The sequence below is a fragment of the Eretmochelys imbricata genome, chromosome 2 (assembly GCF_965152235.1).
Source record: "Eretmochelys imbricata isolate rEreImb1 chromosome 2, rEreImb1.hap1, whole genome shotgun sequence".
In the NCBI taxonomy this organism is placed as follows: domain Eukaryota; kingdom Metazoa; phylum Chordata; order Testudines; family Cheloniidae; genus Eretmochelys; species Eretmochelys imbricata.
This window is the reverse complement of record NC_135573.1, coordinates 186414157-186486245: the sequence shown is the minus strand read 5'-3', so window position 1 is coordinate 186486245 and position 72089 is coordinate 186414157. Positions and strand designations below refer to the sequence as shown.

General features: G+C 44.5%; 1 protein-coding gene across 2 annotated transcripts; it reads left to right on the top strand.

The window, feature by feature from the left end:
- Positions 1-58873: 58873 nt before the first annotated feature.
- CX3CR1 (C-X3-C motif chemokine receptor 1) lies at positions 58874-69852 on the top strand. Of its 2 annotated transcripts, XM_077811114.1 has the most exons (3): positions 58874-58975; positions 60317-60388; positions 68050-69852. In XM_077811114.1, the coding sequence occupies exon 3, from the start codon at positions 68063-68065 to the stop codon at positions 69119-69121; it is 1059 nt and encodes a 352-aa protein (XP_077667240.1). In that variant the 5' UTR covers positions 58874-58975; positions 60317-60388; positions 68050-68062; the 3' UTR covers positions 69122-69852. The 2 variants fall into 2 exon arrangements, with proteins under 2 accessions (XP_077667240.1, XP_077667241.1); XM_077811115.1 differs by lacking the exon at positions 60317-60388 and having other exon boundaries at positions 58889-58975.
- Positions 69853-72089: the final 2237 nt, after the last annotated feature.

Below are 72089 nucleotides of genomic sequence, written 5' to 3'. Positions count from 1 at the left end.
AGATTTTTTTCTTGGAGGTTTGTTGTACTGAGCCACTCCCAGAGGTAAAAAGAGGCATTCTGGTGAGATTTGCAAGTAGGTGCTTGTGCCTGATAAATACAGAACAGAGTTGCTGCAGTTAGCCCATGAGTGCCCATTTACTGGACATTTAGGAGTAGAAAGAACCTGTGACAGGTTTAAATAGAATTTCTATTGGCCTCACATGTTTGAGACAGTAAAAAATTACTGTAAGAGTTGTGACTTATGTCAGAAGCGTGAGAGGTTAAAAGGACCCTACAAATCACCTTTGCAGCTATTGCCTATCATTAAGGCAGTGTTTGCCAGAGCGTCTTTAGCTATTGCAGGGCGCCTCTCCAAACCTTCCAGGATTGGAAAGAAATATATACTTGTGGATTCTGCCACGAGGTACCCTGAAGCCACAGCGCCATCTAATATAGCAGCTGAGACTGTAGCTACTGCCCTATCCATCATTTTTAGCAGAGTAGGTTTCCCAGAGAAATCTTGTCAGACCCTGGTGCACATTTCATGTCAGTAGTTTTCAAAAGTTATTGGAGTTGTGCGGAGTAAGGCACATAAAGGCTGCCCCATATATTTTAAGGTTGCAGACGCAAAGTTAATTCAAAATAAACATTTAAAATTAAACAGTCATCAATTCGTGTTATAAAATCTGCATGACAATCAGTCTGTAGAAATCAATGTCACATTGGTGCTACTTTCTGCATCAAGTATGGGGAAATCCTGAAGCAAATTCAGTAAATTCTGTGACATTTAAGCCGCAGCGACTAAAGATATATTGACTTATTTTTAATATGCCCATAATCAACCAGAAGAAGGTCCCAGATCACTGCTTTAACATAACGCTATCAGATGCCTGAAATCTCATTTTTTCCAAAACTTTTTGGTGTGTTTTATAAAATAAAATTGGGAATGACCACAAGATTTATTATTGTTATTATTATTATTATTACTATTATTAATTTGTATTGCAGTAGCCTCTAAGAGCTTCAGTCATTAACCAGACTCAGTTGTTCCTGGCACTGAACAAACAGAACAAAATAACAGTCCCTGTGGAAAAGAGATTTCAATCATACCTTGGCTAGTTTCTTCCTTTTAACTTGATATTTAATGCCAAGATCTTCAAAAGCAGTTGCCTAAACTTAGGTTTTCAAATCCATAGTTAGGCCCAGTGTAAGAGGCCCGATTTTCAAAGCTGTTGAACCATCCAGCACTTCCACTGAATTCAGTGGGAGCTTCTGAGTGCTCAGCATTTTTGAAAAATCAGCCTATTTATTTAGGTACCTAGGAAAATGCCAGCCTAGAAGTCTCACTTGTGGAAAATCTTGACCTAGCAAGCTTAAGCATGCGCTTTAATCACTGTGCTTTTTAAGAAGCGAACTTTACATTAGCAGACTCTGCATTTACTGGGCCCAAGTCCTGACCTCAATATGCGGACGTTCAGCTCCACTGACTTCATTGCAGTTGCCTGGGTCACACTGCAAGCTTTTGCTGATGCTATCCCACACCAGTGACATAGGGCTTTGGTTTTAGTTGGCTGTGCACATTTGTACATTCTAGAATAAATGTACATTTCTCTTTACCGCTGCTACGTCACAAAATGTACTGAGATGTGCAGCAGAAATCCCCAACTTTTGACTCAGAAGCCAGCATTGATGTGACACTGCCTCCACAACCTCTGCTGATTGTAGATTAGAGGCCACTCCTGGCCCAGAAGTTTCCTTGGCGGCTGGTGACAGAATTTGCCATCTTGGTTCATCTCTCCTCTGAGTCAGTGGCGTCAATGGAACAAAACAGGTGTTAGAGGACACTCTGTTCCATTGGCCTTAACATATAGTACAACACAATACAAGAATGATACTGCTGAATACCATGCAGCTTTTGAAGTATTCTCTTGGCACAATTTGTATTTCATGACTATGGTCTTATGCTGTTCTTATTAATCAGGCAAACTCCTGTTGAAGCTCTGGTCTACACTACAGAATTTCTTTGTTATAACTACATTGCTCAGGGTTGGGAATGATCCACACCCCTGAGCAATGTAGTTATGCCAACCTAATCCACCCCCACTCCACCCCGCATGTAGACAGTGCTATGTCAACAGGAGAGCTTCTCCTGCCCACATAACTACCGCCTCTCAGAGAGGTGGATTAGTTATGCTGATGGAAAAGCTCTCTCCCATTGGCATAGAGTGTCTTCATTAAAGCGCTACAGTGGCTTAAAACATTTTAAGTGTAGACCTGCCCTGAGAAAAGCCTCAGTTGCTAAATTTGTTTCACAGAGTGTTGATAGTTTTGTCACCCTGTCACTCCCAAGCATCATTTCAACATTAATTAGTAACACCATAGCTCTCCATAGGCCCAATCAATGAATGTGACATCAATGGGAATCTTTGCCCACTCCTCTGCTGCTGTTTCTTGCCACAATGCCAAATCCCCAAATCCTTTGGAAAGTCTTTGGAGTTGCCGTGCATGTCTGCTTCCTCCCCACCCGCATCTCGCTTCTCCTCATCCCACCCCAACACACACGATGCTCAGTCACATGGGAAGCAGTGGTGCTGCAGTCTTCTTAGCAAATGCGCAACGTGCCTCAGGTGGTATGTGACCAGGATTAATCCCTGCATTTGGTCTGCTGGTTGGATCACTAGCTTCCCCGGGCCAGGCTGGGTACTGATGGGGAGCGCAACGTGAACGCTGACCCATGCCCTCCATGTGCAGCAGTCAAGGTAGGGTGTGGATCAGACGATCCATACTGAGCTGGGAAAGCAGCAGCACAGAGGAAGGGAGCTTCTACTTCTCTCATTCCTACTGGGTCCTACCACTTTCAGGTTTTGCTGAGGTTATTTGATTCTGAACCAGTGGGATGTGACCAGTGGGATGTGACCCAATGACCACCTCCTTGAGCCACCTTTGTGTGGCATCCCACTTGTGGGGAAATAGCCTGTACCAAGCAAGGCCACAGTCTAGTGTTAGTGGGTCCCAGAAAGTGGGAGGTTCTTCCTGTCATACAAAAGATACAAAACCAAGGTCCTAGCCTTTAACATTGGTCCTTTTCTCCAGAAGAGAGATATCAGCCCTGGAGTTCTGCCCAGGTTCTCCTCTGTGTAATCACATTTTGCCTCCCTAAAGTTCTCCAGGATGTTGTAATTGGATACAGTATATAATGCTTCTTTTTCTGTTCTAAACTACTGCTTAGAGTTTCTGTGGGCTGTTAACCCTTGAGCAAGTCACTTTATCTCTTTGTGCCTCAGTTCCCCATCTGTAAAAATGGGATTATTATAATGCTACCTTTCTCGCCTTATTTTATTTCCCTTCTCCCATTCTTTGTCTGCCTTCTGCAGGGCAGGGATGGTCTCTTCCTTGTGCAGTGCCTAGCACAATGGAGCCCCAATCTCACCGAGGACCCAGAGGCCCTACTGTAATAATAATCATAAACAACTGCCATGTTCCACACCAGAAGTGACAGCATTTCAGAAGTGGGTGAAATGAATCACTTATGTGTATACATGACCCTTTTTGAAGCAAAGACGCCTTAAAGGACATCAACACTCTGCAGGCAGCTGCTATTCAAAACTGACTCTGTAGGCATGTAAAATAGACATTTAAGCTCTTGCTAAGTGTTGATCAGTCCAAGCCCAGAATCTGGAAATCCTACTGAGACGTTCCCATTGAAAACTGAGCTAATGGCTTGTAAAACACTGCTTGGAATTCTTCATAATTAAAGGCAATATAAGTCATTAAGATGGGGGTGAAAAGAATTGGTTTATTCTGATGAGAGCTCCTAAAAAAGAGACATTACCATTCCAAAGATTTTAACCAATTTGAAGAACATGGAGATTGACACCAAGAAAGAAATAGTGTGACATTTATTAATAATAAACGCTAGCAGGAAATCAGGCAGCAGACAACAATGGTTTTTCTTTACTGCTTATCTACCTTTACATCTTTCACTGCAACTATCACCAAGAACACCTCATAACGAAGACCTTTGCAGAAGACAGCGAAAAGAACTCAGGTTTAATTTTAGCAGGCAAGGCTAACTTAAAATTTTCAAGGACTGACCAAAGAAAATCTATCTTCTCAACTCATTAGTTTTGGCAGAATGGAAAAACATACCTATCCTGGAATGGCACTAGTTGGTGTTATTTTCCCCATCTTCTGCTTGTTCTATTGGGAATGTTGTGTTACAAAGGTGAGCTATAGCATTTGCTGAACTGTAGCAGGGAATAAAATAAGCAAATATGGCTAGCATTTTGGTTGAATATAGTGCCTGATTTCTGATGATGCTTTGTACACTATACCACAGATAATCATACCCAGAGAGCAATAGGCAGAAGGACAACATTACTGAAACCTGCAAAGACATAGTTCGCCAAGAACACCCAATAAATAAATTAACTAAATAAGACCAACACAGTAGCTTCAGAAAATAGAGCAGTACAAAAGAGGCACATAAGTAACTAATCAGAACTATTACCTAGGTCATCTGTGGGAACATGAGCTGGTAAGATCACACTGTTCTCAATGACAAGTTTCAGAGTAACAGCCATGTTAGTCTGTATTTGCAAAAAGAAAAGGAGTACTTGTGGCACCTTAGAGACTAACCAATTTATTTGAGCATAAGCTTTTGTGAGCTACAGCTCACTTCATCAGATGCATCCGATGAAGTGAGCTGTAGCTCACGAAAGCTTATGCTCAAATAAATTGGTTAGTCTCTAAGGTGCCACAAGTACTCCTTTTCTTTTTACTGTTCTCAATAAAAACTAACCAAAATCCCTTGACAAGCAGGTGTGATGTTGCCTCTCAAAAAACCAAAGGTAGTTCTCATCCTGAACAGAGATACTAAAGGGATTGGTATTCTAAGCAGAGGCCATTTCAATGACTATAAAAGAGCCTGTAGTAGGAAGAGAGCCTGAGACATAAGCCCTTGTATCGGAGGCCTGGTCTGAGGCCTTGGCTAAAGTAGTAGTCAAAGCTTCACTGATATAAAGCAAAGACAAGCTGTGAGTAAGATGCAGGACCTGCTCACAGGATCTGGCAAGAACAAGGCCAATATTGCAGAAATACACATTCCTAAGAAGTACTAGGCACAGAGTACTCATGCAAACACATCCTGATATCAAGTGGTATTAGAACATCCTGATATCAAGGATGGTACAAAAACATTCCCCAAGGATAACAGGAACACTCTGACCCCTCCTAAAAATAAGTGTAAGCAGTCAGGGTGAGCTCCACCCTGACATCTGATGGTGAGTTGTGGCAAGTTGTGGAAAAGAACTTCAGGGGCTGATCTCATTTGCATAGGCACACCCACCCCGCCTAGAATGAGCCCATAGCTGCCCAGATGGTCACTTTGGCTGCTGTGGGATCCCCAGTGTCTCTGTTATTGGGGCAGGAAGAATAAATTGTTATGTGAATCAAGGACAATGGAACTGTACTTGGCCTTTTGTTATGATGGAGAGACTCGCCATCATCTAAATAGCACTCGCTAGGCAAGGGACATGCATTCCAAAACTCAATGAATTGAGAGGGGATAGGGGTTGGTTCCTGGTAGTATGGGCCCCTTTTGTGAGGGCTTGAAACATCCATTACACCTCTGTCTCTCTCTACTGTAGAATATCAGAGCTAATTTTGGGTCTATTAGGAGTCTAGCTACAGGTACTGAGCTGAATTTGCTTTGGGTTTATGAGGCACCAGCACTGAGGCTCCTGCTACTACAAGCTGAAAGCACTGTGTTAAGTAGTGGGGAGCCTGAAGATCTATTGCTGGGCAGTGAGGGAACTGAGCAGAGCAGTTTGGGGGATGGCTGGAGTGGCGAGCAGAGCAGTTTGGGGGATGGCTGGAGTGGCGAGCAGAGCAGTTTGGGGGATGGCTGGAGAGGCTCGCGGACCGGCTGGTAGAGCAGTTTTTGGGGTGGCGGGAGCTGCTTGTGGAGCAGAGCGGAGTGAAGCCCAGTGGAGCTGTGGGGCAATCAGCTTTGGATCATGTAAGGTGCCCCTTACCTCTTTTCCCCCCCCACACACACACATTTTCACCCAAACTGGGGAGTAACATTCTGCAGATGAACTTTTGAACTCTGGGGCTGGGCTTTTGGGTTGTTGGACTTTTGGGACTTTGGGTGATTTTTGGGTTGCTGGACTCAAGAGCCAGAGGGAAAGGACATGGCCCAATTTGCTGGGGTGGGTCTTTGCTCATGGTTTGGATGATGAACCCTAGTTGTGGTGTTTTCCCAATTTAATGCTGATGTCGTTTACCTCATGTTATTAAAGATTCTCTGCTACACCGAGACTCTGTGCTTGTGAGAGAGGAAGTATTGCCTCTTTGAGGCACCCAGGGGTGTGTGTAAGATTTTCCCAGGTCACTGGGTGAGGGCTCGAGCCAGTTTTGCATTTGCTTTGATAGGGACCCCCTGTGTACTGAACCCAGCCCTTGCTGCTATCAACTCGGCCTGGCAGAAGGGGTGCATAAGGATGACAGTACGTAACAGAGATGTTTTGATCAAACCAACATGTACAAGGAGATGAGTGATAACTAGCCACGTCAGGGGGCAGTAACTAGCTATGTCTGAGGAGCAGTACGTAACTTGTTTGTATTGGGGTATAAAGATATATCTCAGGGGGAGTGTCTTTGTCTAGCCTAGGGAGGAACGGGAAGTCCTGCCGTTCACAGAGTGGGTCCATTGTTACATGTATTAGTGGTCCAGTAGAGTCTACAGGATACAAGTACCATGCTTTGTTGACAATAAACCTGGCCTTTGTACCTTTACGAATCTTGTGGTCAGTGGGCGGTTTGCTCGAGGTCTGCTGTGCCGGCTGTCTGTACAGAGCTGAGGCAGCACACAGGGAGAGCACAGAGAGAACACACACATGCAGCCGAATATCTATCAACAGAGCCCTCTCCCTTTTTCAGATATTAGGTCTGCTTCAGCCCAAGAACTTCCCTGGAGTTGTACCTTAGCATACACATGTACTGAATTTGACCTGTTCTTTGCAGTTTACTGAGTAAACAAGTACATTAATGGAAATAACTTCAAGTGACTACATGAGAGGTGGGCAGGAAAAAAACTACCTACTGATTATCAGAGGAATTTTCAGTTTTTATTTAAGGAAACAAGTGTAGGAGCTTGGTGCAGAGCAAGAAAGAAAGCTGTTACCAAGTCACTAGGCAGCATTATGGAGATTTTAAGTATGTTTCACAGGGGGCAACTTCAAGCTACCATCATGCAACTCAACGTTATACCACAATCTTCCTAACTCTGATCTGTCATAGTATTGCGTTCAAATGTACTGAATAATGTGTACTATTATGTATTAATTATTTGATTAGAAGGAAATGGAGACAAACAAGATCATTTGGGGATTTGGTTGTTACTCAATTTTCCAGCATGGCCTACTTATCATTAGCACATGTATCACTAGCATCTGTTCTTAAATAAGATTTCTGCTGCTGGATTTCTGGAAACATGCAGCTTAAATAAGTCTAATGTTTCTGTGTGCTCTTGACTACAGTGTGCCATTTTCCACAAAAGACCAGTGTCAGTTCTTGGTGAAGTGATTTCTGCATATAGTTTGGGGTCTTTCTGGATGAAAGATGCTACCTAAATGTGAGATATTATCTTCAGTAATTATTAAAGTACACTTCAGTCCTGCATAGGGTAGTAGTGTAGCAATAGGAAGAGATCTGGATCAGTAGCTTGTGATATCCATGGTACTGGAGAATTCAAGAGGGGACAATACGCAGGGAGTAAGTACATGGATTAGCAAAGCAAATTTAAGGCTTCATTCAAAGCCTATCAAAATTGATGGGAGTCTTTCCATTAACTTCAATGGGTTTTGGATCAGACCCTGAGAGATAATAACCCTGCTTCAAAATAACTTCCAATCGGTCTGATCTCTAACTTCAGCTCATGATGTGACAAAGTGAAGATATTATTTCTAGTGCGCACTGGATAAAGTCACTACCCCCTCATTTCTGACACCTTAACTGTTTGACTGTTGCGGTTATTCTCAGTCAGGAAGTCTGGTAAGTGGTAGGAAATATGTATATTAGTGCACTGATAGTACATGCATATGGGTGATAAGAGTGTTAAATCTATTCGCTGTATTGTGATTCAAGAGGGGTGCCATCTGGAACCTCAACTCTGAACCCATTTCCCACCTGTGAAGTTCAGGAGAGAAGCATGATTCAGCTCCCTGTATTCTAGCTAGCCCATACAGTTTAAAGTTCTGGTTTTGAAATCTGCATTCAAATCAACGTTTTCTCACTTCTGTTTCCATTTTAACACATATCTGCAGTTAAAAACAGACTTGACATGCTGGTACTGCCTGGTTTCTATGGAGATGCTTCATAACAGGACAAATTCTGCTCGAAGGTGCATCAGTGAAACTCTGGTGAAGGTTACACTGATATAAACTGAGAACAGAGTTGGACTTACTGACCAGCCACATTATAGGGTCTCTTTCCTTACAGGCATCAGTAATAACTCTCCATGTGTGTATGGAGCAGTGCCTTTCTCCTAAGGAGTTCAAAACAGTTTACCAATATCAATTAACCCTTACAAGACTCTTATAGAGGTAGGGATTATCATCCTCATTTTACAATAGGGATAAAGTGACTTGCTCAAGGAGATCAGTGAGTTCATGGTAAACTTGAAACAGAACTCTGGATTCCTCAGCCCCTGCTCATACCATTAGACCACGGAAGGAAAGGCCTGAAGACATTGTTCAAGCTAACTCTGTCCTTTGTATACATCATCAAGTAGAGAAGGAAAGTTCATTACTTGTACCTGTCTGTTATGTGCCTCTCTCTGCCTGATGTGCAAATGACCAGAAACTTGAGTAGAGAAAGGAGCAGTGTCAGAGAAAAATATGGCTGTAGCATCTCCAAGGGAATCTAACAAGGGGACAGAGTTAAGTAGAGCTTGTGAAGATGTAAAGTATTATTTATGGTCCATTTACTGAAAAGTCTGCAGAATCTAGTGAAGTAGATTGGGGGAAAGAGAGATCCAAGTGGATGGACCCTGAAGGAAACTTGGGCCAGTGAATGTTATACATTTCTATAAAGTCCCAAATAGTCTAAGATCCAGCAGTCTCAGAAACCATCTTTCTCCTCCTTCGTCCCCTGACGGCTGCAGGACTCTGGCTGTTAGTCCCCTTGATTTAGTCTGTGTTCTTATAGATTGGGTTAAACCTCATTGAAGCTGGTGAGCATAATAGCTGCCCTTCATTTGGGATAAATGTGAAAAACAATTTAGGGACCTCAAACCACAAGCTAGGAGACTGTCACTGCCCAAAACCGAGGCAGATGTGAGTCTGCTCAGGATTTAGAACTCTGTGGGTGGAGGATTTTTTGCTGGGTATTTTTTGGTGCAAGTGTCTGTGTGGGGGAGAGAATCATCAGAGAAATGTCAAGGAAACTCCAGACAGCATGAGCAAGCACCAGTAATGTGGCTCTGAGAAAACCCTAGAGAAAGAACCGTTTTGGGCTGAGTGCTGACTGAAAGGCGCTTGGAACTGTGAGCAAAGAAACTGTCGCCTGCTGTTTGGTTCCTGCTGTGTTCAGTGAAACAGGACTTTGGACATTCTTTGTAAACAGGATTGCACCAAAGACACCTGGCTGCATCATCAGTTTCTCCTCCTAATGGAAACAACCTGCAGGGCCCCAAACTTTGACTAACCACTTGGGTCAAAAAGGGGTTAAAGGATTTTTTTTTCTGCTCCGTAACTTGTTTCCTATCTTTGCCTCAGAGCTCATACAAGGGCAATTTTAGGGGGCTGGCAAGATGCATCTTTTTCAATTGTTTCCTCTTGGATTGTTGTTTTCAGTTGAATGAGTATAGTCTGTCAGTGACATTCACTGTGCAGAAAGCCAATACAAGGCCTTGGTGCCACTTTAAGACCTTTGGATTTGCTGAAAAATTATATGGAATTTAAGTATCAGAGGGGTAGCCATGTTAGTCTGTATCCACAAAAGCAATGAGGAGTCTGGTGGCACCTTAAAGACTAACAGATTTGTTTGGGCATAAGCTTTCGTGGGAAAAAAACCCTTTCAGATGCATGGAGTGAAAATTACAGATACAGGCATAAATGTACTGGCACATGAAAAGAAGGGAGTTACCTTACAAGTGGAGAACTAGTGTTGACAAGGCCAATTCAGTCAGGGTGGATGTAGTCCACCCCCAATAACTGATGAGGAAGTGTCAATGCCAAAAAAGGGAAAATTGCTTTTCTAGTGAGCCAGCCACTCCCAGTCCCTATTCAAGCCCAAATTAATGGTGTTAAGTTTGCAAATGAATTGTAACTCTGCGGTTTCTCTTTGAAGCCTGTTTCTGAAGTTTTTTTTTTTTTGTTGAAGGATGGCTACTTTTAAATCTGTTATTGAATGTCCAGGGAGATTGAAGTGTTCTCCCACTGGCTTTTGTATGTTACTATTCCTGATGTCTGATTTGTGTCCATTTATTCTTTCACATAGAGACTGTCTGGTTTGGCCAATGTATATGGCAGAGGGGCATTGCTGGCACATGATGGCATATCACATTAGTAGATGTGCAGGTAAATGCACCTCTGATGGTGTCACTAGAGTAGATTTGGGGACAGAGAAGGCAATGGGGTTTGTTATAGGGATTGGTTCCTGGGTTAGTGTTTCTGTGGTGTGGTGTGTGGTTGCTGGTGAGTATTTGCTTCAGGTTGGGGGGCTGTCTGTAAGCGAGGACTGGCCTGTCTCCCGAGGTCTGTGAGAGTGAGGGATCATTTTCCAGGATAGGTTGTAGATTATTGATGATGTGCTGGAGAGGTTTTAGCTGGGCGCTGTATGTGATGGCCAGTGGTGTTCTATTATTTTCCTTGTTGGGCCTGTCCTGTACTAGGTGACTTCTGGGTACCCTTCTTGCTATGTCAGTCTGTTTCCTCACTTTCCCAGGTGGGTATTGTAGTTTTAAGAATGCTTGATAGAGATCTTGTCGGTGTTTGTCTCTGTCTGAGAGATCAGAGCAAATGTGGTTGTATCTTAGGGCTTGGCTGTAGACAATGGATCGTGTGATGTGTCCTGGATGGAAGCTGGAGGCATGTAGGTAAGTATAGTGGTCAGTAGGTTTCTGGTATGGCGTGGTGTTACATTTTTCCCCAGCTGCATCTCTGTGCTTTAGTCTCCTTATCTGTAAAATGGGGCTAATGCTATTTACTGCATCACAGTGTTCTTTTGTGGTTTAATTTGTTCATGTTTGGTAAGCTCATTGGTATTCTCAGATCAGATGGCAGGTGTTATACTTTATGAGTGAACTGAACCTAACGTAGCACAAAGCAGGATCCAGGGAGAGGGAAACGCACCCGTGACCCATGCTGCTCCGCTCTTAATGACATGACCCAAGTGAAATGCATTAACGGCGGAAAACCGCAGCTGGGAGTCATGGAACCCCAGCTACTGCATGCAGCACATACAGTGCTTAATTAGTGCCAGGGCTGAGCCCCAGCATCTCTAGGCTTGGCAGTTCATCGCCCCGGCAACTCTGGCATGAAATATGAAAATAAAAAAACTGCTTGAGCCCCAGCACCTTTTTCATTACAAATTAAGCCCTGAGCACCCAGGGTGCAGAGAGAGTTCTGCAGGGGGGAAGTTGTGTTCGATATGGGCTGACTAAATCCTAAGCTGAGCTGTGGCAACAGCAGCCTGGGAAGCAGTGTGGCTCAGTCAATAAGGCCTTTGATTAGCACACAAAAGGCCTGGGTTTTAGTCCTAGTTCTGCCCATGGCCTTCTGGGCAATTGAGACCTTGAGCAAGTCACCTCACTTCCCTGGAGCTCCATCTGTAAAATAGGGATAATGATACTTACCTCCTTTGAGATAAACAGGTTCCAAAAGCACTGCACAGGAGCTAGGCATGTGTTTGGAGGGGTTTTCAAATGTGAGTGATTTGAAGATACAAAAGTTTTTGGGACCTGGCCCTTGTATATATTTAACCCTTTGAGCCTTTTTACTGTGGATTCTCTCTTGAGAGAGAGTGAGAGCATTAAGGGTTGCATTTTCTGCATTATACAGAGTTGTACCCTACAAGCATCTGCTCTTTTCAGCCTGATGCCTGTGGAGTAAAATGCCTTCTCACCATTTAAGGTTATAAGATAAGAAAACGAGAGGAGTCGGAAGGCTGCTTTCCACTTTTACCAGGCACAGAGATTGAGCAGTCTCGATAGCACGCTGCTTCCATCCATGCAGGAAGTGACCACTCAGACCCATTCTTGTTAACATTTTTAGATATTCTGGGCCAATTTCAGCCATCCCTGTGGTGTAGATCTGGAGTAACTCACCCCTCTGGAGTTACTCCAGATGTACAGTGGCGGAAGTGATAGGAGAATCTGGCCCTGTGTCTTTGGTTCTGACTTGGAGGTGATATTAATGGCACTGTATCAGTGGAAATAATCTTTTCCCTTGATATACTTTGTCTGTCACCCACTGGTGCTTCTGTTGTATCGACATCTAGACGTACGGGGACATTTTCCTACCACAGTAGAATTAGTGACACATTGCCGTAGGTTGGGGTCTAACATGGATACCTCATTTAGATGCAGCTGGATGAATTTATCCCTGTGGCATAGTGCAGTGTAGTGGGTGGCTTTAACATAAGGATGAATTTAGCCTATTAGCATAGAAATTCTATGATACTTAAAGAACAATTGATTATTATAAACTAGAGGTGGGCCTGAACCCCACAGATATAAACATCCCTGGATTGGGCCAATGACCTGAACCAAACCCTCCATCTGATTACCCTCTACATTTGGAGTGTTTGCAATCCACGCTGGGATTTAATCTTTCTGTCGTGATCTGTCAGCAATTCCATTGACCTTTGTGGTATGACAACTATTTACCGTACACTAGACGCCTAGGGCACTTTTGAAAATCCCTCTAGGTGCCTGTCTGCATCTTTAGGAACCTAAATACCTTTTAAAAACTTTTTTTCAGAGGCATTGAGCAGACATAATTCTAACGGAAGCCAGTGGGAACTGTAGGTGCTCAGCCCCTCTGAAAATTACGTCCAAGATGTATCCGTTCAGGCACTCCAATATTGGGGTACATAAAATTAGAGTAATTGGGAAGAAAGGACGATATTCTTTGATTATCCCAGCATTTCAAATAACATCCTCCAGATGCCTTCAAAGTTACTATCAGCCTATGAATGCTTTTGTCATATTTGAATGATTCTGCAAGGAAATAAAAGCTATTTTTGAATTACTGGCTGTCTGATCATTTTCTCATGTTTTATTATTATTTTCTTAGCAACCAACATGATGAGAACCACTCAGGTAATGCTGTCTTTTGTTAACCATTATATTTTAGTTAGATTCTGAAACAGGCAGACCTAAGCAATACCAAAATATATGTACGCGCTTGCAAGATCTCTGTAAACTTCGCATTTCTATAGTACCTCCCATCCGAGGACCCTGGGCACTTTACAAAGATTAATGATTAATCCTCACAACCCCACTCCCCACCCCCGAGGTAAAAAAATGATCCCCATTTTTTCAGATGGGGAAACTGAGGCACCCACAGTCACACATGGAGTCTGTTAGCGAGCCAAAACAAGAGCCCAGGTCTCACCTCTCCTAGTCCTTTGACCCAACCTATTACTATCCCAGGATCTTCCATCACCCAGGCATTCCCAGATTTTGGTTGATTTTTCAGGTGACTCCTGGATTTCTGCATGGGAGTCACTATTCATACAGTCCCCGACTGTGCCTGAGCTCAGCCACTAGGAGCAGGGAAATCAACAGCTAATGTCACCTTCCAAGCTTACAGATCCCTGCTGTTGTCCCTCTCTCGCTGAAGGTGGTGCTGAAACACTGTGCTTTGACGCTAACATCATAATTGAGGACATTAGACTCATTTCAGAGTAGCAGTCCTGTTAGTCTGTATTCACAAAAAGAAAAGGAGTACTAGTGGCACCTTAGGGACTAACCAATTTATTTGAGCATAAGCTTTCGTGAGCTACAGCTCACTTCATCAGATGCATTCAGTGGAAAATACAGTGAGGAGATTTATATACACACAGAACATGAAAAAATGGGTGTTACCATACACACTGTAAGGAGAATGATCACTTAAGATGAGGTTTTACAAGCAGGAGAGCGGGGTGGGGGAAAGAAAACCTTTTGTAGTGATAATCTAACATGGATACCTAATTTAGATGCAGCTGGATGAATTTATCATTTCCAGCAGTTAACAGGAACGTCCGAGGAGCAGTGGGAGGGTGGGGGAAATAAACATGGGGAAATAGTTCTACTTTGTGTAATGACACATCCACTCCCAGTCTCTATTCAAGCCTAAGTTAATTGTATCCAGTTTGCAAATTAATTCCAATTCAGCAGTTTCTCCTTGGAGTCTGTTTCTGAAGTCTTTTTGTCCTAATATTGCGACCTTTAGGTCTAAAATCGAGTGACCAGAGAGATTGAAGTGTTCTCCGACTGGTTTATGAATGTTATAATTCTTGACATCTGATGTGTCCATTCATTCTTTTACGTAGAGACTGTCCAGTTTGACCAATGTACATGGCAGAGGGGCATTCCTGGCACATGATGGCATATATCACATTGGTAGATGTGCAAGTGAACAAGCCTCTGATAGTGTGGCTGATGTGATTAGGCCCTATGATGGTGTCCCCTGAATAGATATGTGGACACAGTTGGCAACGGGCTTTGTTGCAAGGATAGGTTCCTGGGTTAGTGGTTCTGTTGTGTGGTGTGTGGTTGCTGGTGAGTATTTGCTTCAGGTTGGGGGACTGTCTGTAGGCAAGGACTGACCTGTCTCCCAAGATTTGTGAGAGTGATGGGTCGTCCTTCAGCATAGGTTGTAGATCTTTGATGATGCGTTGGAGAGGTTTTAGTTGGGGGCTGAAGGTGACGGCTAGTGGTGTTCTGTTATTTTCTTTGTTGGGCCTGTCCTATAGTAGGTGACTTCTGGGTACTCTTCTGGCTCTGTCAATCTGTTTCTTCACTTCAGCAGGTGGGTATTGTAGTTGTAAGAATGCTTGATAGAGATCTTGTAGGCGTTTGTCTCTGTCTGAGGGGTTGGAGCAAATGCGGTTGTATCATAGAGCTTGGCTGTAGACGATGGATCGTGTGGTGTGGTCTGGGTGAAAGCTGGAGGCATGTAGGTAGACTCAGCAATTCATTTCGTGTCACCACAGTGTGACAGTCAGAGAAGACATACATATGAGCCCTACACAAAAAAAGGGAAAAGGAAGGCATGAACCAAACAACACTGTGGTGAAATGAAAAGGCTTGGGGTTTTTCTTAAGAACACCACCAAAGAAAAACAAGCACCTTAAAAGAAACACATTCCAGCACACAAACTCCCATAGCCCGAGCATACACACAGGCATGTGACTATAGAAGGCACATGTTCAGCTCATTTTCAATGTCTGTCAATACCTGCTTGTGCTCAGGCTTACAGAGTTTCTTACAGGCTTACAGCAAAACTATTGGGCTGTTGCAGATTCAATAGTTTGCATGAAATAAACAAGGCCCCAATTCAACCACAGGTTGCTGGTCTCAGTGCAAGAAATACTGGAACAATAGTCATTTACACAGGTGGTCAGCTGACAGAAATAAAGCCCCAGTATCATTAGGGTCACAAAATTTAGGGCTCCCCAGGCTAATGTTAAGGTCCCAGCTGGTAGGGATCCCCAGGCAAGGGTTAAGGTTACACAAAGTAGGGCTAGGCTTGGGCTGGTATTTTTCCCTGTGTTGCCGGCACAGAGTGCCCGAGGCAAGCAACAGCTGGGTTCGTTGCCTGGTGTGCGTCGCACCAATGACCACAACGGGGTGGAGAAGCAGAGAGATTTATTTGGAGCTTCAAATAAGGTGCAAGGAGACCGAGCTGTCTCAAATCCTGCAGCAATACAGCAGATTCCAGTATACATTTTATACCTTTTCCTACTTCACTTCACAAGCTTATGCAACCAATTACCTGTTGCCCCGTACAATACCGTAGCCAATCAGCTAAAGCAGCCAGTTGTGTTTTTCCTCAGTAGCATTGCCCGAGCCTTGCCTTATTTGGTCCTATTTGTTACCAGTTTTTGCTAAACATTTCTGCCTTATCTATCTGTTTCCAAGGCCAAAGCTGGCCTTGGCTGGCGAGCCGTGTGCAAACCTGTCTGTTTGTATGCTAGCTTCCTCAGTGTTATGCAGGATCACAGAGGGTTCAAGAAGCCAAGGGGCCTTGGTTTATCCGGGCCTAGAGCAGGAGGGCTTCATCGACACTCGTGGTCTTCCACCCTCCTGAGTTACCTAGTGTAGTGCCCAGTGTCCCCAACACCTGGGCTAGGCTTAAAGAAGGTGCGATGCCCTGGACTTAGGTTAGGGTGAAACAGGATGGGATCCAAGTCTGGGGTTAGGGTTAGAGACCAAGCACTCCTGAACAAATTAATTGCTTCCAAATGCATGTACAGATACGTCTACACTTTGAACTGGAGGGGCCATTGCCAGCTTGGGTTGACATGCATGCTTTAGCCTTGATCAAGCTATCGTGCTAAAAACAGTGTAGCCACAGTGGCATGAGGGGTTAGCTACCGCCCCCACCCAGGAAAGGTCAATCCTGTCCGAAACCCTAGGTATGAATTTGGGTAGCAGGCCCCTCCTGCGGCTGCAGCTATGCTTCTATTTTTAGCAAGCAAGCTTGAACAAAATTAGCATGTGTATGGCTACCCAAGCTGGAAATGGCACTTCCAGCTCAAAGCATAGACAAAATGCACCTTAGGTCTGATCTAAAGTCCATCAAAGTAAATGGAAAAAATCCTATGGACTTCAGTGCTATCCCATGGACCAAATACAATACAGCCCTGTGAGGCTGTGCGTCCGTGCAATTGCACCCCCTCTGGCCAGGCATGGCATGTCCCCTGGGCTCACATGGCCTAGTGGGGCTGTCAGTCTATTCCTGGTGCCCAGAAGTCTGAAAAACCCTTTCTTCACTCCCAAGTCCATCAGGTGGTTGGCAGAGAAACCCAGGCCCACCCACTCCACTGGATTCCAGCTCAGGGCCTCGAGCTAGATAAGCATGATCATGGTTCTTCGACTCTGACAGTGCCCTGTGCTTCTTCCTCCCCACCCCTGGGTCTTTGCAGGCTCTCCAGCCTATCAGACAATTCATCCCCTCCTGGGCTGTTGTCTCTGGGCAGCTCTTTCATAGCTTGCTGGCAGGAGCTCCTTTCTCCAGACTGCTCACTCCTCTGGTGGCCGCCACCCCCCTACCCCGCTTCCCAGCCCTTTTATCCTCCCAGCTGTGAGGCTTACAGTCAGCAGTGGCCAGCAGTGCCTGTATTAACCCTTTGGTCGCTGGGCCAGCTTGGGGTTCATACAGCCCAGGACAATCCCCTTTGAAGTTCTGGACATTCCAAAGGGCCATCTCAGAATTCCACAGACAGTCCGTAACACAGTCCAGCGCTAAAGGGGTTAATTGTAGTGTTGGCCTTTCCTCCCTCAGATTGCTCTACCTGGGAGAGAATCATAAATCAGACAAATCAGAGAATCTGGCCTGATGAGCATTTCTATCTAGTAGTAGGTCTATTCCAACTATTAATATTTCATGATTTTTGAAAACTAAAAATGGTAAGAATGAAAATAGAGATCATTATATGTAAGAGCTAACCTTGAACAAAGGCATGTTAATGAAGTAGTCACGTATCAGAGGCCAGAATAATGTTTGAAGAACAAGTCTGTTTCAGTGTGCATCAGAAAAAAGGGCCGGATCAACCCCTCCAGCAGGAAAGCCTACAGTAGATGGTTTGAAGGGGAAGGAAGACTTGCTGCCATTCCTCATTGCCTCACCAGCCACTCGTTCGCCAGCTGACTGTCAGTAACCTTCTGCTGCCACCTGCCTCTCTGCTGTGACTCTGCACATCAGTCTCTTAGTGATTGTCAGCTCTTTGCAGGTAGGGCAGAAACACTGCCCCAACTCAAGTGATTGCAGCGCTCAGTGATTGTTAGCTTTTTAGCTTTTAGCAGAAACATAATCCCAGCACGAATGATTTCAGCTCTGATTGAGCACTTAAAATAACAGAGGCTCTTAATGGAGCCTATTTAGCTCTTTCTTTGAACAGTGGGGAGAAACAGGTTAAACCAGATCAGGGATGCTTTGGGAGAGTCAGCATCTGCTAGCTGGGACACCTGTCCTCACCCCTCTTACCTTCTCGAACGCCAGAGCCTTGTGCCCTTGGCTTAACGAGGTCTTTTCAGCTGCTCATTTGGGGCAGGCTAAGCAGAGTTTTGCTCCCCTTTATTCATACAATAATGACAACAATATTGATAACAGCATTTCACTACCCCTGCATTCAGCACTAAAGTGATTTGTAACCCAACACCAGCCAAAGTTGATTACTTTGAGCAACACTGCTCTATCAGCTGGATATCTAAGCAGAGTAGGTGTGTTCATGTAAATACAGTTTTGCTCCTCAAGTGTTTCCCCGTCCCAGCTAGCTGTCAGGAGAGAATTCATTCAGACCCTGCTTACATCCTCCCACCAGCGAGAATTTGTCGTCCTGGCAAATCACGCTCCAGATTATACAAACTACATGAGTTCTTCTCAAAGGGTCTGAGGAAACCCACTATGGCTGCCACAAGTCTGTGAGCTAAGTGTATCACTTCTTCACTAACTACTCCAGGTGCATTGTAAGTTAGCCTGTGTCATAAATATAAAGGGAAGGGTAACCACCTTTCTATATACAGTGCTATAAAATCCTTCCTGGTCAGAGGCAAAGTCCTTTTACCTGTAAAGGGTTAAGAAGCTCAGGTAACCTGGCTGGCACCTGACCCAAAATGACCAATGAGGGGACAAGATACTTTCAAATCTGAAGGGGGGGGAGGCTTTTGTCTGTCTGCGTGATACCTTTGCCGGGAACAGATCAAGGATGCAAGCCCTCCAACTACTGTAAAGTTAGTAAGTAATCTAGCTAGAAAATGCGTTAGGTTTTCTTTGTTTTGGCTTGTGAAATTCGCTGTGCTCGAGGAAATGTGTATTCCTGGTTTTGAGTCTTTCTGTAATTTAAGGTTTTGCCTAGAGGGATTCTCTGTTTTGAATCTCACTGCCTGTAAGATTATCTTCCATTCTGATTTTACAGAGTTGTTCTCTTATCTTTTTTTGTTCTTCTAATAAAGTTCTGCTTTTTAAGAATCTGATTGGGTTTTTTGGGTCTTAAAAATCTAAGGCTGGTCTGTGCTCATCTTGTTTATTCTCAAGCCTCCCCAGGAAAGGGGTTGTGGGGCTTGGGGGGAATAGGACTCCAAGTGGTCCTTTCCCTGTTCTTTGTCTAAATCACTTGGTGGTGGCAGCATACTGTTCAAGGACAAGGTGGAATTTGTGCCCTGGGAAAGCTTTTAACCTAAGCTGGTAAAAATAAGCTTAGGGGGTCTTTCATGCGGGTCACCACATCTGTACCCTAGATTTCAGAGTGGGGAGGGAACCCTGACAGCCTGTTTTCTGTCCTTATAATCCTGTCATGCTTATTGAGAGTGGGCATGGCAGGGGCAGAAGGAACTTCTTCTTGGGTGGAGACATGTGAAGATGGATGAATGCCTAGCTAGTCCCACCCTAGTTATTCTCTGCCACCACCCTTCCCACGCACAGATGCACCCACTTCTGTATTCTCCTAACTACACCCATCCTCCTCTTGCCTGCCTGAGAACAGCTTGCAGGTCTGGTGTGTGTTTCTCTTTCACTACTTGATAAAGTTCTATGGCTTCTGGTTATGCCAGCAGGCCAGGTGCCAGCTCTTGCCAAGGCTGCAGGCACTATCTAAGAATGGACAAACTCCTAGTTGGAGACCAGACCAGTTCACTTGTGTGTTTTGAGTTGCTCAAAATAGGTATCAGTCTTATAAGAATGTATGTAGTATTTAGACTCTATACAATGCTTGTCAATTGCATGCATTAATCTCACTTGTACTGTCTGTATTCCATGCTAGAAGGAAATATATAAGTTTTGCTATATAGCTTTTTGAAAATGTTTGTTTTAAACCTGTGAACTTGGATGGGAAGAGTGATTCCCCTTGCCTGTCCAGAAGAACTATCAACATCAGGTGGGCCATCAAGGACCAGCGCAATACAAAGGATTGGTTAATGGCCTATCACACCTTGGAAATGCTACATGCAGGGAAGCTTGTCCTATGGACTTAGAGACTGAAGGAAGGATATAAAACAAAGACAGGAAAATTTTCCATCTCTTTGCTATTTGAACTCTCACAGGGCCAGAGACACTAAACTGAAATCAGAGATCCCCAGGGTTACCCCTGGGATCTGCCCTGAAAGACACTTTGATTTGATAAATTATTACAACTGTGTCACTCTTAGGATTTAGATTGCACTCATTTGTGTGTATATGTTTGCTTGCTTTAACTTTATTTCCTTTCCCTAGTTAATAAACCTTTAGATAGTTTATTACAGGACTGGATTCAGGAGTTGCTTTTGATGTAAGATCTAGGGTACCAATTGATCTGAGGTAAGTGACTGGTCTGTAGTGTTGCCAACCCTCCCAGATTGGCCAGGAGTCTCCCAGAATTGGCATCCATCTCCCGGTGGCTACTGAAACCAATTCAGAGATTTTAGGCTGCTAAAAGTCCAGTGGGCGGCACAGCAGGGCTAAGGCAGGCTCCCAAGTACCTACGTGGCTGCGTGGCATCTCGAAGTGACTGGCATGTCCCTCTGGCTCCTAGGCGCAGGGGCAGCCAAGGGTTCTCTGCACACTGCCCCTGCCCCAAGTGCTGACTCCACAGCTCCCACTGGCTGGGAACTATGGCCAATGGGAGCTGCGGGGGTGGTGCCTGCAGGCAGGGGAAGCACGCAGAGGCCCCCTGGTAGCCCCTGCACCTAGGAGCCAGACATGTCAGTCGCTTTCAGGAGCCACCTGAGGTATGTGCCACCCAGCAGGAGCCCGCACCGCCTCTCGCACCCTAACCCCCAGCCCCCTCCTGCACCCCTCACCTCCTCCCAACCCCCTGCCCCAGCCCTGAGCCCCCTCCTGCACCCTAACTCCCTCCCAGAGCTGGCACTCCAAACCTCTCCGCCCCTAGCCCGGTGAAAGTGAGTGAGGGTGGCGGAGAGTGAGCCAACAGAGGGAGGGGGGATGGAGTGAGCAGGGGCAGGGCCTCGGGGAAGGGAGTGGGACACAGGTGTTTGGGTTTGTGAGATTAGACAGTTGGCAACCCTAGTTGGGATAAAAAGCAACATGAATATTTTGGGGGTGGGTTGTTTTTGTTTTGTTTTTGGTGTAAGTGACCATTTATCACTAAGTCCAGCTTGCCTGGGTGGCAAGATAGACTGGGGAGTCTAAGGGGATTGTCTGTTTATAGTGATCCAGGAGCTCTCATTTGTCCCTAACTTAGTGACACCTAATTATAAGACATACCACCAGTTTGGGGGTGTCTGCCCTGTTTTTGACAATCTGCCCTGAGGCAGGCAGTCATGATCGTAAGCCACTTCAGACAGCGTGATAACCCCCGTCCCCATCACCAGCACAACACCACACAGGGACATCATTCGATGCAACCGCAGGGCAAGCAATTCAAGGAACTGAACCAGGATTGGGATGAGAGGAAGCATCTAGATCCTGTGTTTCTGGGTACTCTCTGAGGGTATAGCTACACCATAATAAAAAACCCTGGCACTGAGCCTCACAGCCCATGTCAGCCGTGGGTCTTTTATTGCAGTGTCAACATACCTTTGGGGTCTAATTCAGCTCATGTTGAAGTCAAGGGATAGGCTCGTTGACTTCAGTGGGAGGCGACTTGGAGCCTAAATGTCTGAGAGAGGGAAATAAAGAGGAGAATGAGGCAAGAGAATAAATGAGCCCAGAAAGTGCAAGTGGTACTGTGGCTGACAGACTGATGATATCAGTGCACAGGGACCTTGGGTGACTATGGCCCCAGGCAACTGCATTTGTAGCATAGTCACAAAGTGGGTGCTGCACCACTGGCCCATGCCCACCTTATACCATTACGTGTACTATGATCACTGATTCAGCAGCTGCAGTTAGAACAATCTAGTTTTTAATAAATCTTGGGAACCGTATGGAAATTGTCAATGTGGAAATGTTCATTTATAGCCTGTGATATACAGGAGATCAGTTAGTTTAAAATTCTAAATGGGCTAAAAGTGTACATTGTAATATTGTAAAGCGTACATTGAAGTTGTAATATTGAATTTGGGACACCAGTCTTGTTCCCCTTAGCACTAATATAGAATTGTGACTTCAGAGCAGGATCAAGAAGCTAGATTGTGAAGGAAGAGGGATCTTATATACACACCCCCACCTTCAGTAATAGGAGGAGAACTTCTGGTAAAAGGCAACTTATGTTGATTTTCTTAAATGGTCTTTCTAGTTTGCCAGAGTATGAAATGTCCTCTTTTAAATTTATGTAATTTGGGAGACTTGTTTTATTTTAATACTTCCACTTTCAAACAGGAAATTCAAAACAAGCAGAAGATGGGTCCCACAGATGAGTCTCTACTAGTTGGACACCATAATATCATCACAGATATCGCTACTTTCCAGACTACTCAAGGGTTTATAGTAACCTCATCAAGAGCTGGAATTGTTAAAGTGTGGAAGTAAAAGTTGCACTAATGTATAGTATGTAAATATTTCTAATAAAGAATGTTATACTGACTTTGAAGAACATGAAGGTGACCACACATCAGTCACTATGATTATTATAAGCTTGTTTAAAGGCCCTTTCAGTTATTTTATTACAGCTGCATGGTTTCTGTAGCACTTTCTGAAAGTAACAAGCAGAAGCAGTTTATGAAGAACTTGTCTTTAGCCAAGTGGTAACCATACTAGGCTTCAGGAACTTATAAGAAAATAAGTTATGAAATCTCATGTTGCAAATTATAAACATAATGAAAGCTGCTAACTCCTACATAGACAGTATTTATGAAGTCTGACTTTTATTACATTGTATCTGAGAAGGGGAGTGAAAGAATTTGTTGCACTCATGTCCATGTATACTCTGCTAAATATAGTTAATACCGGAGAATGAACTCCGTTTGAGCTTACTTGTACAGTAGTTTTGTCTGCAATATCTATTGTCTCTTTATGTCTATGATGTGCTGAACCTTGAAACCTGCCAGGCTTCTGCTTTACTGTGTCACACTTGCAGGCAAATGTCATATTTATTTGAGCATGTTATATAAAAGAGGATTGAAAGCTCAATTGTGCAGGGGGGCTGTCAAGGTTCCTCCCCCACTCTGAACTCTAGGGTACAGATGTGGGGACCTGCATGAAAAACCTCCTAAGCTTATCTTTACCAGCTTAGGTCAAAACTTCCCCAAGGTACAAAATATTCCACCCTTTGTCCTTGGATTGGCCGCTACCACCAAACTAATACTGGTTACTGGGGAAGAGCTGTTTGGACGCGTCTTTCCCCACAAAATACTTCCCAAAACCTTGCACCCCACTTCCTGGACAAGGTTTGGTAAAAAGCCTCACCAATTTGCCTAGGTGACTACAGACCCAAACCCTTGGATCTGAGAACAATGAAAAAGCATTCAGTTTTCTTACAAGAAGACTTTTAATAAAAATAGAAGTAAATAGAAATAAAGAAATCCCCCCTGTAAAATCAGGATGGTAGATAGCTTACAGGGTAATTAGATTCAAAAACATAGAGAACCCCTCTAGGCAAAACCTTAAGTTACAAAAAAGATACACAGACAGAAATAAGAAAAGGAGTACTTGTGGCACCTTAGAGACTAACCAATTTATTTGAGAAATAGTTATTCTATTCAGCACAATTCTTTTCTTAGCCATTTAAAGAAATCACAATCTAACACATACCTAGCTAGATTACTTACTAAAAGTTCTAAGACTCCATTCCTGGTCTATCCCCGGCAGAAACCAGCATATAGACAGACACACAGACCCTTTGTTTCTCTCCCTCCTCCCAGCTTTTGAAAGTATCTTGTCTCCTCATTGGTCATTTTGGTCAGGTGCCAGCGAGGTTACCTTTAGCTTCTTAACCCTTTACAGGTGAGAGGAGCTTTCCCCTGGCCAGGAGGGATTTCAAAGGGGTTTACCCTTCCCTTTATATTTATGACGGGGCGAAATACCTTTTAAGCACTTCTTGCTACTTCCCTACACTCTCTTCGGCTGTAATGAATGCCTAAGCCACAGAATGAGTGCTGCATAATGTTTTCTTATTCCATTATACACTTTTTCTTGCACAAAGCTGGTGTTTTACCATCTAAAGGGGAGGGGGTGGTGGTGCTGCCTGAGCCTGCTTTGTGTAAAAGGGGGCTTCACGCACAGGACTGCCCCTTCTAAACCCTCCCACCCATCCAGTTCCCAAGGGATGAGTCGGTGTCACCACACTGGCCTCTTGGCCCCTTTTGCAGCAGTTTGCCTCTCCCCACCCCCACTTCCCCCTAGCCATAAAGCACCATTCACTTCATTTGGCCAGCCAAACAAATTCCCCCCCTTCCCCCGCCACTTAAAGATGCAGCATGGTTATTTTTAAAAAAACCTGAGACAAGTGTGAAACCACTAAGCAGATCTGAACTATTGTATTCAGTGCAATATGTGTACATGGCTCTCAGAACTAATGCATAGTATTTTGTAATATATACAACAACTGCAGGCCTAAATTTATGTGCTTCATACTCCTGTGAGAAGTCTTGTTGTCTTCAACAGTGCTATTTGGAGTGACATGGGGATCTGAATTTTGGCTCACCTCTAACAGTCTGGTGTTGCCTGACAAGGCTGACAGTTTCAGCAATTCTCTTTTTCAATTCCTGATTTCATGGCACTGTTGTTTATAGATGTAACCCTTCTGCCAGGCCGAGTTGACAGCAGCGAGGGCCAGGTTCCGTACATAGGGGTTCCCTTTCAACAATACAATGCAAAACCCACTCAAGCCCCCACCCAGTGACCTGGGAAAATTACACACACACCCCTGGGCACCTCAAAGAGGCCATACTTCCCCTCTCACAAGCACAGAGTCGCAGTGTAGCAAAAATCTTTAATAACATGAGGTAAACAACACAGCATTAAATTGGGAAAACACCACAACTAGGGTTCATAAACACAAACCAGGAACCAGAAGACCCACCCCCAACCAGATTGGGGCATGTCCCTTCCTTTGGTTCTTGAGTCCAGCAACCCAAAGTCACTCCTCCCACAGTTTCTGCCCTTAGTCAATGCAGCCCCCCAGCAGAGTTCAGAAGTTCCTCTGCAGAGTTTACTTCCCACCCTGGGCGAAAGGGGGGGAGGTATGGGGGCACCTTACGTGCTCTGCTGCTCGTGTCGACAGCCGATTGCCATGCCTCTCCATGGGGTTCTGCTGCAGACTTCACCACGAGCTGCTCCTCTCCGCCAGCCGTCCTGCTAGCCCCTGTCCCCCCACTTAACACAGCTCTTAGTAACTTCAGCTCTTTAGTGATTTCAGCTGGTAGTATGGGAGCCTCAGTGCTGGTGCACCATTAGCCCAAAGTAGGTCTAATGCTTAGACCTAGGTATCATGATTTCAGCTCTGCAGCATGTAACAAGACTCCTAATGGAGTCAAAATTAGCTCTGTGATTACACACTCTACCACCGGAGTTGGGGCAAATGGTGCTTTGCACAAATGAGCTCTGCAAGACAGGCAGAAATCAGACAGGAGGGGAATTTTGCATCTGGTTTTAATTATAAATTTTAAAATCTTTGTTGCAGTTCTATATGGTTTTCTTTTCTTTCTTTTTTTTTTTTTTATAATGGCATGTTTGGCTGATACCTTTGATGACAGAAAATGAAATTATTACCCAACATTAAGGTCCCAGTGCAACTACTCACATGCATAAAGTGAAGCACATATGTGTTCGCAGGTTCAGGGCCTTTGATAGGAATCCATACCAAGGAGAACTTCTAGGCGCTCTCATCAATTTGCCCATATGTAACAAGAAGTCATCATAAAATAAGTATCTATACTCAGAGAGGTCATTAGCCCCTTGGCACATATACTTGTTTCTAAGGGCATGGCTACACTTGCAGATGTAGAGTGCTATGAGTTAAACCAGTCTTCGGAGAGCGCATTAGGGAAAGCGCTGCAGTGTGTCCACACTGACAGCTGCAAACGCACTGGTGTGGCCACCTTTGCTGCACTTGCAGCAGCACTGGGAGCGGTGCATTATGAGTAGCTATCCCACAGAGCCCCTCTTCCCGTTCTGGCGCTGTGGCTTGTGGGAAGGGGGCCGGGGATGCATGGCATTCTGGGTCCTGTCCCAAAGCCCCGTGACGCATTGGTTTGCATCCCAGCAATCCCTGTGCTTCTGTCCACATTTGGCGCCATCTTTCAATGTTTTTTGTACTGCGCGCTCTGTCTTCCTTTTCTGTCTGCGGGACTGGAGCCCGAACTGCTGAGGAATATGCTGACAAGTCTCGCCAGCACGTCACGTTTGGCAGTCCAGTTACTCCTTAAGATCCAAAGTGACAATGAGGACTCTGACGACGATATCGAATCGAGTAACGCGTATGACACAAGATTGCTTGTGACATTCACGGACATGCTCACCACCATGGAACGCCGCTTTTGGGCTCGGGAAACAAGCACTGAGTGGTGGGATCACATCGTCATGCGAGTCTGGGGTGACGAGTAGTGGCTGCAGAACTTTTGGATGAGAAAAGCCACTTTCATGGGACTGTGTGAGGAGCTCGCCCCCACCCTGCGGCACAAGGACACGAGATTGAGAGCTGCCCTGACGGTGGAGAAGCGGGTGGCTATTGCAATCTGGAAGCTGGCAACTCCAGACAGCTACCGATCAGTCGCTAACCAGTTTGGAGTGGGGAAGTCGACTGTTGGAATCGTGTTGATGCAAGTTTTCAGGGCCATTTATCGCATCCTGCTCAGAAGAACCGTGACTCTGGGTAACGTGCATGATATTGTGGCTGGCTTTGCACAAATGGGTTTCCCTAACTGCAGAGGGGCGATAGATGGGATGCATATTCCAATTCTGGCACCAACCCATCCAGCCTCCAAGTACGTTAACCAAAAGGGGTATTTCTCCATGGTTCTCCAGGCGCTTGTGGATCACTGTGGGCGTTTCATTGACATTAACGCAGGCTGGCCCAGAAAGGCGCATGACACATGCATCTTTCGGAACACTGGCCTGTTCAGGAAGCTGCAAGCCAGGACGTTTTTCCCAGACCAGAAGATCACCGTAGGGGAAGTCGAAATGCCCATTGTGATCCTTGGAGACCCCACTTACCCTTTAATGCCGTGGCTCATGCAACCCTACACAGGGAGCCTTGAGAGCAGCAAGGAGCGGTTGAGCAACAGGCTGAGCCAGTGCAGAATGACTGTGGAGTGTGCTTTTGGCCATTTAAAGGGCCACTGGCACTCTCTGTATAGGAAGCTGGACCTGGCCCATGACAGCATCCCCGCGGTTATATCCGCGTGCTGTACCCTCCATAACATTTATGAAGGGAAGGGTGAAAGCTTCACTCAGGCATGGAACTCGGAACTCTGGAGGCTGAATTTGAACAGCCAGAGAGCAGGGCTATTAGAGGGGCCCAGCGTGGGGCTGCAAGGAGAAGGGATGCCTTGAGGGAGCAATTTGAGGCTGAAAGCCACTAGTAATATTTGGTGCCCTGCAAGGGAGTGAAGTGCAGTGGTTCCAATGTTAGTTGGAATCTGTGTTTGCTACGCTGACTTGCAGTGCCTGTTGCTTTCCTGGGCTAAGGTATCTTTTACTTTATGCAATAATAAAGAATGTTTTCAAAGCCAAAAAATCCATTTATTGAAAATAAAATTCATTTGTTGAAAAGAAACACAACTGCTTGGAAAACAGAAAGGGCAAGGGGGTGGGGCAGGGAAAGGTTCAATCACAGATTTGCATATGTCCTGTTCTCATACTCAGGCTTCCTGTCTGGAGTGCTGTGCAATGAGTGCTGCACTTCAGGATGGCTCTACTGCATGGTGATGGGGGTTGAGTGCAGTGGGTAAGGGTCGTAGTTTTCAGGGCTCGGTGGTGAAGCTACAGGTGTCGGAGGCAGCTGGTGGCTGCATGCAGCTAGGGATTCTGGGGTTTCTTCCTCCTCAGCACCCTTGCTCCTGCTTTCCTCCTCCTCCTCCTGCCTTGTTGAACTTGACCATGTTGAACTCGGCTCTGAAGTATCCATGGTGGTACTAGGAGTGGAGGTGGGGTCGCCCCCAAGTATCGCGTCCAGCTCTTTGTAGAACCGGCAGGTCGCGGGGGCAGCACCAGAGCAGCTGTTTGCCTTGCAGGCTTTGCAGTAGGCATTCCGCAGCTCCTTCATTTTAACACTGCAGAGCATCCCAGTCATGGCCCCTTTCCATCATGTCCCTTGATATCTGCCCGAAGGTATCGTAATTCCTACGGCTGGAGCACAGCTGGGACTGGCCAGCTTCCTCCCCCCAAACACTGATGAGGTTCAGCACCTCGCCATTGCTCCATACTGGGGATTGCCTGGTGCATGGAGGCATGGTCACTTGGAAAGATTCGCTGAGAGCGCTCCACGCCGGCTGAGCAAACAGGAAGGGGAATTTCAAAATTCCCAGAGAATTTAAAGGGTGGGTCTGATGGTTGGTCACCTGAGGGCAGGGCAGTAGAGTTCAAAAAGTGATGACCAGAGTGGCTAGCACAGGCATTGTGGGACACTTCTGGAGGCCGATCACAGCGCACTAACAGAGCAGGGCGTCCACACTGGCGCCCTGGCGCTCCAGCGGGGGCGCATCAAGCGTTATTCCACTCACCGAGGTGGATTTCCAGGAGTGCTCTAGCCGCGGAGTCCGGGTGCTCTATGTGCCTTGCCAGTGTGGACACATCATGAGTTAGGGCGCCCGGAGCTGCTTTAATGCACTCTAACTCACAAGTGTAGCCAAGCCCTAAGAGCTGATTCTGTTACAATTTCTCCTGAGCGTTAATGGTGGATATTTGTTGATTGCACCTGTCAAGAAAACAAGACATAGTAATTAAATGTATCAACTCAAATGCAATTTGAAATTGTTTTCACACTTTTCCTCTTCTGCCCCCACGTATCTTTTTACCAAGACAGACTTCATTCAGCCAGCATGCTTGTACTAAACACTGAAGCCAGTAAGAAGCATTACTGGTAAAGCTTGCAAGATCTTATACGCCGCTTGTATTTCTGTTTGGATGTAAAACAATAATTTTTGGATGTCACATCCAAGTGATTCCAAAATCTCCAGAAATATTCTAGACATCAATGGGCAGAACCCTGTTGATTTTGGTGAAAATTGGAAGGGCGAAAATGGGGGCAGAGGGAATGCCACGTAGTCCCTGACATCTTAATGCAGACCTAGCAGCTTCAGGCACCTCTGTAATTGTCTACAAATCAAAGAACTACTTGATGGCCAGCATTAATAGTTTCCATCATAATAACAATACCCCCACCCCACCCCCACCTCAGCTCTGCCCATCTTCCCAATACAGTTTTAAAATGCTGACTCCTTGAAAGAGAGAGAGAAATAGAATCAGAATGAGGGAGAGGGGGAAGAATGGGGGACCCTGGAATGGGGACACAGGCAGCCCCTGAGATGGGGCAAATTAGAGCTCCAGGTATGAAGGAGGGGACTTGCAGTGAGTTTCTGAAATAAGAGATAGGATGGTGGCACACAAGGATCCTGTGTGGAGGGGAGGGGGAATGGAGGGATACAAGGAGCCCCTGGTGTGAGTTGTGTGCCTGGACTATAGAAGTAACAAGTGCAACTCTCTAGTATGCTTAAGCTTTAACAGTAATGTTGATACATTAATTATAACATTTCTTATAGCACACTGCTCTAATAAGAGAATGAGAGCAGGGCCATTGGCAAACTCAGTTTAAATACCTGCTGTTTCTTTATGCATTGGCACCATTTTTTAGACACATTCACACCATAATACTATTACAAGCTATGAGTAATTTATAGTACATTTGTTCTCTCACCCTTGCAATTCGGTCTCTCAAAAGCTTACTTTTGTCTAGGGAATCTAAAAATAATTCAATTTGTCTACGTTAAGGTGAGGACTTCAGGATGATAGTCCAATTATACTTTGCAGCCTCCTCCAGTATCATTCCATCAGCAAGTCTGCAAGGTCTGATGTGATGTTTAAGCAGTATATATTGTACTAAATCTGCAGGTTCTTCTGATGTGTAATCAAGTGATCCAAGAACACCACAACTTTTCTGACATATTACTGGGTTGATCTACTACTAGGTCAGCATTTTCTCTGTTTATTCAATACATGGAAGGCCCAGGGAACTGATAATAGGACATCAAGCCCTCAGCCTAGGTCACTGGTTCAAGCAGCAGCAGAAGCTAGAGGTGACCTAAAGTCACTGCCATATGATAGTTGATAGGAGGTCTATGTGAAATAAAGGTGGTGGCCTTCGGTCAATTCCTAGTAGAGAGGTTTCCCATCATAAAACCTATTGAGAGCCCCGGTGTTGATAGTAGTCTCAATAGAGAGCCCTAGGAATGAACAAGCATGGAATTGAACCACCCTTTCGCCCCTGGAGGATTTAAATTGTTCCACTGAAGACAGAACTGAGGGACTTTGGAATAGAAAACTTGCACTGAAGTCTCCAGGCTTAACACATTTGTGGATCTAATTCACTGAAGAACAGTGAAACAGCTTTAACATAATAACTTACGCCTGAGGAGATGCACAAATGGTTTCATAAACCTCACTACATATTCAAGTTCAGGCTTGTGAACTCTGCCCAGCTGAACCAAATGATGTTCAAGGGGAACACTACCCAGCTCTTCCAATTCTTTGTCATTATATGCATGTCTTAACGAAATTACAAACAGAGCGTATCCTTGGCACTTGGCTCTTTTGTTAGGGCACACATTAGGGCACCCCACCTTTTCCCAGTCCGCAGGGCTCCAGGCTTAACCCGGTTAATTTAGGCACCCCTACCTTTTCCCAATGTGTAGGGTTCCAGGTGAAAAGCACCTACCCTTACCCAATTTATAGGGCTAAGGGCCACCCGTACCCAGTTCATAAGGCTCAGGGTGTAACTAACCTGGTCAATTTAAGTAGCCACATCCTTTTCCAGTATATAGGGCTCTGGGTGTATACTACTTCTGCAGGTGTGCAGGACCTTTTACCAGCGAAAGAGCCTTACACAGTAATATCCTACGTTTATAAGCTCTATTTATTAACAATCACCAAAACAGACTGCACACGCGACACATACAGTGCTCACCACTCCCAATAAGACAGACAGATGAACTTTTCTTGATGGCCAGTCAGGATTAGGTCCATCTTGGGGGCTCCAGTTTCTGCACAGTGTCTTTGGCAGAGTGCTGAGGTCTGGCAGCGCTGATCTTTGGGGCTGTGTCCTGGAGTTGGTTCTCAAAGAATTTCCTTTTGGACCCCAGTTTATATACTGAAATTTGAGTCCTTTTTAGCTGTACCTTAACCAATCATTATACTAAAATTTTACTAAGCAATCCTAACATAATGTAACAAAATTCTTTAACCAATCCTACCCCACCACCTTAATTAATTTACACCTAGCAAAATTAATTATGTAACAGACAGAAACAATTAAAGAACCAGACAGAGACCATACAGATAAACAATAGGGAAGTGGGGACCATAATGACAAAACAATAAAGAGATGAGGATTTCACAACCACAACTATAGATAAGTGATATCTTGACATACCATACAGATAAACAATAGCGAAGTGGGGACCATAATGACAAAACGATAAAGAGATGAGGATTTCACAACCACAAGTATAGATAAGTGATATCTTGACAGACAGGATGCCATCAGACTAAGTTTTCTTTAACCATCTTAAGATCTGTATCTTTATCTGATGATAGTGGGTGCTATTAGGACAGGGTCTCCTTCTTAACAGCTTTCAGAGTAACAGCCGTGTTAGTCTGTATTCGCAAAAAGAAAAGGAGTACTTGTGGCACCTTAGAGACTAACCAATTTATTTGAGCATGAGCTTTCGTGAGCTACAGCTCACTTCATCAGATGCATAACGTGGAAACTGCAGCAGACTTTATATATACACAGAGAATATGAAACAATACCTCCTCCCACCCCACCGTCCTGCTGGTAATAGCTTATCTAAAGTAATCATCAGGTTAGGCCATTTCCAGCACAAATCCAGGTTTTCTCACCCTCCACCCCCCCACACAAATTCACTCTCCTGCTGGTGATAGCCCATCCAAAGTGACAACTCTTTACACAATGTGCATGATAATGAAGTTAGGCCATTTCCTGCACAATAAATTGGTTAGTCTCTAAGGTGCCACAAGTACTCCTTTTCTTCTTAACAGCCTGATATCACATTGTTTTAATGTAATTTAGATGGAATGTGAGGATGTGCCTTCCTGCTTCTCAGCTAATGGTGCTGCTCGGCTGCTCTTTTAATCTGGCTGCAGATGAAGGCCTTAGACTTTAGGCCTTACAATATGGCTGCTGACAAAGGCCTTATCCTTACGTATTCTTTAATGTTTCTTTGTCCCACTGACTTGTTTCTCCAGCAGATATAACAATGATAGCCTTGTGTTGTCTTGGGTGGTGTGCAGTTAAGAAAATATTATCAACTGTCCTCTGTATGGCATGACCAAGAGCAGCTGCTCCATTCAGCTGTTGAACAGATCATTGGATATGTCTTTTCATTAACTGTCTACTGCTGTAGGTGACAAAGTCAAACTCTGCCTTTACACGGCTCCTCCCTGTGTGGGGTTTGAAACCTGGTGGAGCATGGCTCACCAAAGTCACCCTATCACCTGTGGAAGAAATCATAGGCTCAGAGGAAATGTCAAAGTTATCAAGTACTCTACCCAGGAAGAAAAGGAGTACTTGTGGCACCTTAGAGACTAACGAATTTATTTGAGCATGAGCTTTCGTGAGCTACAGCTCAATACAGACTAACACGGCTGTTACTCTGAAACCTGTCTACCCAGGAAGTCTTTCGCTTTCTCAAATTTGGCACCACTCATTTTCTGTGAGCTATCCAAAACGAAAGCAGCATCCACATATTCCGGTGGTGATCGGGATCTGCGGCGTTCACAAGTCATCTGGTCTACATTTGTCTGCAAATAAACAGAAAATTAGTTTGCACTTCCCTTTTGAAGTAACTGAAAGTATGACAAGAGAAATGTCATCTGAGCTCTCAGTTCTGGAGAGGATGAAAGAGTGTAACCTTAAAGTATTAACAACAATCTTCTACCTCTGTGAAAGTTAATGTATAATTAAAATCAGAAAGCTAAGGGCCTGATCCTGTGAAATAATCCTCTCCTCACAAAATTAGGCCTTATTACATTAACATTCCCTCCCATTCACTTGTTCTAGGAGACTGGTGACATTTGTGGCAATATTTACTTTGATGCAAATTTAGAGCCAGAAGCCACTTTGTAATCATAAATACCCTAAAACACAATACTCTAAAAACAACATTTATCTCAGCACTGAGAAATATGTAAGGAACTGTTCAGAGTTCATTGTAGCAAAATATACATTGGAATTCTACTAGAAATTATCACTGAATTGTTATTTGGGAAAAACGTGTATATTTATTGAATGAGAAATAACTAAAAGGACAAATTTCTTTGTTCAAAGAATACCACACTGAGTGTTCCAATAAGCACTCTGGGTGCAATTTTCCATGTAGATTTCCACATTTTGATCATGCAGGATGCTGCACACCACACCTCCTGTAGAGCTACAGGTGCTCAGTACCTTCCCGAATTACATACTAAATTCCAAAAAAATCATCACCAAGAAATCTAAAGTGCCTCTTAATCAGTCTTCTTTCCAGTGGAATAAGAAGTCATTCCACTGACAAGGCATGCACATTGAAAACTGCTGTAACATATACCTCCTAATCTTATTATTATAGAAAACATTATAAAATACCACACGAAGTGTGAAGGCAGGTGTCTTGCCTGAGTCACGTGTGTCAGCTCTGCTGATATTTCATGCACTTTACATTTCTCAAGGACCATTCTAGGACCAGATTTTCAGATTTGTAATCAATAAATTTATTTTAATGTTTATCCTTACCAGTGAGTTTGACTGAAGTGCTGAGTAAATCTGCTCAGGTTACAAAGGCTGGTGTATGTCCACTTTCCATTGATGAAGTGGTGAACCAATAAACTTGCATTGCTCAAGAAAGGGTCTTGAGCAGTGCAAGCGGGTATATTCCTAGGGTACAAGGCTGGGACCTGGGGGGATTTGGCTAGTGCCTTTCTTTGTGTGATCGTGAGTGGCTCTGGGAGCATTCATGCAATCCACTGGGTGTGGGACTCCACATACGGTTGTACTGAGTGGTAACAGCACTTGGAGGGATTTGCTGCTTGCCACCAGTAAAGCATTGTCAGAGACAACCCAGAATAGTGAGTAAAGGGGGCACAGTGGTCCCACGGTCCCATGTTACACTCTGGGGGGTCCCGTCACAGTAATATAACACAAGTTAGGATTTATTATGTGAAGGGACAGTGACAAAAATGGGGAGAAGTGATAGAGAAATGGGTGAGTCAGAAAAATTCTATGCCCACTTTCTGGGATTGCTTAGGAATTTTTATTCTTAGCCAAAGCTGATTTGTCAGATTATTGGGTCTGACAAATTAAAGAACATGTCATGTATCCCTGAACTACCAATTTCTTACTCCATGCTCCCATCTCTCACCCTTTAAACTACTCTTAAGCTAAAACCTGTAGGTTTAAAAAATAAAACAAAACACCCTGTCACAGGGTAACACTGGCCCTTTACGAGAGAAGAGGCCAGTGTACCTGTGACTGGTCAGTTAACCCCCAATTAGGCTTAAAAGAGGGTACCTCAGCTTTGGCCTTAGAGGGGAGAGAGACCCGGTGAGTCAGAGCTACTCAAGAGCACTAACTGAAAAGTACAGAGAAGGGCAGGTGCAAGCTGCCTGAGAAGGAGAGGAGAGAGACAGGGAGAAACAGCAGCAATGGAGAGCTGTACAGAGAGCCACTGGAAGGAGCAAAAGGTCAGTGGTGGGGCCTGGCCAGAGCTGGGGAACTCTGTGGAGCTAAAGGAGAGCTCATGCAGAAGCCCCTATGAAGAAGGGGAAGAACCAGGCTGGTTGGGAGAAGCTGAACCCAAAACAAGAAGGGTTGACGCTGGGTCTTGGATCCTGGGAGTAGGGGTAGAGGTCACAGTCAGAGAGGCCTGTGTGAGTAGAACACTAGGGGAAGCCCCCTTGCAGCAAGCCTGAGAGGAGGGCTGCAGGAAGCAGAGCCCAAAACAAGGGGGTTGTCCTGGAGGGACATTCCCTGAACAGGGGTAGGACTCTCAGGGAGGGAAGCCTGGCTTAGTGGAACACGACTGAGAGTTCTGTCCCAGGAGACCTGTCTTGGGGCTATGGGAGAAGAGTTGTGGGTCTTGGAACACCCAGGTAGATGCCCCGGAGAGTGGGGCCCTGTTACAGGGGCTAAAGGAACTGGGACAGAGTGGTTAGTGACTCTCGGCTGTGTGACTGGGGAATGGTGACCTTTGCATGGGATTGACGAGCTGCTGCATTTTAACCTTGTTTAACTTCAGGGGTTTGAGAAGAACTGTTTTACTATAAGGGATCTGTGGACTGTGCCTCTTTATATTAATAAAAGGATCTGAATTTGCCACTGAGAGAATGTTCCTTTGCACAGGTTGATTCCAAGGGGAAACTGAGGCACATGCAGCATCCTGCTGGATGGCTCCCGGAGTGCAGGTTGTCCTACCCCACATCCATTTGTTAAACTGATTTCTCTTAATAGTGTCTTCAACTATATCTTTATTTAGCTTCTAGTCTTTCTCCTTAATAGAGATTACTGGGTTTCCAAGGAAATCCATGACAACCTGCTTTATTGTAAAGTAATTTTTACCAGAACATCAAAGCACGGAATGTCGAAGCTGTAAAATTCCAATTGATTTTTCTCCCTTCCAACAAAAAATGCTGCAAAAAACCAATCTCTTCATAGAACGTACTGCAGCACAACTAAGCACAGAACACACTTTTAGACACCAAGTAATGAGTGCTGTAAGAGGTCAAATCCTGCTCATCTTGCTCATGTGATCAGCATTTGGGCCAAGAAAGTGTTATCTTATAATCGTACTGTGGTAACTGGAAGTGTCATCACAGAACAAGTTAGATAGCTGGACAGGAACTGTACCTAATATTAGGCACCCCAAACCACGTTAGAGCAACATTAAAGTTGCACTGACTGTTAAAATAAGAAAAAAATATAGAAAACCAAAACTTATTTGCCTATAGCTGTGCAAACTTTGCCACATTGTACAGATCTGCTCTTTGATTTTTGTTGTTTCTAAATCCAGAGCTTAAATTGCTCTGCTATCCTAAAAAATGACTAACAAGTGGGTTTCCATATTCAGTGTGCCTCAATGATTTTCATACCAAGTCTGCACAGTTGCAAGAAGATACTTTTTCTGTCTGGCCTCCCACCAACTCAGTTTAGTTGTTGACAGTCAACTTGGGTTCTTTCCATTTCACACACCATCAGCGTTAATAAAGATTCTGCAGGGCAAATTATTCCCTCAGTTACAACTATGCAACCCCACTGTCATTAGATTATGTTATCAGTGGTACCTCTGCAAGCCACCATATAATTAAGAATCCATTTTTTCTTCATAAGCTACCCTACTCTCGCTACCATTCCTTGAGTCAACTACTGTTATTTAGAGTGTTTTCTTGTCACAAATGCTAATAGTTCCACAAAAACATTGCTTTGGTAGTGAACTCTACAGTTCTCAAGCACACTGGGTTTGACTCTCCACTGCCTTGCTCCTTGTGTAGTCGTCATTTAGCTCCCCCAAGCAGAGTGAGTGGAAAATACTACTGTTCTGGTTTGGTACTGTTTTACTGCCATTCCGCGCTCATTTTGCACAGGAGTAAATGACAGACAGTGTAAGGTGTAAGGCAGGGGAGAATCAGGCCAGTTTTCTTGAATTTAGGTTTATAAAATACTCTGATTAAGCACCAAGTCCTACAATCCTTACTCACAGGATGCACAGCTCTTATACAAGTAGTTCTACTGACTTGAATGGGATGACTAGCATTAATAAGAACTATTCATGTAAGTGCTGCAGGATTTGGCCCCATATATAATCTCAAATAGCCAATCCAATGAGACAGATCTGTCCTGGGTGTAACTCCACTGAAGATAATGGAGTTACACCAAAGGATGAATGTGGCACACTGTGTTTTGAAGGCTGTGAAATACGAAGTCTTGTTTCTGAACATCAGAACGAAAATGTTAGTTGATTTCTTACCGCGAAAGCATAACTGATGTGGGGAACTTCATTAAAAGCGAGAACGACTGAAACAATATCAAATGCAGTGTACTCCAGAACTGCTGTGTTAATAGAAAAGTCATCTGCAGGCAGCCATTGCTGAAAAACACTGCTACTTTTCTCACATTAGGACCTTGGAGAGTTTGCTTGAAAACATTCCTGGCAATGAATTGCATCACTCTGGCAATATCCCATTCACCTGAGGATCTCTCATAAGCCAGATTTTTAAGTTTGTTGAGGAGCTGATTCTTGTTGTAGAATTCGGAGAAGCGAATCAGATAACGAGTATTGGAACAGTGACTCTAGCTCCCACTGGGCAGTTGCTGTCTCTAATTTTGGTGGCATTCACTACTGATATTGCAAGCTCTCTCGTTCTTTCAAGTAACTGGGGTGTGACATCCTGGGATATGTCCAAAGCAAACACTAGTTCTGTTGGATATACTGGGCATTCCGGTTCTCCTAGAAGATAAAAACAGTTGTTATACAAATCACACAAGATAAAAAAATGCAAGCTATTTTGCAGTGATTAATAACTATTTAATTTTGCTTTCCATAGATAGCATGCAATATTATATCGGGCTATCTAGGGACTCACTATACAGAAAATGATACAAGGGGAGGTCGTGCTGAGGCACAGTTCAGGAACTCAATGAGACTTTTTCAGACACTGCACTGAGGAGTGCATGTGCTGGACACAACTCTAGTTCCTGTACTCCTTCGAACAGGGGGGAAGGGAGCGGCAGGCAGGGGGAAGCTAGAGTCATAGTCTTGCCCCCTACCGTGCCATATACAGGCTTGCAAAGCTGGCAGGGTGCAGAGGGGGGATTATGGAGCACTTCCCTTCCTGTCTGGAAGGTCCAGAAGGGATTGCATTTCCTGAGGCACAATCACTCCTGGAGCGCTCCCGGTGGTAACGTGGTTCTGTACTGCCCCCAGCTCCATGCTCATCAGGCACAATGGGTCCTACCATGTCTATTGTACTTTATTTAAATGCAACACTGAGCCTTGGAAAAGCATGGGGTGCGTCTATGATTAAATACATTTCAGTGCGTTTAGTGGCTCCAAATGGTAGTAGAGGCACATGATGTTTGGAAAGACAGCTGAAAATAAAGCTAGTGAATGGGAAAGGAATTGTAATCTAAGCTCATGGTACAGGCCATAAAGAGGACCATGATGGTACCCAGACAAAGGTTGTTATAAGAGGAAACTCTGAGAAAAGAGAAACACCAACATGACTTTAACAAACTAAGAGAACTGGTAGATAAGGTCCCATGGGAAAAAAAATCTAAGGACTAAAAGAAGTTCACAGAACAGTTGGAAGTTTCTCAAAGAGATAGTACTAAAAGCGCAACAGCAAACTAGCCTCATGCGAAGGAAAGATAGGAAGAATAGTAAGAGGACAGCATGACTCCATGAGGAGCTCTTTACTAGCCTGACAGTCAAAAAGGAATCCTACAAAAAATGGAAATATGGAGAAATTACTAAGGATGAATAGAAAAGAATAGCACAAGCATGTAGGGACAAAATTAGAAAGGTTAAGGCCATAGGCACCGACTCCATGGGTGCTCCAGGGCTGGAGCACCCATGGAAAAAAAATTAGTGGGTGACTACCACCTACCAGCAGCCAAGCTTCCCCCCTCCCCTCAGAATCTCATGCCCACCGGCAGCCCTGCCTATCAACTTCTCCCCACCTTCCAGCGCCTCCTGCACGCTGGGGAACAGCTGTTCACTGGCGTACAGGAGGCACTGAGAGGGAGGGGGAGGAGCGGGAATGGGGCGTGCTTTGGGGGAGGGACTGGGGAGAGGCAGGGAAGAGGTGGAGCAGGGTGAGAAGAGGCAGGGTGGGGTGGGGCCTTGGGGAAAGGGTGGAGTAGGTGGAGCCCGTTTTGCTTCAATATTCACTAAAGAGGTAAACTGTGACCAGATACTTAACACAATTAATATTAACAACAAGGAGAAAGAAACAGAGGCCAAAATAGGAAAAGAACAAGTTAAAGAAGATTTAGATAAGTAAAATGTATTCAAGTCAGCAAGGCCTGATGAAATTCACCCTATAGTACTTAAAGAACTAGGCTGAAGCAATCTTGGAACCATTCGTGATTACCTTTGAGAATTCATGGAGGTTGGATGAGGTCCTAGAGGACTGGAGAAGGGCAAGCACAGTGCCTATCTTTAAAAAGGGGAACAAAGAGGACCCGGGGAATTGTAGACTAGTCTAGTGGTTATTGGACTTATTGGATCCGAACTTATTGGATTGCCCCTCCTCCTTTGTGTCTGTAGTAGTTTACGCCCCCCCACTCCTGCCAAACGAGTACATATACCAATTAGAAAACTCAACATGCAGCTCTCACTAAATCACTAAAACAGTAAAGCATTGATTCAAACAGCCAATGATCGACTGTAATAAGAGCAAAGGCAAAACTGTGATTGTGATCGATGATTACAATTAAATGTGCACACCATGTCCGAGCAAACGGATTAACATACAGATGGCAACAACTTTTGTATACTGCCATGCAAACTTAACATAAATCCATTAAAATGCACAGATGGGGGGAAGCAATACACATGATATATCTTGATTTTAGTAAGGCTTAGTCCCACATGACATTCTCAGACGCAAGCTAGAGAAATATGGTCTAAATTAAATTACTATAAGGAGGGTATATAACTAATTGAAAGATTATAGTCAAAGAACAGTTATCAATGGTTTGCTGTGAAACTGGGGAGATATATCTAGTTGGGTCATGCAGGGGTCTGTCCTAGGTCCGGTACTATTCAACATTTTCATTAATAACTTGAAAATGGAGTGAAGAGTATGCTTATAAAATTTGCAGATGACACCAGCTGGGTGGCAATGCTAGCACTTTGGGGGACAGGATGAGAATTCAAAATGGCCTTGATAAATTGGAGAATTGGTCTGAAATCAACAAGATGAAATACAATAAAGACAAGTGCAAAATACTACCCTTAGGAAGGAAAAATCAAATGCACAGCTACAAAATGGGGAATAACTGGCTAGGTGGTGCTACTGCTGAAAAGAATTTGGGGGTTACAGTGGATTACAAATTGAATATGAATCAACAATGTGATGCAGTTGCAAAAGAGGTTAATATCATTCAGGTGTGGTTTTTTGGGAGTGGAATATAAAGCAGCAAGGAGACATGGAAGCAGGTGAAGATAAGAACAAATAAGGAGGGTTGGAAAAGGAGAGTGTGACAGAATGTACCCTTGTGTCCACACACAATACTGTATTGTAATAATCTTTGTACAAAGTATGCCGTCTGAGGTATCATTTGAAAACTCATAATTTGCTGGTCATTATTGTCCTGATAAAATGTGTGTGGCAACATTGTATGTCATTGTATGTTATAAGATTCCTCTGTATGGTGTTAACACATGTTCCAAACTGAGATTGGCATACAGGTCTGTCTCAAACAAAGGAATCTGTGCTCTGCTTAATTTGCGTTTAAGCAGTAATCAGAGTCATCACACAGGAAGGGAAACAAAGGGCGCTCAAAAAGGTGACTAAGGTGCAGCAGGGAACATCCTTCCCTATAGACTCTGTCTCCTGAATATCAGCTGGAAATGTTTTCCAAGAGGGGGGCTAACACTATAAAAAGGAGGGACAAACACCCCAAGACCTCCCCCATCCCTGTTCATCACATTCATGGCAACAGAAACAACAAAAGAAGCATTTGTGGGAGTGGAGACGGGATCCTGACCTAAGAAGTTTCATCAGTAAGACTGCTGAAAGCATGTGATGAGAAACTTTGCTTGAATCTGATATAGTTTGCAAAGTTAGGCACCAGTAGCATTTGAACTTTATTTTCTTATAACCATTTCTGACTTTTATGCCTCATTACTTGCACTCACTTAAAGTCTCTCTCTTTGTAGTTAATAAACTTGTTTTATTGTTTTATTTAATCCAGTGTTTTAAATTGAAGTGTCTGGGAAAGGCCATTTAGGCATATTATTTGTATTAAAGCAATAACAGACTATATATAAATTTGGATTGTGCAGGAGACGTCTGTGCAGTAGAAGACATACATTTCTGGGGGGAAATATAAGACTGGGAGTATATTGGGGTCACCCTGAAGTACAAAACCAAGGCTGGTAAGAGCCAAGGCGTGGCTGGCTGGCTGCAGCACACACACACAGCTGGGAGTGGCTGGCATGCTGGTGGCTGTTTGTGAAGAGTCCAGGCTGGAGGCTACAACAGTAAAATATTGCAAATGGCACTCCAGGTTAGAGGGCAGGGGTGAAACACCTACTCAATCTGGATTGTAACCTGGGTATGTCACAGAGTCAGAGAACAAAATTCATCAGCAGTTTGAGGAAGTGAGGCACTGTTGGAATGTGTAGGGTCAGGAAGTGTAGCCCTGTCTGTGTCCCTGTCTGAGAGATTAGAAAAAGAAAAAAAGGAGAGAGAACAGCACAGGATAACAATATGACAAATGATACAAGAGAAAGAAAAGATATAAAAGAAGACTATATACTGCTTTGGAACTGGTAATAGTAACATTCCCGGAGATTAGCTATATGGGGCTTTAACAATATCAAAGACGAATGATGCAAAGGATTGAGGATGCTAACACACCAAGAAGCAAGTCGGAAACATGCAAGAAAAGGCCAAGAAAATATAAGCTGAAAACATTCATACAATGGGAATCAGTGATACACTGGACCATAAACTTAAAAGATTTGTGGAAATTAAACTAAAAGAAGAATATATCCTTCTTTTTGATTCAGTACATGATCCTACCAACTCCAATGCATCTGAAACTGCAAATATATGCAGACTGTGAGGACAACAAAATCTTAAGTGTGAATAGTTGTCAAGGCTAACATTCGACGTGAAGAAATTCTTGATTAAAGGAAAAATATTGGTTTCTCACTCCTGCTGTAGACACAGAGATTTCAGGGCCTTGGGAATATCACAACACATACCAATCACTCTGACCAGTTAAAGAGAAGCACTGATGGTGCCTTTCTGATCACATGTCCAATCCCCTTTATTCCACAGTGGAGGACTCAATGTAGGGCCTTGAAAATTGTGACTATAAAAGCAGCACTCTGAGAAGGTCAATGGGAACTTCTGGGAGTGAGAGGAAAAGAAAACAATGGGGCAGGTTTTCCCAAGGGACCTGATGATCATTTCCAAGTATATTTGTTTCCAAAGTTGCCTCTGATGCTAGATACTTCATCAGATATTGAGGAGGACGAATGGAGTTTTAAGGCCAAATCATCCTGCAATTCTCACAAACATGAATAAAAGTTTTACCTCTGTTGTTCTAAAGTCAGTTAGATGGCTCCCATGTCAAAAGTTACTCATGTGAGGGCTGTAGGGTAAGTGACATAATTCGCAGTTTTAATTATTAAAAGGCAAGTAATCCAGAGAGATGCGCCCTAAGTATCTTTACAGTAATGGCCTAAATTTCAGAGATGCTGATCATCCGCATCTCCCACTGCCTTGAATGGAAATGCAGAATGTTCAGCACCTCTCACTGGTTTCAGTGGAAGCTGTTAGGTGCATGGGGAGTTCAGCTTCTGTTCCTTAATTTGCATTGTATGTTCTTATTGTAGATTTCTATGGCCTTGGTTTCTAACAGAGTTTAGGGAAATAGATGTAACTCAGCAAATTATCCAAACTCTTGAGTTTTGGCAAATTTCATGGTTCAAGACACTGGACTGAAACATTCTAATATTGTCCCAAATATTCTCTGCTTAGACAAATTCAGCTGAAGATCAAGACTAGTCACATGAGTAAGGGTCCATAATCTGTATTTAAGATTGATTTACAAAAAATAATGTAATTTACTCACTTATCTTCCCTTAAGGACACTCAGGGAATCTTCATTATTCATACAGACACTAGCCATTTCCAAGTACCCCATGCACCTAATTTCCATGAAGGTTATTATATACACAACAAAGGGAACACAGATCCCAATAACAGCTATTGCCATTTAAAATAGTCTTATATTTCAAAAGCAGGTTTTTTGTTTGTTTTGTAATTTGTGGACTTGCAAAGGAAATCAAAGAAGCATGTTAGAGATGATCATGCAGAGTTACCAACTGATTACTAGAATCAACAGACATTTGCCCATTCGCTTTGTACATTCTACAAACACAGCTAAAGCAGCACCATAAAAAGGATCTTCCGTGAGCAAAATATATTCTTCTGAAATGAAGGCTGTTTAGCTGTCAAGCAGTTACTCTCTTTTTTGCAGGTACATGGCAGATAAGTCTGGATATTGAAAAGTAAATGATAGGTAGAACTTGATTTTCTTCCCCTAAAATATCACTTTAACTGCTGACCCTGTGGTGATGCAATTTTATAAAGCAAGATATAGAACTTACATTCGTGGTTGTGCACATAGTTAATGAGTTCACATGGCTGCAGAGCAGAAACAAAAAAAGGAGAAAGAAAGGAATTCTTAGTTGATGAAGTGTTTTATTTCTAAACGTATATAGAATATGCCAGAGATACATATGGAAAAAGGGTGCTTTCCCTTTGTTCCTTTAGCACCCTAGAAGAACAGGATTGCAGATTACTAGATAATTTCAAGCTTTCAACTATGTGGATAATTATGATAATTAAAATGCAAGAAGAAAACGAGGACTTGTGGCACCTTAGAGACTAACAAATTTATTTGAGCATAAGCTTTCGTGAGCTACAGCTCACCTCATCGGATGCATTCAGTGGAAAATACAGTGGGGAGATTTATATACACAGAGAACATGAAACAATGGGTGTTACCATACACACCGTAACGAGAGTGATCAGGTAAGGTGAGCTATTACCAGCAGGAGAGCTCTGCTCAGTGGCCAGTGGGGGGAGAGGGAGGAGCTTGGCCCTCTAAACATCCCCCCGACCATTGAACCACTGAAATAGAGTTCACATTTTCAAAAAAGAAAAGTGGAGTGAGCCTAGCAATTATCATCCTGTAAGGCTAACAACAAAACACCAACCACCTCAATGGAATTATCAAGCAATCAATGGAAATTAGGTGCATGAGTGCTCGTAAAAATCCCATCAGGAGCCTATCTGTATCTTTAGGCACCTAAATATCTTTAAATTTGATCCTTTGGGACTTAGGAGTCTAAGTCCCACTGACTGTCAATGAGACACAAGAGAGACTACAGACCTATATCAGGATAACTACGCCACTTGCTGTGAAAAATCCACATCGCTGAACGATGTAATTAGGTCGACCTAACCCCTCGTGCGTCTCCCATTGACATAGCTACCACCTCTTAGGGAGGGGGACTAAGTACGCCAATGGGAGAAGCATCATCACTTAAGAACGACAGCGGCACACCGGCGTCAATGCAGCATTTTAAGTGTAGACCTACCCTAAGTTACTTTTGCAAATGGGACTTTGACATCTAAAACTCTGCGAGCCTTTTAGCGAAATGGTGGAAGCGGCACAGCCGTGTCACTAAAAGCTGCATAGTGTAGCCATAGCCTAAATCCTAAAAGTGACAGTTGTAGTGATTTATCAAGTCGAAGTGTCTTTCACAGTGGATCCAGGGGGTAACCCCTGGGGATCTTTGACTTCAGTGTAGTGTCTCTGGCCTTGTGAGAGTTCAAACAGCAAAGAGATGGAAAACTTTCCTGTGTCTTTGTTTTAGTCCTTCATTCTGTCTCTCAGGCTATGTCTACATTACACAGCTTTTAGCGACATGGCTGTTTGTCGGCTCTCCTGCCGACAAAAAACTTCTACCCACAACGAGTGGCGTTCGCATTGTTGGCAAGAGACCGCTCCTGACGACAATGCACTGTTCACACTGGTACTTGCCGCGGCAAAACTTTTGTCTTGGGCGGGGTTTAACACCTCTGAAAGACAAAAGTTTTATCATTCAATTGCCAGTGTAGACATAGCCTAAGTCCAAAGGACAAGCTTCCTTGCATGTAGCATTTCCAAGGTGCGATAGGCCATTAACCAATCTTTTGTATTGCACTGGTTCTTGACGGCCCACCTGATTTTGACAGTTCTTCTGGACAGGCAAGGGGAATCACTCTTCCCATCTGAGTTCACAGGTTTAAAACAAACATTTTCAAAAAGCTATATAGCAAAACTTACATATTTCCTTCTAGCATGGCATACAGACAGTACAAGTGAGATTACTGCATGCAGCAACTGACAAGCATTGGATAGAGTCTAAATACTACATACATTCTTATAAGACTGATACCTATTTTGAGCAATTCAACACACACAGGTGAACTGGTCTGGTCTCCAACTAGGAGTTTGTCCATTCTTAGATAATGCCTGCAGCCTTGGCAAGAGCTGGCACCTGGCCTGCCAGCATCACAAAGGCGTCACCAGAAGCCATATCATCAAGTAGCGAAAGAGAAACACACACCAGACCTGCAAGCTGTTCTCAGGCAGGCAAGAGGAGGATGGGTGTAGTTAGGAGAATACAGAAGTGGGTGCATCTGTGTGTGGGAAGGGTGGTGGCAGAGAATAACTAGGGTGGGACTGGCTAGGCATCCGTATGTCTTCACATACGTCTCCACTATAAGTTAAGGCTTGTTCAGGGCCACTGCATGTATAAATTATTTGGCATTAGCTAAATTTACCTCCCTGCTGTGAAACCCGGTCTCAGGGAGAAAACCCATATCTGTTCTGGGTGCACTGAAGCCATGGTTTGTTTAGATGAGCAAATCAAACAAGAGTGTGAAGGGTGTGACTGAGGTGTGAAAAATCCTTTAGGGTTACATTTCTGAGTGCTACACTTGCTGTCTCAGCAGGGTGTTAGATTAGCACCCGACTGAGAACATCTAAAATAGCCCTTTGGCTAAAAGGTCTGCTTTTGACTTGTCAGCAGTAATGCCTGTAACTCAGGGCACCTCTACATAGAGGGATAATGTGCTCTCCAGAGCTGTGATTTCTAAAGCACACTAACATTTTGCTCATTAATTGATCTGTAGTCCCCTTGTGCATTTTAACATGGTACCACAGCACTTCATTAAAGAGCACTAAGGAACTTTTAGTGCACACCAGCATGGTCTACATGGACCAATTAATGCCTAACACATTAGTGGATGTAGAAATCATGCCCCCGTATTGCACATTTCTGTACCATAGAGACAACCCCTGCAGGCTCTTAGCATGGTCTAAAAGTGGTTAGCATGAGTGTTTGTAACATCATATTGAAATGAGCAAGCAATTTGACTGGAAAGATGAGAAATATAAACTAGGTTTGCTCTTTTCACCAGGCATGTGGTTCATGGCCACTACTGATTGCAAAACTATTTATATATATATATATATATATATATATATATATATATATATATAAATGTGTGTATATTTACATTTATACACATATACACTACAGCACTGGTCACCAACCACCCCAACCCCCAGCCCTGAGCCCCCTCCAGGAGCCAGCACCCCAAACTCTCTCCTGCACCCCAACACTCTGCACCCAGACTCCCTTCCAGAGCCCACACTCCCCACCTCCTGCACCCCAACCCCCTGCCCCAGGCTCAGCCCAGAGCTTCCTCCCACACTGCAAACCCCTCGGCCCCAGCCCAGAGCCCACAACCCCTCCCCAACCCCAGCCCCAACCCCCTACCCCAGCCTGGTGAAAATGAGTGAGGGTGGGGGAGAGTGAGTGGGGCGGGGCTTTGGGGAAGAGGCAGGGCCTCAGGGAAGAAGCGGGGTAGATCCTGGGTTGCTCTTAAATCCAAAAAAGTGATCTTGGGCATAAAAAGGTTGGAGACCACTGCACTACAGGGTAGAATGCTTGATAATCACTGATGTGAGAAAGAGTGTGTTCCCAGCAGGGCCGGATGAACTCTCCTGTGGGCCCGGGGCTATTAGACTTTGTGGGGCCCCTGTATACAAGTCGTTTTCCTGGGCCGGGAGTTTGGTGCAGGAGGGGGCTGCGGCAGGGAATTGGGATGCAGGAGGGGGTGTGGGGTTTGGGAGGGAGTTTGGGTGCAGGAGGAGATTCTGACCTGGGGCATGGGATTGGGGTGCAGAAGGGGTGCGAGGTGCAGGCTCTGGTTGGGAGGTGCTTACCAGAGCGGCTCCCAGACAGCGGCGCAGCAGGCCTCAGGCAGGCTGCCTGCCAGAGCTCCACGCTGCTCCTGGAAGAGGCCGGCTGCTAGCCCTTCTCTGCAGTCTCTGGCGGGGAGGAGGACAGCATATCTCCGTGCGCTGCCCACGCCCGCAAGCGCAGCCCCCGTAGCTCCCATGGGCTGGGAAACAGCCTATGGGAGATGCGGGGACGGTGCTGGGGGCAGAGGCAGTACGCGGAGTGGCCTCCTCCTGCTCCCCCCAGGGGCCGCAGAGACATGCTAGCAGCCGGCCACTTCCGGGAGTGGAGTGGGGCCACAGCATGCAGGCAGCCTGCCTGAGCGCCCCACTGCACCGCGGGACTTTTAGCGGCTTCAGGATAGGTTGTAGATCCTTGACGAGCTTTCATCCAGACCACACCACACGATCCATTGTCTACAGCCAACCACCACACGATCCATTGTCTACAGTCTACGATACAGTCACATTTGCGCCAACCCCTCAGACAGAGACAAACACCTATAAGATCTCTATCAAGCTTTCTTACAACTACAATACGCACCTGCTGAAGTGAAGAAACAGATGGACAGAGCCAGAAGAGTATCCAGAAGTTACCTACTACAGGGCAGGCCCAACAAAGAAAATAACAGAACGCCACTAGCCGTCACCTTCAGCCCCCAACTAAAACCTCTCCAACGCATCGTCAAGGATCTACAACCTATCTTGAAGGACGACCCATCACTCTCACAGATCTTGGGAGACAAGGCCAGTCCTTGCTTACAGACAGCCCCCCAACCTGAAGCAAATACTCAACAGCAACCACACACCACACAACAGAACCATTAACCCAGGAACCTATCCTTGCAACAAAGCCCGTTGCCAACTGTGTCCACATATCTATTCAGGGGACACCATCATAGGGCCTAATCACATCAGCCACACTATCAGAGGCTCGTTCACCTGCACATCTACCAATGTGATATATGCCATCATGTGCCAGCAATGCCCCTCTGCCATGTACATTGGTCAAACCGGACAGTCTCTACGTAAAAGAATAAATGGACACAAATCAGATGTTAAGAATTATAACATTCATAAACCAGTCGGAGAACACTTCAGTCTCTCTGGACACTCGATTTCAGACCTAAAGGTTGCAATATTAGAACAAAAAGATTTCAAAAAGAGACTCCACAAAGAGACTGCTGAATTGGAATTAATTTGCAAACTGGATACAATTAACTTAGGCTTGAATAAAGACTGGGAGTGGATGTGTCATTATACAAAGTAAAACTATTTCCCCATGTTTATTCCTTTTCTCCCCCCCGCTGTTCCTCAGACGTTCTTGTCAACTGCTGGAAATGACCCACCTTGATTATCACTACAAAAGGTTTCCCCTCCCCCCACTCTCCTGCTTGTAATAGCTCACCTTACCTGATCACTCTTGTTACAGTGTGTATGGTAACACCCATTGTTTCATGTTCTCTGTGTACATAAATCTCCCCACTGTATTTTCCACTGAATGCATCCAATGAAGTGAGCTGTAGCTCACGAAAGCTTATGCTCAAATAAATTTGTTAGTCTCTAAGGTGCCACAAGTACTCCTTTTCTTTTTGTGGATACAGACTAACACGGCTGCTACTCTGAAACCTGTTAAAATGCAAGAATGGCTTGTAAGACAAGACAATCATAGCAGAACTTCATTGTACTATGTATTTTATCTCTTTTCATTTAATATGTATTGTTCTATTGTGGCAATTTAAGTTCCAGAATGGTGGGAGCATGATAACTGTTACTGATTCTGTTTGGGTGTTTTATTTAAATGGGGTCTGGGAAGAGAGAGAAGAATAAATAATTAACATATATAGGAATCAAAGTGCTCAGCACCTTTGAAAAGCTGGTGTAATGTTGCTGCCCCTAATAATCAGTCCAATGTATCTTTATATGACATTACTGGGACATAAGCTGCAAACAAGATTACAAACAAGAACTAGATTTGAGTGGAGTCCAAGTTTAATTTCTGAGACGAGTGACATCTCAGCTCACTTTTATTGTGATATTTTAATTCCAGCCTATGATTACAAAAGTATCTGAAAACAGCCGTAAGCTGCAAACTTCAAACATAAATAATTAACATACAGAAATAATTCCAAAACCAGATATACGTTCCTAATTTTTTTAAAAATATTGCAACACAGAATGCCAAACATGTACTGTTCTTTAATTGCCAATTTTCAGGAAAGGCCCAAGATCCAAATGAAAAAGGTGCACCTATATTTTAAGTACAATTAGGTATTTAAATAGATGTGTAAATTGGCATGAAAAATTAGATTTGGGCATCTAAATAGTCATCTGAACATGCAAATGCCTGATTGTGCTCGCAGCTGTAGTAATGTGGAAATGTAGACACACAATTACATGCTTGGACTTTGGCTCTCTATTTTTCTGAAAATCTGACCCTTAGAATTTTAGTTCAAAGTATTTGTAAGATACTTTGATATGCATACTAACACAAAAACTTATTTTCATATTGTTGGCAAAAATACAGAAGTAGCATTTTCAAAGTGACATAATCAAGCGGCTTACACACCCCCAGGCCTCCAAAATGTATTGATGATTTAGACAATTGAACATACACTGTAGCCTGAGACAGGAAAAAAATCACCTTCAAATTTAAAGTGAGTAGCTTTTCATGCAAATAAAATTACATACCACTTTTTGTGGTCAATTCCTACCTTGTGTCCTTGATGTCACTGGGTACCCTTCTGACCAAGATAACCTGCATCACCCTGGAAACACTGGCATACATTACAGACAGACAATCTACAAATGGTATATAGAGCAGTTTTGATACTATTGCGTACTTCTCTACTCTAGGGCCCAATTCTCCATCTCATTAATGCCAGTTTTACACTAGTTTAACTCCAGTCAATTCAGTGGATATACTCCTGATTTATAGTTGGGTGAGAAGAGAATCAGGCCCCATATATTTTCACACATAACCATTTTTAAAAGAAGAAAAATAGACAGGATGGCATCATACTACTGCTTTTCTTTGTGCGGTTCAGCTGAATGCTAGCAATGCTTACTGAACAGTGACTCAGGAGTTAGGGATTCTACTCCCACCTCTACTATGGACTCTGGGTTACCCTGGGAAAGTCACTTAACTTCTCTGTGACTCAGTATCCTCGTGGTAAAATGGAAACAACACTTGACTGCCTGCCTACACCTCACAAAGACACCATGAGGCTAAATTCATTCAGATTTGAAAAGTGCTTTGATATCCTTGGATAGGAGGTGCTACAGAAGTGTCCCACCCCTTCTATCCCTAGCTATGCACCCCTAATCAATTTCAGCTATCCCTAACACAACCTCTGCACCAGGGGGGCGAGTGCAGCGGAAGTAAAGCCAGCGATGCTGGTTCAAGGTTCTCCTCCCATGCTGGCACACCATTTGAACATCGTTTTAAGGTCATATTGCACAGCTTCAGCAGTGCACAGTGACCTTAGCATGACCAAGGACCTGACCCTTGGCAAGAACTGACCGTACTTCAGAAAAGCTTCTTCTGGCTCAGAAGTGAGAGTGTTACCAATTAAACTGTCCTAACACAGTGCACAACACAATTTATAACCCCAATGGCATACCCAGCCTTTCCTGCCTAGCCTAGTTTATTAATGTCTGGTGGCAAAATTTTTATAAGGCTCTATGTTCTTTGGGAGCATATATTTAATTGACTTTCAAGGGACTGAGGTTCCTAAATCGCTCTGGTGCCTTTGAATATTTTATCCTGTGTTAGAAATTAACGGATAATGGGTACCATGTCATGTGTAATATAGTAGAACATATCTAATCAATAACATTTTACATGTACAAAAAGAGTCAAGGACCCAATCCGGCTCCCATTGAAGTTAAAGGCAAAACTCTCCTTGATTTCAGAAGGAGCAAGATCAGGCTGAAGTGAGAAAAAAATAGGTCATAGTGTAATAACTACAAAAACAAGAGCTGAAAATATGCCTGGCTAACTTGTAATACAAAACTGCTACTAATCCTAAACCTATGTCTACACAGCACACCTTACAATGGCACACCTGTGCCATGGCAGCTGTGCTGTTGTAAAGTGCGCTGTGTGGCTGCTCTTTATTGCTGGGAGAGAGCTCTCCTGGCAACAAAATAAAAACACCCCCCACCCCCATAAAGGGCGGTAGCTTTGTTGACAGGAACGCAGCTCCCGACGACGAAGCGCTGCCCACACCGGCATAAAACTTTTGTCGTTCCTGGAAGTGTTTATTCACACCCCTGAGCGATAAAAGTGTGAGCGCCAGTGTAGACATAGCCTAAGACTTTGCCCTTCCTTTGTCAGAGGAGCTGAAAACACAGTTCAACCGGAAACAATTACCACAAAAGCAGTGTTTTGTTTACCTTAGCCTATTAAATGAAGAAGACTTGGCCATCTATCAGACTCTTTCAAACTAGTAACTATGAGGTAACTTATTTATCATTTCAACTTAAAATATAAAATCACGTATAAGAGATAAGAGAAAAATTAAACTTACTATTCATAAGGAGTAAAATACTACATCTCAGCCAGTAAAAACAGCAACAAAAATACCCTCGCCCACCCCACCGACTTCCCCATAACCTCAGCCCTCCACAGGATTTCTATCAAATAGACTTTGTGTTTCCCTGATCTGGAGCCAGCTCTGTTCCACACGAGTCTTTCAGTGTAAACTATTCAGGCTGCCATTGGTACCAAGAGAGATAAGGTGGGTGAGGTAATATCTTTCATTGGACCAATGAAAGATAGTCTGCTGGTGAGAGAGAGACAAGCTTTCAAGCCACACAGAACTCTTCTTCAGGTCTGGGAAAGATACTCCCTGTGTCACAGCAAAATTCACGGTGGAACAGCTTGTTTAGCATAAGTAGTTAGCACATATTGTAACGGACCATTCAAGGCAGTAGCCCATTACATTGGTCCCAAGAGATAGACATGGCATCCAGCTATAGGCCACTGGAGGCTGCTTCTTGTACTAGGTTGATCTTCCATAGCTGGCTACACCAGTTTTAGACATACTAGTGGTGTACAAAGCAACTGCAACAGAGTGCAGGATCTGGACTATTGTGCTTACAATAGATGTAATACACATATATTCAGCATGTTAAAAGATATCCATTCAAAACAGATTTCTATCACCTGAGGATGTAAAAAGACGTGATTTCTGCAATATATTAACAAGCCAAGCTCAAGAAAAATCAATATTCATAAAAGACTATAAAAGGGTGCTTGCCATTTTTCCTCTGTTCTCTTTGGATCCAGATTCCCCTGGAACACCTGTTTCTCCGATTTCACCCGAATTAATTGGATACAGCAAAAGCAAAATGTGAAAATGGGCTGTTATATTAAAACAAAAATGCGAATAACTCAAGAAATGACTATTGCTGTTTATTCTTCCATTCATACATCTCGCTTTTAAGGACAGAAAACCTGGTATGAAATAGGTATATACAAAAAATACATATACATACAAGTATCACTATATGTTGTGTGTGGTTATTCTCTCTCTCTCTCAAACCCAAACACGCACACACACAGAATGATTCTTTCAGAACATACACATTTTGCTGAGTCAATGGGAAACATTTAAGTTCTTGTTCCTTCCTTCCTCTTTAGTCTGCCAACACTCTACAACTCACGTTTTTTGATGTTATTTAATCATGTAAATCATTTTTGCTTGACTCTCCATAATTTCTTGCAACTGTGAAAATTCAAATTGATTAACAATAGTAAAAATTCTTTAAAATAAACATTGATATTATCAGTGGAAATTATAAAAAAATAAAAATTTAATTCTGCCAACCCTATCCATAACTACACCCAGGGACAGCTCAGTGTTGTGATGCAAACCCCCAGCATACAGTCCCCATATCCCGTCATAACCCCTGTGCAGTGGAATCTTATTGGTCTGGCTGCAGTCACGGCCCCTGTGCCTGCAGAAGAGCAAGGGGAGATTTGCCCCTAACCTAAGTGCTCTGGAAAATTATTGATTTTTAGAGATGGACCCAAACTAAAAGTCTGAATCTGAACATGTCTGAACTTTGAATGGGAGGAGGCAGGTTCACAATCCAAACTCAGATAAGGATCAAAATTTCACAGCTGGTCTCTATCTCTACTATTGGCTGAACCAGTGTTTCCCAAACTTGGGACGCCGCATGTGCGGGGAAAGCCCCTGGCGGGCCGGGCTGGTTTGTTTACCTGCCGCGTCCGCAGGTTCGGCCGATCGCGGCTCCGACTGGCTGCGGTTCACCTCTCCAGGCCAATGAGGGCTGCGGGAAGTGGCGCGAGCCGAGGGATGTACCGGCCGCCGCTTCCCGCAGCCCCCATTGGCCTGGAGCAGTGAACCACGGCCAGTGGGAGCCGCGATCGGCCGAACCTGTGGACACGGCAGGTAAACAAACCAGCCCGGCCTGCCAGGGGCTTTCCCTGCACAAGCGGCGTCCCAAGTTTGGGAAACACTGGGCTAAACCGAAACCTGAGATCCTGTTCTGAATTTTGCAGCTTAGGCCCTTCTCTAACTTAATTGGATGTTGGCCCAATATTGTCTTTACTTTAGTTAAGTTTTAATTAAATCAAGCAAATGCTCCATATTGCATGTTATTACAGTATAAAAGTCATAGAGGAGATATAAGAACTTTTTATCTTTTTTTAACATTATTTTTCATTGGCACTTCCATTGAAAATTCTCTTTGTTTCGCACTAAGATAAAGAAAAAAAAAAAGACAATATCAAAATACTCTTCATGTCAGGTTTATGTTGGCATCTACCTGTGAGACAGTTTACAAAGTACAGCATACCATGTTGAATATTTCACTGTGTTAACTCCCAGCTGTGTAAGATTATTGGCATGGACCAACTATCTCCTTACTAGATTTAGGGCATGGCTACACTTTCAGATGTAGAGTGCTGTGTGTTAAACCAGCCCTCGGAGAGCACAGTAGGGAAAGAGCTACAGTCTGTCCACACTGTCAGATTCAAGCGCACTGGCGTGGCCACATTAGCAGCTCTTGCAATGGCCACAGAGAGCAGTGCATTGTGATAGCTATCCCAGGATGCAAGTGGCTGCCATGTGCTTTTCAAATGTAGGGTGTGGGATGGAGTGTGACAGGGAGTGTGTTGCGTGTATGTGGGGGGAGAGAGAGTGGGTTTTTGGGGGGCTGAGAGCATGTCAGCATGCTGTCTTGTAAGTTCAGACAGCAGCAGACCCCCCTCTCCCCTCGCCTCTCAAGCAACATTCCACATGAATGGTTGCTTTGTCCCAGAGCAGATAAGCAGCCGGCTGTCAGAAACGGAGCTTTGAAAGGGCATATCCGCATTCCTACAGCCGATTCCAAACAATGACAAGAGTGGCCATTTGACTTAAGGGGATTATGGGATGTGTCCGGTGGCCGATCAGAGCACAGTAATGCAATACCTTGTGCACACTGACACTGGGGCGTTTCAGCCGAGGCGCACCAAGCGTTATGCTTCTTGTGGAGGTGGATGCCCTGCAGAGTCCAGATGCTCTAAGTGCCTTGCCAGTGTGGACGGGTCGTGAGTTAGGGCACCTGGGACTGCTTTAATGTGCTCTAATTCGCAAGTATAGCCATGCCCTTAGACTCCCAGAGCCAGACACTGCTCAAAGACAATCAACTAGCTGGAGAGCTACCCTAATGGGACTGGTGGGCAATACCCTAGTGCAGAAGAATCCCCTGGTGGTGTAAAGCTGAAGTATCTGCTATATCAGCTACTTCCCCCAGGATAGCGTGTTTGTCAGGGGAGAACTAGAAGTAGGGTGGATTATGACTAGAGTGTGTCATGTTCTGGTGATCTCTGTCTGAGGAGATTATTCCTGCCAGTGCAGCAAAGGATAAGACAATTTGGCACCACTGAAGTCAATGGAAGCAGGATTGAAACCTTAGGGCTTGGCTACACTTGCGAGTTACAGCGCAATAAAGGAGCCCCGGGGGCACTAGCTCACTACCTGTCCACACTGGCAAGGCACGTAGAGTGCTCTGACTCTGCGGCTAGAGCGCTCCTGGTGATCCACCTCGGCAAGTGGAATAAAGTTTTGTGCACCCCCGCTGGAGCGCCGCCACGCCAGTGTGGACACCCTGGTCTGTTAGTGTGCTCTGATCGGCCTCCAGAAGTGTCCCACAATGCCTGTTCTAGCCACTCTGGTCATCACTTTGAACTCTACTGCCCTGCCCTCAGCTGACCAACAGTCAGACACGCCATTTAAATTCTCTGGGAATTTTGAAAATCCCCTTCCTGTTTGCTCAGCCAGGCATGGAGCGCTCTCAGTGAATCTTTCCAGGTGACCATGCCTCCACACACCAGGCGATCCCCAGTATGGAGCAATGGCAAGGTGCTGGACCTCATCAGTGTTTGGGGGGAGGAAGCTGTCCAGTCCCAGCTGCGCTCCAGCCATAGGAATTATGATATCTTCGGGCAGATATCAAGGGACATGATGGAATGGGGCCATGACCGGGACACACAGCAGTGCAGGGTTAAAGTGAAGGAGCTGCAGAATGCCTACCACAAAGCCCGCGAGTCAAACAGCCACTCCGGTGCTGCCCCCACAACCTGCCGTTTCTACAAAGAGCTGGACACGATACTTGGGGTCAATTAAGTGATTAAGGCAAATCAGACAGATTGCAACCACTTGTCCCTCCAGCGAGAGAGTTTCCATCCCCCGGGGAAGCTCGCATATCCTAGTTCAGACTTGATTCTCCAGAGACCAACAGACACAGAAAGATCTTTTGGCTAAATAGCCTGAGTTCAACCTGACTCAGGGCCTTTGTTCTGATCCAGCAAACAGACAGGAATTCCTGGCCAACGCGGGAGGAAGGGGCAATCTGTAGGGAAGTGGTGGAGGGCTTGACATCGACCAGAGCCCTTGTGGAGATGGGGTGGGATGATCTCTGGTAAGCTTATTAGCATGCATGCAGCAGGTTGTTTTATTGTTTTTAATATGTTTTCTCTAGAATATGTTCCCCTCTATTTGACACTGGTGAGACCTCATCTGGAGTACTGTGTCCAGTTTTGGGCCCTGCACTACAAGAAGGATGTGGAAAAATTGGAAAGAGTCCAGTGGAGGGCAACAAAAATGATTAGGGGACTGGAACACATGAGTTATGAGGAGAGGCTGAGGGAACTGGGATTGTTTAATCTGCAGAAGAGAAGAATGAGGGGGGATTTGATAGCTGCTTTCAACTACCTGAAAGGGGGTTCCAAAGAGGATGGCTCTAGACTATTCTCAGTGATAGCAGATGACAGAACAAGGAGTAATGGTCTCAAGTTGCAGTGGGGGAGATTTAGGTTGGATATTAGGAAAAACCTTTTCATTAGGAGGGTGGTGAAACACTGGAATGCGTTACCTAGGTAGGTGGTGGAATCTCCTTCCTTAGAAGTTTTTAAGGTCAGGCTTGACAAAGCCCTGGCTGGGATGATTTAATTGGGGATCAGTCCTGCTTTGAGCAGGGGGTTGGACTAGATGACCTCCTGAGGTCCCTTCCAACCCTGATATTCTATGATTCTATGATTCTATGATAATGCTTTTACCTTAAAAATAAATGTGCTTACTTAGAAAGAGTTGGGTGATAACTTACAACTGTGGCAGTTATGCTCTTTGTAGCCTTCCAAGAGAAAGCAAAGCAGAGACATTGCCTGTGTGTGCCATCTGTCTTGCTGGAGAACTCACAGTGCAATCAGGGAACTGTGCAGCCTGGAAATACCCTGGTCAGAAGGGAGAGAGATGTGGGTCTCCACCCAAGAGAGGTGATGGCTGGGGAGCTGGAAGCCTGAGAGCAAGTGCCCTTGCTGGACCACAGAGGGGGAACACAGCTGCAGTTGTCCTGAACTGTGGCACTTTGTACCTGAGATTACTTCAGGTGACTTTGAACAAGATACCATATAGTCCAGGGCTTAGACGATTGCAGTATGCAAAAGAAAGGGGGAAAGCAGTGCCTATAAAATAGCTTACACATGGTCAGGGCACCATGCACTCTGCAACCTACCCCTTCCCAGAGAGTTGGGCAGCACTAAGCTTTCACTTAAAGAAAGTTTTCACTTAAAATTTTCACAATACGATTTTGCGTTTGCACTCCAGAGCAGGGGTGCACTTAAGTGATGGGCAATTTCTTAGCTGAAGCCTTCCCATGCAGTGCTGATTTCAGTGTCTGTGTCTTTGTGCAGCTGGGCGTGTGTGCTGGAGGAGGCTTGATGGCCTGGTTCAGCAAGACAATGTAAGGAAGCCCAGGCTGGTGGAACAGGTGGGCTCAGTGGTACCCCAGTACATCAGGTGGTACCCCAGAGGGGGGTCACTTGGCTAGTAATAACCAAGGCTGGTGGAGACCAGAGTATGGCTGTAGTGTAACAAGCCATGTTGGACTTATAATTATTGATGCAGGATATTATCATGACACTGATGTAACCATAAATTCTGTTATTAAATATGAAGTCTGAATGGTATTTACACAATTGCTCTAAACATGCCTAAAAAGCTGAACTTACAAGCAATTTACTACATCTGAACGGTAACAAAATGTTTATAAGCATTTGATAAGGTACTTACAAATTGGACTGTACCCAGGGGTTCTTAGACCCTTGTTGGTCAGCTCCAACCTGGTCAGGCACGTATTAGCAATGAACCCTTTAAGAGTTTACTTTTTTATACCCTTTAACAAGCAATGATGTCACTGCCAATTACTGACTTCAGCTAAAAAACAACTGGAGAAAATTCACCTTTATTTTCAGTATTAATCCAGATAAAATTTATCATCTCCTTTTCTCCTCAAGGCCTTTCCTCCCTATCTCTTCCCTCCTCCTTGGTGACCAACAGTTTTCCCTTTACACCTGGGTTCACATAGGCCCTAAAATTGGAGATAACACTGTTAAATGGGGTGGGAAGGGCCATGCTGGCTCTTTTTAAGACAGATTCTCTGTCTTATTTAAAACCATCTTCAATCACTGCTGTTGGTCAGAGGCCTTCTGTTTAGAAGCTTCCCTTTATTTCATTAGTCTTGGAACCAGACCTCCTCCATACTTCTTTCCTTCTCATCTTACAACTCATTACTTTCAAGGCCTTTTACTTGCTAATTAGGGCTTTTCTTTACAACACACATTTCTCTAACCAAGCTTAAGCTAATTCTAATGTCTTATATTTATTCTCTGAGCAGGCTGGTGGAGCCAGAGCTGCTGAACCAGGGCTGCTTAACACACGGACATTCGGTGCATGCTTGTACACTGGCTGGGAGCATCCAGACAGGGAGCTAGAGCAGCAGAGCATTTTAAGGCACTCGGGGTCACAGGACAAGTGGTGGCAGAACTTCTCTCTGGTTTGGGTCACACCCCAAAACATGACACCCGCCTTGCTTCATTATTCCACCCTACTACCAGTGTGGGACCTGAGCAGAGAGCTGACTCTGCAATACGTTATTGCATGAGTAGATGAATAGCCCAAGAACATTTTGCAGTTCAGCCCAGGAAATGTTCATTTCCCCTGCTGAGTGGCAGCTGGTTGTGTAGTTGCTGTGCAGTGCCAATACCACAAAAGGACAACAGAAGAAGTAGAAATCTTTTTAAGGAACAATCAGGGTCAGCTAGAAGAACATATTCACTTTCCATGGCAGCATACACTCAGGTAAGAGAGAATTATGCTTTATTCAGAATTTGAAGGTGACACCATAGAAGAGGGATATTTACTAATGGTCTCTTATGTATCTAAGGAACTCTGTAGGTACCAACCTCCCGGTATCGGAGTTGACATTTAAGGTTCTTAAAGGTGACAGTATAATGGGTAACAACCAAGAAACTAGAAAAGGGGAAGTTTAGGTTAGTCATTATGGAGGTGGAGGGGAGAAATCTTGCTGTGAGACAAGGTAGACAGTAGAATAATTTGCCGTGAGAAATAATTAAGCACCACCACCATAGATCTTTAAGGACACATTGAAACACTCATGGATTTAGTGTGTAGGACAGTCCAGCACTAGAGCAGAGGGATGGACTGAAGGACCCGTCTACCCTGTCATCTGATAGTCTTTGGGTATTGTTTTTATTTTAGATTTGTATTAAGATTTTACAAATACACAAGGTGCCAGGGTATATTATTGCCCAACATGGTCCAAAAAACAACCACCACACAACATCAATCTACGCAAGTCCCTTTAATACAGAGAAGATGGCAGAGAGGAGAAAGGAAGCGAGAAAGCATGGTGTGGAAGGATGATCTTATGGTATAGACACTGACCCAGAAGATCTGATTCATGGTTTGCCACAAACTTTCCATGTGACCCTGGGCAAATTGCTTGATCTATCTATGACTCAGCTTCCCATCTCTAAAAACTGGGATAATTAATAAATAAAGGCAGGCTTACCGCACAGGGGGTTGTGGAGATACATGTATTTATGTTTGTGATATGCTTCTCTAATATGATGATGTAAGTCAGATAGATGCACCTCCACAAAGACGAATAAGTGCTTCCAAATATGTTCCCTTGCGACAAGCCACCAATAAGCGAAGTAGCAGTGATACTGGCAGTGAATTGGTTAAACTATAACGAAAGAGAAATGCGGTCACTATCTACAAGTCTCTTATTAAAATACCAAGAAGGGAAAGGAGTTGTTTTAAGGAAAGTTAAGGCTGAATACCAAGAAAGATTTCTCAATTCCTATTAGATGGTGGAATAATCCCTCAAAGGAAGGATTGGTTGGAATCCCCATTACTGAAAACTGGGGCAGACAGTTCTGGAAAAGACAGGCTGCAATGTACCTCATTGACAGGCAGATGAAGTAGCTGACTTAACAAGTCTTTCATCTCTAATTTCAAGGATGGCATCCTTCAAATGATCATACAAACAACAACAAGGGAAAGAGGGGCGAGGAAGTAAGTAGGTGCAGTATTAAGGAAAAATGAGAGGGTGGAATTAACAGTCTTACAAAAGGGCAAGATAATGAATTCCATGTGAAAATTTGTCTTCAACAGAACATAGAAAAGAAAGCTGAATGATTAGAGAGGAGGGAAGACCCTGTAGAAAGAACTACTGACAAAGAGCAGGTAAGATAAACTCAGGGAAAAAATTGAATCTATATGAATTGGCCCATCCAGTCTACATGCATCTTAAAAGCATTCAAGGAATTATCCAACATACATATTTCCCACAGAAAATTAATTTCTAAAAAGTATGGACTGCTCGGGGGAGGTCAGCAGACTGGGGGAAACAAATGTAGCAGGGGCACAACCAGAAATTTTGTAAGGAGGGGGCCCAACAGTCTCCCCTCACTGCTCAGCCCAGAGCACTCCCCCTGCTGCTCCCCCACCCCAGTCCTGAGCTCTCTCACACAGCCTCTGCAACCAGCCCGCACTCTCCGCCCTGCACCCAGCTCCACACACGATCCCCTCCTGCTGCCCCATACTTAGCTCCACACTCTTTCCCTCACATTGCCCTGCACCCAGCTCCGAGATCTCCCACCTGCACCCAGCCCAGTGGTCTCTCCACCCCCACACCCAAGCTCCTACCAAGAGGGGCAGTCAAGCTGAATAGCACCATCCCTACCAGGGGCCAGGCAGTTCTGGGAGACTTCTTTTTCTCTGCTTCCCTAGGAAGCACCAAAAGCCCAGATCCAACCCTTCCACCTGTCTGGGGTTTCCCAGTGGCCCTGCTCCTCTTCTCCATAGATGCAGGAAAGATGTCAAAGGTGTGGGGGCCAAGCAGGAGCACGAGCTCACAATGCCCCTCAAATTTAGCCTGGCTACCCGCTGTCATCCCAGCAGGGAAGGAGCTCTGCTGTTATGCCTCCCAGCTCTGGTCAGTGGCCAATAGGGGGAGAGGGGGGAGCTGGGCCCTCTAGACATCCCCCTGACCATTTAACAACTGAAATAGAGTTCACATTTTCAAAAAAGAAAAGCGGAGTGAGCCTAGCAATTATCATCCTGTAAGGCTAACAACAAAACACCAACCACCTCAATGGAATTATCAAGCAATCAATGGAAATTAGGTGCATGAGTGCTTGTAAAAATCCCATCAGGAGCCTATCTGTATCTTTAGGCACCTAAATACCTTTAAATTTGATCCTTTGGGACTTAGGAGTCTAAGTCCCACTAACTGTCAATGAGACACAAGAGAGACTACAGACCTATATCAGGATAACTACGCCATTTGCTGTGAAAAATCCACATTGCTAAACGATGTAATTAGGTCGACCTAACCCCTCGTGCGTCTCCCATTGACATAGCTACCACCTCTTAGGGAGGGGGATTAAGTACACCAATGGGAGAAGCATCATCACGTAAGAACTACAGCGGCACACCGGCGTCAATGCAGCATTTTAAGTGTAGACCTACCCTAAGTTACTTTTGCAAATGGGACTTTGACATCTAAAACTCTGCGAGCCTTTTAGCGAAATGGTGGAAGCGGCACAGCCGTGTCACTAAAAGCTGCATAGTGTAGCCATAGCCTAAATCCTAAAAGTGACAGTCGTAGTGATTTATCAAGTCGAAGTGTCTTTCACAGTGGATCCAGGGGGTAACCTCTGGGGATCTTTGACTTCAGTGTAGTGTCTCTGGCCTTGTGAGAGTTCAAACAGCAAAGAGATGGAAAACTTTCCTGTGTCTTTGTTTTAGTCCTTCATTCTGTCTCTCAGGCTATGTCTACACTACACAGCTTTTAGCGACACGGCTGTTTGTCGGCTCTCCTGCCGACAAAAAACTTCTACCCACAACGAGTGGCGTTCGCATTGTTGGCAAGAGACCGCTCCTGACGACAATGCACTGTTCACACTGGTACTTGCCGCGGCAAAACTTTTGTCTTGGGCGGGGTTTAACACCTCTGAAAGACAAAAGTTTTATCATTCAATTGCCAGTGTAGACATAGCCTAAGTCCAAAGGACAAGCTTCCTTGCATGTAGCATTTTCAAGGTGCGATTCATTAACCAATCCTTTGTATTGCACTGGTTCTTGACGGCCCACCTGATTTTGACAGTTCTTCTGGACAGGCAAGGGGAATCAATCTTCCCGTCTGAGTTCACAGGTTTAAAACAAACATTTTCAAAAAGCTATATAGCAAAACTTACATATTTCCTTCTAGCATGGCATAAAGACAGTACAAGTGAGATTACTGCATCCAGCAACTGACAAGCATTGGATAGAGTCTAAATACTACATACATTCTTTTAAGACTGATACCTATTTTGAGCAACTCAACACACACAAGTGAACTGGTCTGGTCTCCAACTAGGAGTTTGTCCATTCTTAGATAATGCCTGCAGCCTTGGCAAGAGCTGGCACCTGGCCTGCCAGCATCACAGAGGCGTCACCAGAAGCCATATCATCAAGTAGCGAAAGAGAAAAACACACTAAACCTGCAAGCTGTTCTCAGGCAGGCAAGAGGAGGATGGGTGTAGTTAGGAGAATACAGAAGTGGGTGCATCTGTGTGTGGGAAGGGTGGTGGCAGAGAATAACTAGGGTGGGACTGGCTAGGCATCCGTATGTCTTCACATACGTCTCCACTATAAGTTAAGGCTTGTTCAGGGCCACTGCATGCATAAATTATTTGGCGTTAGCTAAATTTACCTCCCTGCTGTGAAACCCGGTCTCAGGGAGAAAACCCATATCTGTTCTGGGTGCACTGAAGCCATGGTTTGTTTAGATGAGCAAATCAAACAAGAGTGTGAAGGGTGTGACTGAGGTGTGAAAAATCCTTTAGGGTTACATTTCTGAGTGCTACACTTGCTGTCTCAGCAGGGTGTTAGATTAGCACCCGACTGAGAACATCTAAAATAGCCCTTTGGCTAAAAGGTCTGCTTTTGACTTGTCAGCAGTAATGCCTGTAACCCAGGGCACCTCTACATAGAGGGATAATGTGCTCTCCAGAGCTGTGATTTCTAAAGCACACTAACATTTTGCTCATTAATTGATCTGTAGTCCCCTTGTGCATTTTAACATAGTACCACAGCACTTCATTAAAGAGCACTAAGGAACTTTTAGTGCACACCAGCATGGTCTACATGGACCAATTAATGCCTAACACATTAGTGGATGTAGAAATCATGCCCCCGTATTGCACATTTCTGTACCATAGAGACAACCCCTGCAGGCTCTTAGCATGGTCTAAATGTGGTTAGCATGAGTGTTTGTAACATCATGTTGAAATGAGTGAGCAATTTGACTGGAAAGATGAGAAATAAAAACTGGGTTTGCTCTTTTCACCAGGCGTGTGGTTCATGGCCACTACAGATTGCAAAACAATTTATATAGTATGTGTGTATATTTACATTTATACACATACACACTACAGCAGTGCTCACCAACCGGTCAATAGCCATCTCCGGTGCGGCTGCCGCTAAGACAGGCTCCCTGACTGCCCCGGCCCCATGCCGCTCCCAGAAGTGGCCAGCATGGCCCCGTGGACGGGGGGGCAGGGGTCTCCCTCCACACGCTGCTCCTGCCTGCACATACTGCCCCCGCACATCCCATTGGCCAGGAACGGGGAGCTGTGGCCATTCGGAGCTGCAGAGCCATGTGTAGAGCTATGTGCCACCCGCCCCTACACCCCACTCCCCCAGGGGCCGAAGGGGCGCATTGGCCCCTTCCAGGAGTGGTGTGGGGACGGGCAGGCAGGGAGCCTGCCTTAGCGGCAGCCATGCTACACAGCCAACTGGGAGCTGCCGGAGGTAAATTCTGCCTGGTGGGAGGCTGCACCCCAATCCCCAGCCCTGAGCCCCCTCCAGGAGCCAGCACCCCAAACTCTCTCCTGCACCCCAACACTCTGCACCCAGACTCCCTTCCAGAGCCCACACTCCCCACCTCCTGCACCCCAACCCCCTCCCCCAGGCTCAGCCCAGAGCTTCCTCCCACACTGCAAACCCCTCGGCCCCAGCCCAGAGCCCACAACCCCTCCCCAACCCCAGCCCCAACCCCCTACCCCAGCCTGGTGAAAATGAGTGAGGGTGGGGGAGAGTGAGTGGGGCGGGGCTTTGGGAAAGAGGCAGGGCCTCAGGGAAGGGGCGGGGTAGATCCTGGGCTGCTCTTAAATCCAAAAAAGTGATCTTGGGCATAAAAAGGTTGGAGACCACTGCACTACAGGATAGAATGCTTGATAATCACTGATGTGAGAAAGAGTGTGTTCCCAGCAGGGCCGGATGAACTCTCCTGTGGGCCCGGGGCTGTTAGACTTTGTGGGGCCCCTGTATACAAGTCGTTTTCCTGGGCCGGGAGTTTGGTGCAGGAGGGGGCTGGGGCAGGGAATTGGGATGCAGGAGGGGGTGTGGGGTCTGGGAGGGAGTTTGGGTGCAGGAGGAGATTCTGACCTGGGGCATGGGATTGGGGTGCAGAAGGGGGTGCGAGGTGCAGGCTCTGGTTGGGAGGTGCTTACCAGAGCGGCTCCCAGACAGCGGCGCAACAGGCCTCAGGCAAGCTGCTTGCCAGAGCCCCACGCTGCTCCTGGAAGCGGCCGGCTGATAGCCCTTCTCTGCAGCCCCTGGCAGGGAGGGAGACAGCATATCTCCGTGCGCTGCCCACGCCCGCAAGCGCAGCCCCCGTAGCTCCCATGGGCGGGAAACAGCCTATGGGAGATGCGGGGACGGTGCTGGAGGCAGGGGCAGCATGCGGAGCGGCCTCCTCCTGCCCCCTGCCAGGGGCCGCAGAGACATGCTAGCAGCCGGCCGCTTCCAGGAGTGGAGTGGGGCCACGGCATGCAGGCAGCCTGCCTGAGCGCCCCACTGCACCGCGGGACTTTTAGCGGCACAGAATTGGAGATCACTGCCTTTGATTTATTTTTGCAGGGCCCCCCCTGAGCCAGGGCCCTTGGCTGCAGCCCCGAAAGCCCCTGCCTTAATCCGGCCCTGGTTGGCAGGGCAGTATATCACCTGTTACCTGCAACCAAAAGCAGAATATACTCTACAGCTATGTTTCTGGAAGCTTGGTAGGCACAAAATAGAGCAGGGCTGTGGTTGGGACCAGAGGAAGTAGACTATGATAAAATGAGCTGGAGAAAAAAAAAGGAAGAAAGACGGTTTCAGAAAGAAGCAGAAGCTGATTTAATGTTTCCTGTATTATACTGGGGCAAGTGTTTGCGTGAGGGGTTGTTACAAACATTTATAGCTAGTTCAGTGTTTCTCAGCCTCTTCAAATTAGGGAGGCCTTACTAGGGATCAACATTTTTCAAAATGCCCTTACGTTTGCAATAAATATAGCAATGATAAGCCTCTAGAATTTACCTGTGTGTGTTTCAAGGGGCTGACCGAGAATCCCAACTGCAAAGGGTAAGGGTGTGCAGGGAGAGGGAGATTCTCTTAGCTTTAGGCTGTAATAACATTTTCAACATCCTCCCTGATTGCCTTTCATAACACAAACAAATAAATAAATACCTACTGGTACTACTAAAAAGAAAAGGAGTACTTGTGGCACCTTCGAGACTAACAAACTTAGAGACTGGTACTACTCATCATAATGAGCCTTCCTGGGCGGGTACGAACCACCAGTTGAGAGGCGCTGGCCTAATTGAATACAATGTTACCATAAGAGCCAATTTTTCAAAAAAGAGGCGCCTACTTTATGTACACAAAATAGGAAGCTGTGGGAGGACACAAGGAGGTGACTACATACACACACATTCCAACTGCATGTGCAATATGGGTAAGTGAGTGTACAACCATCCGCCTGGGTCTGCAATTCCCCCCAAGACTCAGCATGCCCTATGGTGTGAAAGCCACTGTCTGTCAAACACAGCTGTTCGTGCGGTATGGTATTGAAACTTTCCAAAGGAACCCACAAGCAGAGTGGTTAAGCTTGTATCATTAAGAGAGGGTCAGCGCAGCTGAGGCCCATAAAGGGGGAGAGAAAGTTAAAAAAACCCACAAGTTCCCTATCTCAAAATAGTGAATGTCAAACGACACACCTGGGGATCAAATGCAGCATAGAGATGAGGGAGTAGCCAGCAGATGCTGTTAAACCTCAAGATTCAGCTTCAGGAGTTAGCCGTATTTACAAGTTCTACTGATCATATATTTGGGAATAGCTGGATGAACTTACCCCATAGATCAGAGTAATACGTGACTTACTGTGTGATGGGCAGACGTCCGAGAGAAGCCTCAGCATCATGAGACCAGGCAGAGCAGAGAAAAGATCACTTTTCCTATGGTGTCAGAGAGAATGATTTGAGCGTTACAGCCGTTGTTCACCCTGCCATCCAGGATGTTGCAATGTCCATCACAGAGCTGTGTAACCAAATAAAAAAAATCAGATCAGATGAGAAGGGCCCATCATAATTACCTAGTCTAACCTCCTGCATACAGAGGCCATTGATTTCTCTCAGTAATTTCTACAGCATCCCCATACCTTGTGGCGGAACTAGTGCATACACATGCAGTAAGGAAGAATGTATCATATCCCTTTAGTAAACTGTTCCAATAATTAGTCCCACTGGAAAAGATTTACAGCACATTTCCAGTTAGAATTTTTCTAACTTCATTGGCGCTTACTATGCCTTTGCTAGCAACAGATTTCTTCTCCCCATTTAAGTTTTCATAGAATGATCAATGCATAGAGACTACTGAATTAAAATACAGCGACGCAGATGTGGCTGCTGTTTGGGCTCTGCAGGCCAGCCCATTGATTTAAGTGAGAATGCTGCCTGCATTGGCACCTCAAGAGCAGGCTAAGGGTGATTTCTGCTTATTACTAACATTGCCGCACCTACTCCCAGCTCTAGCTTTGCAGCTAGCAGCAGTCAGAGAACCCTTCGTCATTAGCTTTTCTCCAGCCTGCTTTCCTGTGTCAAAACCCCAAAGAGGTTTTAAATGTGTAAGAGGACTTTTCATGTCAAATGTTTCGGAGTAGAGCAGGTTTGAACTTTGCACAGTGAGATGTTGTAAAACAAAGCCACAGCTTCCAGGTAGCACAGAAAATAGCTGATAAATTATTACAAAATAAGAGCTAAACCTCCGGCTGCATGGCAGAAATCAATCACCAATGACTTGGCATTACAAGGAAACATCCTCTGTGGGCAAATGAATTCCTAATGGTCAATAGTGCAGTTTCTTGTGACTTCTGCTGAACTATCTGAAGCCTTTGTCTTTTACTACATTTGCACAGCACCTAACACAACGTGGCCTGATCTAAACTGGGGCCTCTGGGCAACACTGCTATACAAATGAACAACAATGAAGCATGCAAATTTCCAATCTACCTTTTCTTTTTGTTTGTCAGAGGATGGTGGGAGCATGATTCAGGGGGTAGCTCCTCTGAGCTGGAGATTGGTTTGAACACCAGTAAATTGCCCCTTCATCATGGGCTTTCACAGGCCATTCTTTCTGTGTTATGTTACCGGGCTTCTGTGTCATGTATTCTTGGTATACAAAATTCCTGTGAGTCTCCTACATTTTAAAAAAATGGTTATTTGCAATCAAACAAAGGCACCAACCCATTAAAATAACACATGCTTTATGCAAGCAGTGTGGGCACCTCACTGGTTTTTAATCATTCCCCACAAACAGAATTGGTTGTAGAAATCCTTAAATGCTACATCTACCAGCGCTCAGAGTGTCCTACATTTTATGCTGACGAACAGATTTATTTAAGGCATTATTTGTGGGGGCCAACTCTTGATTCACTGTCTCCAGGAAGAGAACTTGCCTTGCTCACTTAACTGTATTTTGAAGGTTGCTAGATTTACCTCTCTGATAACTATTTTTCCTCCTTTTATATTTTCTTTTGCAAGGCAATCACTCATCATGACCCAGGAATTTCCTGAGGTGACGACTGAATTTACCTATGATGAAGCAGCTGCTGTTTGTGACCAAGTAAACATCCAGGAGTTTGGGAAAGTATTTCTGCCAGCCTTATATGCCCCTGTGTTTGTTCTTGGCCTGGTGGGGAATCTCCTGGTGGTTTTTGCCATCGTGAAGGGCAGCCGAGAGAAGAGCATCACAGACATTTTTCTCTTGAACTTGGCTATCTCGGACCTGCTCTTCGTGATCTCGCTTCCTTTCTGGACTTTCTATGTGATGCGTGGATGGATGCTTGGGAACATTCCATGCAAAATCATCTCCTCGCTTTATTATGTGGGTTTCTTTGGCGGCATGTTTTTCATCACTGTCATAAGCATTGATAGATACCTGGCCATAGTTCGGGCAGCATTTTCTCTGAAAGCCAGAACAGTCAGCCATGGCTCTCTTACCACTCTTGGGGTGTGGATGGTGGCCATTTTAGTCTCAGTGCCACAATTTGTGTTCACCCAGGAGACAGAGGAACAATGCACCGCTAGGTACCCTGATGATCTTAAGGAAATCTGGCCTATTTTCTGCAATGTGGTAATGAATGTCTTAGGGTTCCTTATCCCAGCCTGTGTCATAAGCTTTTGCTATTTTGGGATCATCAGGACATTGCTCTCCTGCAAAAATCACAAAAAAAAAAGAGCCATCAAACTAATTTTAGTGGTGGTGGTTGTGTTTTTCCTCTTTTGGACCCCATACAATGTACTGATTTTTCTGGAAACTTTAAGACACTATAAATTGGTTAACCAATGCCACGAATTTATGGATTATGCAATGCATGCGACTGAAACACTAGCATTCAGTCACTGTTGTCTCAATCCATTTATCTATGCTTTTGCTGGGGAAAAATTTAGGAAGTACCTTTGTCATTTGTTTCTAAAGTGTTGCTCATTCATGTGCCCCTGTGGGCCCTGCCACCAATACCAGGCTAGCTCTCTAACTACCACTCCAGAAAGCATGCTAAGCAGCAACCAGACCCAGAATACCAGTGACCAGGATGCCTCTGCCCTTCTGTGAAAGGTTTTGTTAGCATACCTTTAGAAATACACCTTGTCCAGGCTTCAGAAGAGTAGCCATGTTAGTCTGTATCAATAAAAACAACGAGGAGTCCTTGTGGCACCTTAGAGACAAACACATTTATTTGGGCATAAGCTTGCATGGGATATAACCCACTTCATCAGATGCATGGAGTGGAAAATACAGTAAGCAGGAATAAATATACAGCACATGAAAAGATGGGAGTCAAATATAACATGTGAGTGTACCTGAATGCCAGGTATTTCTTTTGCTCAGCATTAATTATTTTTTAAAAGTACAGCTTTAATGATGACAACTGAACAACACATAAAAACAATATTGCAGAGGAGTTAAGAAAAAAAGAAAAAAACAGCACCAGGAAGAAAAGAAGAATTTAAGGACAGATAATTTGATAGAAATGTAGACAATAAAAGTGTGTTTGTGAATATAAATATACCGCTATGCATACACATGCAGACTTTTAAGGAAAAAGCAATCTCTGTAAAGTCAATGGTCCAGCTGATTGACAGTAATGGGGAATATTTGATATACTGTGTATTGGGTTACTCTTAGAGGCCAGTGTAAACTGAGGAATGCCTTTGTTTTTCCACTCTTTCTGATACAGCAGCATGTTCTGTTATACTGTATATAAGTATATTTTTGGTTTGAAAGCTCTTTGGGGCAAGAACCTCTTCTTATGTCTTATGGGAAGCACCCAGTACATTTCTAAAGCAGTGTGTAAAGAATTTTTTTTTATTTCTGGATTACTTATTGCTGGTTGCTACAAGTATTTTATTTGTTAATGCATAGCTAATAAAATACTAATGGTTTTAAAAAGTTCTTTTTAACTATTATTATTAGTTTTGTACCAACAATATGCTCAGCACTATACAATATGTAAAAATGAGGACAGAGACTGGCTTTAAGTTGTTTTCTGATCCAAAACCCACTAAAAATCAAAAGGAGTCCTTCCATCGACTTCAATGGCTGTGGATCACGGCCTTACAGCCCTAAGCCCCAATTCAGCCGAGCACTGCAGCACATGCTTAAACGCTTTGTTGAATAAAAGCTGACACACAGAAGACATACCTGGAGCGGGGATAAGTAGGTTGGGATATTTTTGAAAGCATCATCATTTAAGCTATAAACTTAATGATTGAGTTCACACCAGCTATTCAAGAGTAGAGGAAATGGGCCATATTCAGGGCATTGTAAATATATGACTCTTAATCATGCCCCGCTAATCACTTTAAATATCACATTGGACTGTTTTTAAGAGATTAAAGCAACTCCAACACCACAGTTTTCTGGAACCAAGGATACATGTGAACCCTAAAGTATTTACAGATTTCAACTTTTCTGTCTGAAGTCTGAGTGTGTAAGGAGCATTTTAGATCTGTTGGATTTATGGCATGTACTACCTGCCCAAGAGTCAGCTAACATATTTTATGCATTGCACTTATAAAAATGATCTGCATAAATGGCAACACAATAATATATGAACAGTATATAGGTAAATGTGATGAGTAACAAGAAGTAGTGCAATTAGAATCTTAATCTCTTCAGAGTTCCAATACAGTTCCAATACAGCTGAGCCAGTGTCTGACAAAACCAAGGATACAGTCCTGCAAAATGAGCCCACGTCGGTGGACCCCTGCATTTTCATGGATCCTCGTTGATACAGCTGGTCCAAAAATATGTCTAATTTTGAACAGAAATTTTCTTTTCCACACAAAAAAAGTTCCCATTTTTCAACTAGCTGCATTCATTGGCTTTCATGGGGCTGTGGGAGGGCTCAGAGATCTGCCTATGCAGAGTCAGTTGGAGAACTGGGACCCAAAATTCTGGAGCTCATCACCGCTGAACCGCAAGGAAGTTAGGATCTGGACCCACCTATAAACATGATACTTTAAAGCCACAGAACCACCTGGAATATTTTCTTCTTTACATGTAATTTTACTAATATCCCATTTTTGCAATTGTGTAACCAGCACAGATTAATAATGAAATAAAAATTTCTAATTAAATGCACTAGATTTAATCAAAATATTACAGCTGATGTTTTAGACATTGACTAGAGCAGTGGTCTCCAAACTTTTTGAATCGCGCCCTCCCAGGGTGAAGACCGGAAGACCTGCCGCAGACGTGCTGCTGATGGAAGAAGAATGGAAGACCTGCCGCAGGTGGGCCGCCGGAGGGGAACACCAGCTGAGGACGTGCAGAGCTGCCGCTGAAGAAAAAAAAAGGCAGAGTGCCGTCCGGCGGCACTCCTGCTGCCGCGCACCCCCTGGGATCATCTCGCGCACCCCCTGGGGTGCGCACACCCCAGTTTGGAGACCACTGGACTACAGGCATGTGGACACCCATTCTCATTCATTCTAATGGGAATTGGGTGTCCAGATATCTTCGATTACTTTGAAAATTTTGGCCTAAATGTTTAAACAAGCCAAATAAGAGATCTCTGCCCTTTCCCCCAAAGCAAATAGTTCCTTTTTAAAACATGATGAATGTGCAGGAAAAAAGAGGAAACACCCAGGGGTAAAATGAGAAGTCTCTCCCAGGCAAAGACAATTACACCAAAGTAAAGAGGTTAAAAATAAATGTTAGGAAAGCTCTGTGCACATGCATGAAATGTGGTTGGACATGAGCAAAGAAGACACACTTGATAATGCAATCACTTCCATTTTGCGTGTACACCCGACACACAGAGCCTGATTCTGTGCCTATTGAATCAATAGGAGTCTTCCCATTAAATGTCAATGGATATAGGCTCAGGCCCTCAGGGTATGTCTACACTACGAAATTAGGTCGAATTTATAGAAGTCGGTTTTTTAGAAATCGGTTTTATATATTCGAGTGTGTGTGTCCCCACAGAAAATGCTCTAAGTGCATTAAGTGCATTAACTCGGCGGAGCACTTCCACAGTACCGAGGCTAGAGTCGACTTCTGGAGCATTGCACTGTGGGTG

What these genes read in the sequence shown, in the direction of transcription:
- CX3CR1 (XM_077811114.1), top strand. Translation starts at nt 68,063, where the DNA reads ATGACCCAGGAATTTCCTGAGGTGACGACTGAATTTACCTATGATGAA.